We start from the raw sequence: 71,480 nt of genomic DNA, 5'->3' as shown, positions 1-71,480 counted from the left end.
GCTTCTGTGCAGAGCTTGAGTGACACCGTTCCTCCCTGCTTGTTGATATAATAACAGGCTGTTGTGTTGTCCGAAAGGACTTGAACCCTTTTGTTGCGGAGCGCATCTGCAAAAGAAGCAAGGGAGTAACGGATCACTCTAAGCTCTAGCACATTAATATGCAAATTAGCCTCAGCTGGGGACCAAGTGTCTTGGGCCATCAAAGAGCCACAATGTCCTCCCCAGCCCAGAGTTGAGGCGTCAGTCGAGACAGTGACGTCAGCCAGGAAGGTGCCAAAAGGACAACCCACAGACAAATTGTCTGTGACCGTCCACCAGGTCAAGGACCGCAGTACCACCCTTGGTATGGAGAACCGTTGGTGTTGACTCATGGTCAAGGGGTCGAATTTGTGAACAAACCAATTTTGCAGGGGTCTCATGTATAACCGTGCAAAAAAGACCACACCAACAGAGGAGGCCATAAGGTCCAGCAAGGTCTGGATCAGAAGAGCCGTCTGAAAACAGTTAGAAATGAAGTGTTGGGCTAGAGAAGCCAGCCTGCGGAGCCTATCAGGGGGCAAAAACGCTCTCCCCAGGGGAGAGTCAAAATGGACACCAATGAAGCGTATGGTTTTGACAGGAGACAGAATAGATTTTGCATAATTCACCATAAGTCCCAACCTGGAAAGTAATGACAAGGTGAGGGAGAGTCTGCAGAGGGCCCCATCAGAAGCCAATCGTCCAAGTAGGGGTAGATGACACAACCCATGGACCTCAGATACGCCACCACAGCGGCCATACACTTCATGAACACACGGGAGGCCGAAGCCAGCCCAAAAGGTAGAACCGTGTACTCGTAGGCAGCACCCCCACAGACAAAGTGGAGGTACTTCCTATGCCCCTCGTAAATGGGTATGTGGAAGTAGGCATCCTTTAAGTCTATAACGGCTAGCCAGACATCCACATCCAAGAGCTCTATGACCTTAGCCAAGGTCAGCATCCGAAATCTTTGGACCCTGAGATAGGCGTTAAGACCCCAAAGGTCCAGTACGGGTTGGGACCCCCCATCCTTCTTGTCCACCAGGAAGTACCTGGAGTAAAAACCCCGAGGGGACTCAGAGAGATTAACCACACAGATAGCACCCTTATTCAGTAACTCCAAAACATTATTTTTCAGAACATCATCAGAACAGGGGGAGGAACGGGGAGGGTGTGAAAGAGAAGGGGTGTCAGTGAACAATAACTTGTAACCACGGGCCACGATTGTAAGGACCCAACGATCAGTAGTAACTAGCTGCCAAACGGGCAGAAAAGGCCGAAGCCTGTCCAGGACGGGGGTACAGCGAACAGTGCTCGATGGCGACAACTGGGAAGCGTCCAGGCCTAGTCAGAAGATGGATTTCTGCCCAGAAGTCAAGGCCTTGGGTGACGAAGGCTGCTGCTTCCCCCTGGAATGGCCGGAGCGCCTAGACGCATGCCTCTGCGGGGCCGAGTAGGAGCACTGACCATAGGGCTGACCATAAGAGAATCGCCCCTGATGCTGGTGGTATGGCTGGTACGGGGCCTGGTAAGGTTGAAACCGCCCGGAACGGTACCTTGGAGCATTCGGAGGATGAGACGCGACGACCCCCAGAGACTTTGCCGTCTGATGGTTTTTTCCAACTTGGCCCGCTTTTCCAGGGGCAAGGCCGTCGATCTCAGCCAGGCGTGACAGCGCAGCACCACTGAAGATGCCATAGACCAAGCCGAGGAGTCAGCTGCATCCTTTCCTGCGGTCATCAGTTGCTTGGCAAGCCTGATCGCCTCTGCTTGCAGAGCCTTGACCAAGGGGCACCGCTCCTCCGGAAGGTCCGCACGATGGGAAGACAGACGCTTCCAGAGGAACAGGTTGTAGGAGCCCATGATTGCCTGGAAATTGGCAATGCGGAACCCCAGAGAAGCCGAGGAGTAGAGCTTACGCCCGATGTTGTCAAGCTTCCTACCCTCACGGTCAGCAGGTGCGGAGGACGAGCCGTGTCGGAACCGGGCATGGACCTCCTCGGCAACCAGGGAAGATGGCTTTGGATGGGTAAACAGGAAGGGACAATCTTCCTGCTTCAGCCGATAGTACCGGTCCACCTTCTGTGCGGTCGCAGGAACCGACGCAGGAGTCTGCCAAAGCGTCTGGGCATTATCCACGAAGTCTTCCACCGGGGGGAAGGCCACCAAAGCAGGGGAATCGGAGCACAAGACCTCCAAGAGCTTGCTCTTTGGCTTGTTGGTCGTCGCCGAGACATCCAGCTCAAGGGCCACCGCCATGCGAGACGTCTGCTCCGCGAACATCCGGTAGTCATTGTTCGGGGAAGAGGAACGGACATCCCCTACCGTTTCGTCTGGAGATGGATCGGACGCCAGGTCGGTGGAGTATTCAGAAGGCAATGCGAGGCCTTCTTCGTCTTCCGAACCGGAAAACTCCGGGGGAGCAGGCGCCGGAACAGTGGTGGCTGGCCTGGTCGGAACTGATGGACGGGTTCCATACGCGGCAGAAGGCTGTGGCACTCCCTGGGAGGTAGATGGAAAGGGAGGCGGGTAGGCAGGCATGGCAGGCTGGGTTGGAACCAGTGCACTCGGAACCGACTGCTGGAAAAGGGGCGCCGACGCCTGTAGCCAGGAAACAAAATCCTGCCAAGAGGTCACGTTACCTACGCCCGGAACCGACTGCCAGGGTGGTAGAGCAGGTGGAACCGGCACCGGCCACTGTCCCGGAACGGAGCGGTGAGGGTCCGAGGGCGGAACCGAGGACCTGGGCAAAGGCGGATCTGACGGGTCGGACGGAACTGGAGCAGGCAAGGAGCGCTGGAAATGCACGTATGGATCCGGCAGGTCCAGCATGGGGACATAGTCGTCTTGCACCACAGGCGGAGGCGTGCGAGGAGTGGATGGAGTGCGAAGGAACTCCTCAATACTTCCCTCAGCCCCAACAGACACGGGGGATTTCGGAAGATCCTGGGCAACGGCGGTCGCAGACGGCGCCCGCTTTTTGCCCTTCGATTTCGACTTGGCCTTCTTTGGCGGGGGCTCCCAAGTAGCCCTAGCAGCCGAAGATCGGGAGGCAGATCGCTTCCTCCCCCGGAACCGAGGACTCGCCGGTAGTGGGCTTGGGGGGTCGATGGCTTCGGAACGGGCCGTTCCATCAGATCCGAGGATGGGGTCGGATCCGAGGACTTCCACGAAGGGGACGGAGAAGGAGCCGAGGAACTGGCTTCCCAATGACTTGGGGGGGAGAAGGTTGGCCTCCCACAGAAAAGCCCTCAACCTGGCCTTCCTGTCGCTCCTCGCCTTCAGAGTGAAGGACATGCAGACAGTGCAACGCTCCACGACATGCCCCTCGCCCAGACAGATGAGACACAAGTCATGGCTGTCCAATTGGGTCATCTTCGTCCCGCATCGCTGGCACTTTTTAAACAGCGATGTTTGAGGCATCCTAATGCCAGATATCTCCCAAAAGATGGTAAAAGGAAAGATATCTCACCCAAAAAAGCAGAGAGAACTCGCTGAGGAGAACGCTGATCGAACAGATAATGCTAGGAAGAACCTTTCTCGACGGCGGCGAAAAAGGAACTGAGGGAATGCCAGGGACGCTCGAGCTGGTGGCCGCGTTTTGGCGGGAACACCACCGCGTATGTGCGGCCCCACCGAGTGTCCCCTTTGACATCTCTAAAAGCTAGGCAAATCTTTCCGTGGCTGGCCTGCGCCTGCGCAGTCCCAATGTGGGGCTGCACAGAAGTACGACGACGATCTAAAATTCTCCATCCCTCCTCCTACTCTCCCACCTGTCAAACTAGTTGAGCTTTTAATTAGTACTGTAAGCAGGGAACAGGGAGGACAGATTAGCCATGGCAGGTTCACTCCAACAGTAGCTGTTTTGGATACAAATTTGGAGGTTGCAAATGCAATCAGGGACTCCACCCCCAGGCTCTTTCTGCCGAGCAATGCTCTCCTTTGTTGAAACAATACACTCACAGGGGTCTCCTTCCCTACTATCACTGGAACATGTGACCCAGCCAGACATCCAGCTTCATCCAGCATGTGTCAAGGGTATCATCTAGGAACATGTGATCAAACTGTCATTGCTTGACTGTACCAAGTATGATTCCTCCTGAAAGCTGTGGACTTTTCAATTATGGTTATTATCATCTGAGGATGATTCTCAGAGTTGTGTATAGGAGTTTTGTTCATTTCTTTTTTGTTATTACTCCCAAAAGAAACTGTCTCATTTTGGGGTTGTTTAATATGGTTTGTTTTGTTATTGTTTCTTTCGCTATTGTTGCTTCATAATTGTATTTTATTATTTCTCATTGATTTTAGTGGCAGACTCTTCCTCTTTTCTCAGGTCTGTACCTTCATGGTTTTCCATTCGAACTGGACAAAACTCAGAAGGATGGTAGTATTTCCTGAGGACATCCACATGGCTGCATTTCAGACAAATAGTATCCTCCCTTTCTTTTTTTTATATCAGGTTTTATTGGGTTATTAGTAAACAGGGAAGGGTTACAACAAGACACAAACATTTAGCAGATTCATATACAAGACATATATCCATCAATCCAAATACAAAAAGCCACTAAATAAGTAATTAATGCCCCATATACCTTCAAGTTTCCCTTTTATTTTCTATAGTCATTTAATTTCTATGCTTTTTAATCCACTTACTCTATTCCTTATGTCATTTCTAATAATCTTTTCTTTTGTGTATATTATAGATAGATCACCTTTCCCATCTTTTGCAATTTAGCCAGAGATATTAATCCCTTAGTCATTCAAGGAGTAGGAGATGGAAATAGTAGAACAAAATATATCAGCATAACAATGGTATGCATCAATATATAAAGGGAGCATTTTTGTGCTAATTTTCCCTCTTTCTTACATCTGTTCTGGCCAAGCCTTCCAAACTTGTGTACTTGGGCTTTCATAGTAATAAGGGTGGGGACGCCAAATCAATATTTGGCTTAAAGACAATTTTATATTCTATAGGAAATATCTCTTTCCTCTATTTTGTTCCAGCCAAATTTATTTACTTGTGTTTTCATATTGATGAGGCTGGAATGGCCACATAACTATATGGGTAAAACACAGTTTTACATTTTAGGAAGAGTAGCTCCTTCATCTGTTTTGTCTTAACCATCTGCACTTATTTACTTGGGTTCTCATAATCGTGAGGTTGAGAAGAGGAGATAGTCGTTTAGCTTAACCACTCATTTATATTCTGGAGAGAAGGGCTCTAATTTAAGAATAGTTAAAAAGCTCCAAAGGTCCAGTTATCACATTATCACTATCCCTTTGACAGTAGATATTCAAAATCTATTATAATATAGAGCCTCTAAAACTTTCATTAAATCTGTATTGCGTATCATTAAACATATAGAGGAAATCTAGGTCATAATCCATGTTTCTCCTTCCTAATTTGAGTCTTATCCTTGTTTTTTCTTCTTTCTTCCTGTAAAATGGTACATCCAGTCCTTATGCCATCTGCACCGCCGAAGGTGGATTTCCTTATCTTCCAGCCAATTCTGACGAGGGTTGATACAAATGTTGTAACTTCTCTGTTTATTTTTCTGCTTTAAAATCTGCTGCACTCTTTCCCCCCCTTTCAGTAGTAGAATGCTAGGTTCTCTCTTTGCAGGTCTGCTTCGTGATTCCGCCCCTTTCTTGCTACTGCCTTATATCTTCAAGAAGACGTACTAGTACAGTCGTCCATTTTGTAGATTATATTTTTTCTCATTTCGCTCTATTTTTCTTTCAGTTAGATCTGTCTCTTTAGAGATTTCTTCTGTATTGTTATTTTTTGTCTTACTTTTATCCATTTCTACTCCAAATGTCCTGTCTGCTTTAATTAATAGTTCAGTCATTGATTTAGAAATTTCTTGCAATTTAGAAAATACTTCTTCTTCCCAGGAAGCCATTTCAAATTATGTTATAGGTGTTAAGTCCAAACTCATCAAAGTGGTAAAAAGCTTTGTTTTGTTAATTATGTTCAAAGATTTATTGCTTTAAAGCCGTCTGCTGGGAGAATCTCTTTACAATCTCTCTCCATCTCTCCCTCCTTCCAGCTTTGCCTCAGCAGCCGCCTCGCAATCAGGCTAGTTAGCCCTCATAAAACCATAAAACAATCTCCTTGCTTGATGGAAAGCATTGTGGAATCTCTTGAGCTGTCTTCGAGTTGTTTTTATCTGTCTTGTTAGGAATCTGCTTTATTCGCTGTAGTTCATTTTGGCTTGTCGGGACTTTTGGTTTTGGCAGCTTCGTAGCCATATTGGCTCCTTCATTGGTCCTTGCTTTCAGAACTGGTGTCGGGGCTTCTCAGGGATTGCCAGACCCCTTGAGCTCTTTCACCTTGTTCCAGCCTGCCTCCCCTCTCCGGGGGAGGACTTAGGGGCCCAAATTCTCAAGTCCCAAGGAACCAGGAAGGTCACGGCAGAGAGCTCGTAAAACTCAGCTGCTGTAAATTCACTGCTTCATCTCGGAAGTCTATCCTCCCTTCCTTTTGAGGCAATGAATGGTGCTCATGTTTAATATTAAAGTCTATGGGAGAATTGACAGGAAAGATTCCAAACAGTAACACAGACAGCACTGCAGGCGCTGCGCTTGAAGAACAGCAGCATGAGAAAGAAGCAGACAAACAATGCTAGGGCATTTGGTGTTACAAGGAAGAAAAGGCATCTGCGCACTCAGGCAGCAACATGGAGACATTGAGGTAGATTAGCCTGAACAAGGGATAAAGTTTGGAGAGCAGCAAGTAAGCACAGAACTGCAGGCTGCAAAGGAGAATTTAGCAGAGCAGGGCAGGCATTGGGAGGAGAGAGGAAGGCATAGTCCCACCCATATCCTTCAGGACTGGAATACCTCACACTAGAGATGAGCACGAACCAAAATACGAACCAAAGTTTGTGACAAACCGGGCCTGTTTGTGGTTCGCAAACCAGTGGTTTGTCAGAACCCATTTTTGACAAACCGCCACAAACTTTAGGCTGGTTCATTTGGTTTGCTTTTTGCTTCGTCACTGCAGACAGCCTGGCGCCAATCAATCAGTTTCCTAGGCAACAGGGGATGGACTTCCTGCAGGCCTTCTGCTGACCCAGAAGTGGCCTTCTGCTGGCCTGGAAATGACCTTCTGCTGACCTGGAAGTGATAATTTGCTGACCTGGATGTGACGTTTTCACGAACCAAATGAACCGGTTCACGAACCGGGGTAGGGTCGTGAAAGTTCATGGTTCATGAAATGCAACGAACCACAAACCGCATGGTTCATTTTTTTACTGGTTCGTGCCTATCTCTACTCCACACGTGTATGTAATCCTGGGGGCTACAGCTTGCAGTCAATCAAGAAAGATCTGAGCTTCCCTCTCATCTCTGCCTCTAAGGACACTGCTTTTTCTAAGAAAATGCTGCCTATCTTGTAAAAGTAATACCGATAGAGGCAGAGACTGCAATAACAAAATAAGCCAGAACAAAACAAAATGCAAGGTTTTTTTCTTTATATGCTGTTTAGATGGGGAATTCTTTGTCTTCATATTAGTTATGACAATTACAAAATTCCATTTTTGTAATAGTTGTAACCAATAATTAAAAAAATGTACAAGGCTAGTGATTCTCTATGTCATATCCAATTAGAATTGCATACATGTTTTGAGCCTGACCAGTTCTGAGGAATGAGATAATGCTTGGAGAGCATTAATGTCACATGACTAGAATCAGAAGCAATTTGTATGCATCTGAACACAGGAGACCATCTCTCTTAGTGATTAGAAAAGAAAACAATTCCACCACCTTTAAATCAGTTGCTGTACTCAAGCAAATACAGCTCATCCCTGTCAGTTGCCCAAAGACAATTCCAGCAGCCAGTCCAGGATTTGTAGAGTAGAAAGATTGTTAACTATTGCAGCTGGGGTGATATTTAAGCAATAAGAAAATCAGAACATAAAAGAGTCATATATCCTTGGGGAAGCTACTCTGCTCCTTTGATAATTTTGGTTGGTCTAGGATAGGGTAATCAGAACTGGGCATGCATTCCAAATGCAGCCACACTATAGATTTAAAAGCAACAGTCCATCTAACACAGATTTTACCCCTCTACATAGAGAATTGACAGTTTGATTGAGCTGCACTATGACTTCAAGATCTTCCTCCTAGCTAGTCATAACCAGTTCTGATTCCAGTAGTGTTTATGTGAATTACTGGTCACCCTGAATTACTGGTCGCCGACATTACTGGTCGCCCTGATGGACAATCTCTGTAGACAGCTGGATCAAGGCGGGTTGGCGCTGCTGATATTATTAGATCTATCAGCAGCATTTGACACGGTCCATCATGACCTGCTGATTCACCGCCTTGCCGATGTGGGGATTCGAGGGACAGCCTTGCAGTGGTTCATCTCTTTTCTCCACGGTCGGGGACAGAGGGTGGCACTAGGGGAGAAGTTGTCATCCCACCACCCATAGGTGTGTGGTGTCCCTCAAGGGGCAATACTCTCCCCCTTGCTATTTAACATATATATGCACCCCCTCGCCCAGCTGGTACGGAGTTTTGGACTTGGGTGCCATCAATATGCAGATGACACCCAATTGTATCTGATGATGGATGGATGGCCTGACTTTGTCCCACATGTCCTGGAGCTGTGACTGGATGGTTGAAGCAGAGTTGGCTGAGACTGAATCCCTTGAAGATGGAGGTTCTGCATGTGGGTCTAGGGTCCATGGGTACGGGACTCCAGCTCCCCGCTCTCAATGGAGCGCCACTTACACTGGTGTCGAGAGTGAGGAGCCTGGGGACTTCCGGTTTGGGATCCATGGAGGTCTAACGCAGCTCTAAGTGCTGAGCTGACCGGGCTGCCGTTTCAACGGCCGGCGAGGCAAAAAGATCCCCGCGGCCAACTGTTCTCAGGCGGAGAACAGGCATAGAACGCTCAAGTACCTCTGGGCACGTTGATCTCGGGCAAGGGGGGGTCCTGCGCAACGGACTCTCTCCTGACCCTTGAGGTCCCACCCGAAGACAGGGCGGCTAAAATCTCTGCGGCAGTTCTGGAGCCAATGCGGTTGGCATAAGACCTACATGCCCAAGCTTCAACAGGGATAAGAAGAATTGATGGGAATCTGAGATTGAAACAGCGATTACAACCCAGGAAAAGTGTTTGAGAAGGTAAAGATCACTATCTCTGGAAACGGGACAGATTACTTAGAGTAACGAAGCATTAAAGTAGACTTTTAAACTGCAACAGATTGATCAAAAGGAGGGGAGGATCTGGCAAGAACTATTTTAGAAAAAGGACTAAGTTAAACAGAGTAATTAAAGAAATTGGACTATTGTTTTACATACCTGTGGTTTCAAAGAGATATCAGGCTGTGAGAAAGTTTTACCATCGCGAGAACTGCTGTGGGAAGTCAGGAAACAGGAAGTACGTAACAGTGATAGAGTTGCTGGAGAGGAGCGGCCCTTGCCGGATGATAGGAAGAAGGGAATCGCCATTTTTGAAAGGGGAAGAGCTGCGGCTTCAGCGGGAGAGGAAGTAAGCCATATTGGATTACAAAAACCATAGAGGAACCATAGAGAAAATACGCCCGACATTTTGGACCCTTTAAACAATTTTTTTGCAAAAAGACCGGGACATTTAAATTAAAAGGACACTAAGCCAAGCGCCACGGAGTTAAGGAAGCGAGCGGACTCGTGGGAGCGAGGCAAAGCAAGCCCCACAATGTTGAAAAAAGAGTGGCAAACGGCGATAGAGAACTTGGACAAAAAACTGTCAGAAGCGATTAAGGAGCTCAAGGATATGAAGCCTGAGCTAGTGAAAGAGGTTAAAGAGACAGTAAAGAATGAACTGGCAGAAGTGAAGAAGGGTATGGAAACAATACAAAATGACTTGCAGGTGACACAGCAAAGAGTCAATGTAGTGGAAAACGCGGTGGAGAACCTAGCTGACACGCAACGAACAGAGATGAGGGTGATGAGGGGAAGAATGGCAGTTGTGGAGAGCAAGCATATGGAGAAGCAGCTGAGGTTTCGTGGTTTGCCGGAAGTGGAAGGAAAGACGACCCAAGAACAGATTACTGAGGTGTTAGCTGAATACCTGGGGAAGGAGGAGGAGGAAATTGTGGCTATCCTAGATGTGGTGTACCGTATAAATTCAAGATTTGCGACCCAGAGGAAATTACCAAGAGATGTGATTGTACAATTTACGACTAGAAATATAAGAGAAATGATTGTGAGTAAACAGTTTCAAGATCCATTGGAGATTGATGGCAAGAGGGTTATTATTATGAAGGAACTACCCAGATCGGTGTTGTTAGATCGGAAAAAATATAAAGCTTTAGTCCAGATTCTGAAGGACTTGAAAATAAGGTATAGATGGGAATTACCGGAAGGAGAGTCATTTGAATTTGGAGGAGTGAAAAAGCGCATCAGATCTGAACTAGAAATGGAAAAATGTATAAGGGACAATGAAAAGGACTTACCAACAACAAGACTATGAATATGGAGTGTAAAGTTTTATCTTGGAATGTAAATGGACTCAATTCACCGAATAAGAGAAAAAGTATTTTCCACTGGCTATTAAAACAAAAATGTGATATTGTGTGTTTGCAAGAGACTCATATTAGAAAGCAGGATGTAAAATATCTTAAAATGAACAAACTGGGCAATGACTTTGTAGCGGCCTCAAAAAAGAAAAAAAGGGGAGTGGTATTGTATATAAAAGAGGAGCTACAGCCAAAACTAGTGGTGAGGGATGTGGAAGCCAGATTTTTAGCAGTGGAATGTACATGGAACTTAAAGAGAGTGTTGGTGATTGGAATTTATGCACCTAATGGAGCAAAAGAAAGCTTCTTTGAGGATTTGAGGAAGCAATTAGATGGACTTTCTTATGACCAGATAATTCTTGCAGGAGACTTCAATGGAGTTACAAACTTGGAACAGGACAAAAAATCAGTAACTGTACAAAAGAAAAGAGGACTATTACCAAAGACTTTCTTTGCATTAACACAACAGGAAACCTTAGAAGACGTATGGAGAAGACAGAATCCCAAAGGCAGACAATATACGTTTTTCTCCGCGAGACATTCTACGTTATCAAGAATTGATATGATCTGGGCCTCAAAAGACTTAGCGCTTTGGACTAAGGATGTGGAAATAATGCCTATGGTAGGCTCAGATCATAATCCAATTATGTGGAAGTTTGGGAAAAGAACTAAAAGGAAAGGATGGAGAATAAATGAGGATTTGTTGCAAGAGGGAGAAAATATGGAGACGTTGAGAAGGGAAACTAAGTTCTTCATACAACACAACATGAATAGAGAAGTACCAACCAATAAGGTATGGGATACTTATAAGGCAGTAATTAGAGGCATATTAATGGACTTAAATGGAAGAGCCAGGAAGAAAAGAGAGGAGAAGAGACAGGAGATTATGGAGAAAATAAAAGCCAAAGAAATACAGCTAAAGAAAAGACCAGGGAAAAAGAAAATATATCAGGACATTAAAATCCTTCAAGAGCAGTTGACAGCAATGAATAATAAAGAATTGGAATGGAATCTTAAGAGGATGAACCAAAAGTCGTTTGAAGGTGCAAATAAACCTGGGAAATATCTGGCGTGGCAATTGAAGAAGAGAAAGGAGAAGAAGATAATAAATAAAATATGTGAGGACAATAAAGTATACCTGGAACAGACGGCTATTAGCAGAGCCTTTTACAAATTTTATGCTAAGCTGTACAATAAAAAAGAAGTGAACAAAGACTCAATAGCGACATATTTGGGGAAAATGAAGCTCCCAGTAATTTCGGAGGGATGGAGAGATAAATTGAATAGTGAAGTAACGGAGGAAGAGATAAGGACGGCAATACAGTCAACAAATTTGGGAAAGGCGCCAGGACCTGACGGACTTACAGCCAAATTTTATAAGGTAATGGTTAATGAACTGGTGCCATTCCTAAAAGAAGTGATCAATGGTGTTTTGAAGGATCAAAGGATTCCAGATACCTGGAGTGAAGCCAATATATCATTGATCCCCAAAGAAGGACAGGATTTGACTAATGTTAAAAACTATAGACCTATTTCGTTACTTAATAATGACTATAAAATTTTTGCGAAGATATTGGCGGAAAGAGTAAAGGGATGGCTTTCTGAAGTTATTGAGGAGGAACAAGCTGGTTTTTTACCAAATAGACAAATTAAAGATAACTTAAGGACAGTTATAAATGCTATTGAGTATTATGACAAGCGTTGCGACAAGGAGGTTGGTTTCTTCTTTGTGGATGCTGAAAAGGCATTTGACAATTTGAACTGGGACTTTATGTTTGCCACCATGGAACAGCTACAAATGGGGGAAAGATTCATAAGAGCAGTGAAAGAAATTTACAGAGACCAGAGTGCAGCAATTGTGGTGAATGACGAGGTGACTAAGAAACTGACTATAGGTAAAGGTACAAGACAAGGTTGCCCGTTGTCTCCACTATTGTTTATTTTGGTTTTGGAAATATTGATGATACAGATTCGAGAAGATAATGCAATCCGTGGAATAAAAATAAAAGACTTTTCCTATAAGGTCAGAGCATTTGCGGATGATATAATGTTAATTGTGGAAGATCCAATTGAGAACATGCCAAAGGTAATAGAGAAAATTAAGGAATTTGGAGATTTGGCAGGATTTTATATAAACAAAAAGAAGTCAAAGATTTTATGTAAGAATATGACTAAACAAAAACAACAGTTATTAATGGAAATAACAGACTGTGAAGTAACAAGCAAGGTGAAATATTTGGGAATTGAACTGACTGCAAAGAATATAGATCTATTCAAGAACAATTATGAAAAATTGTGGACTCAGATAGAGCAAGACCTGATTAAATGGAATAGACTGAATTTGTCATGGTTGGGAAGAATTGCAGTAGTTAAGATGAATGTGTTGCCAAGAGTGATGTTTCTGTTACAGACAATACCAATTATTCGGGACTCTAAGCAGTTTGAAAAATGGCAGAGGAAAATATCGGACTTTGTTTGGGCAGGCAAGAAGCCTCGAGTGAAAATGAATATTACAGGATGCAAAAGAGAGAGGTGGAATGCAACTGCCCAATCTAAGACTTTATTACGATGCAATCTGTTTGGTGTGGCTGAAAGACTGGATGACGCTGAAAAACCGCAAATTACTGGCCTTAGAGGGATATAAAAAAATATTTGGATGGCATGCATATCTGTGGTATGACAAAGTAAAAGCAGATTCTATGTTTTTACACCATTATATTCGGAGAAGCCTGTTCACAATTTGGAAGAAGTACAGAGATTACCTACAGGAAGGAATTCCCTCCTGGGTGGTTCCATATGAAGTAATAGATCTGAGAACTGTCGATAATGAACAACAGTGCTTAACGTACAAGGAGATAACACGAATAGAATTTTCTAAATTAAGAATAAAGACGCAAGACGAGCTGTCTCCAAGTTACGATTGGTTTCAATATAGACAGATTAGAGATCTTTACAACTCGGATTGTGCGAAGGGAGGGGTAAGAATGGAGAATTCGGAATTAGAGGAGGTAATTCTACAAGAGGATAAAAAGGAAATCTCTAAGACTTACAAAGTGTTGTTAAAATGGTACACAGAAGATGAGATAGTCAAAGTGCAAATGGTGAAGTGGGCCATAAATTTTAATAAAGAAATAACAATGGAGGCGTGGGAATATTTGTGGAAAAAAACGTTGAAGATTACGACATGCACTAATATTAAAGAGAACGTTTATAAAATGATTTATCGTTGGTACCTGACACCGAAGAAAATTGCGCTAGGGAATTTGAACATGTCTAATAAATGCTGGAAATGTAAAAAGCATGAAGGATCTTTGTATCACATGTGCTGGACTTGCGAGGTAGCTAGGCAGTACTGGGGGGAAATAACTAGAATGATAAGTGAGATTTTACAATTCAAGTTAATAAGAACCCAGAACTGCTGCTACTGAACTTGGGAATGGAAGACATACCAGCACAATACAGGACATTGTTATTTTACATGACAGCAGCGGCTAGACTTTTGTATGCGCAAAAGTGGAAAGTACAAGAAGTGCCAACTATCGAGGATTGGATTTATAAATTGCTGTACATGGCGGAAATGGACAGAATGACAAGGAAACTGAGAGACCTTGATCCAGGACAATTTAATATGGATTGGGAGAAGTTGAAACAATATTTGGTGAAAAAATGGGAGGTGGGAGGAGAACTGTGGCAGTTTGAAAATTACTGAAACATAACAAAAGAAGAGGGAAGTGACTTTACCGGGGGGAGGAAAGTTAAAGGAGAAATTCTAAGCAACTATTTTATTTGACTATTACATATAGTATTAAGTAATAGAGGTGTTATTATAAGGATTATAAGGATAGAGATTAACTAGTTTTATTTCTGGCAGATAATTGGGAAAGAAATGTATAGTAACATATAGAATATAAGTTAAATTGTTTGACTTATGCCGAATGTATATTGTGTTTATAGAAGTACTTAGAAACATGCAGAGTATGGGTCAAATTGATTGATTATTACAGGCAGACAACTGTATAATGGAGAAACTATATAATCAAAATAGAATGAATATAAGACATGTAGAAGGAAGTAAAGAGTAACATATAGCGTATGAGTGAAATTGATTGACTTATATTGAATATATATAATGATTATAGAAGTACTTAAAGTTATGTAGAATGAGAGACAAATTGTTTGTCCCATATTGATGAGATTAGAATGCGTAAGATAGAGTATAGAGTACAAAAACTAGATAAATGATTATTATCATTAAAGGATATATGCCAGGAATGTAATACTTAGTTGATAAGTTAAGTGGGACAGGGAACAGAGATAGCACTGTGTTATAATAGATAAGCTTAGAAGAGAGTGAAAGTATATGTTTAATAGAATAATATAAGTTTGAAATTAGTAGGGGGGGAAATGGATAAGGGGTTGGAAAACTGTTGGAAGTCAACAAAAGGGGGGGAAAGGGAGGGGGTTAGAACTGGAATATCTAAAGGAAATTGATTGTAATGAGTATAATATAGATTGATTTCTAATCCAATAAAAAAAATTTTTTTTAAAAAAAAGAGAGTGAGGAGCCTGGGGGTGGTCCTGGATGCTTCCCTGTCTATGGAGGCATAGGTCACAGTGGTTGTTTGAGCCTCATTTTTCTATCTAAGACAGGCTCGACAACTTGTCCCTTACTTATCGACCCATGACCTTACAACAGTGATCCAGGCAACGGTCACCTCCAGATTAAACTACTGTAACTCGTTCTACACAGGGCTTCCCTTGGGCTTGATCTGGAAACTGCAGCTGGTTCAGAATCACCTGGCCTATTGACCAATAACAGTTTACAAAGACATCTCCGTTTCCTGGGCTTCCAGGCTATTGGCTCTGTGCCAGGTTCTCTTCTAGGTCAATATAAACAATAGCACAGTGAGTAAACGCATTAACTCCATAATGACTGAATGTCAGACCTTGCAACATATATTCCAACACTATGGTCCCAGCCCCAAACAAATTGATTCCTGGGGTCATGGGATGTACATGGAGTAATAGAGATATGCGTCAGTGGACTGCAGGGAAGAGGGAGAAGGGGATGAAATAGCTCCTCCTGCCATCCACACAGTTCTGCTAACAGAGGAGGTAATAATGGATAAAGCAGGCAGTACAATTTTGTCCTTTCCTGCTGTCACCCACTGAACTTTGTAACTGTTACTTCATGCATGTCCTGCAACCTAGGAATATATTTACTCAGGGATGTAAGGAACTGCTGGGAGGAGGGGAAAGCAGGGAAGGTCTGAGATTAGTCAGGGCCTTCCACTGATGGATCATTGGATCCAACCTTCATGTGTTTACCTGTAGCAAAACTGATATGCGGACTCCCATCACATTGTGGTAACATGATAACTTGCATACATACTTTCCCATATGAAAGTGATTGTCTAGGTAGGAAATCTACTAGGCATGGTTGGTTTTCTCCTGTGATAGAACATATTATGCCACCCAGTGAAATATGTACAGGGATGTGCCACAAGATTGGAGAAGAGCGAATGTTATCCCAACTTTCAAGAAAGGGAAGAAGGATGACCCGGGAAACTACAGGCCAGTCAATCTGACTTCGGTTGCTGGGAAGATATTAGAGCAGATTTTAAAGGGATCGATCTGTAAGCATCTGAAGGACCACTTAGTGATCCGTGGAAGTCAACATGGTTTTGTCCCCAACAGATCTTGTCAGACCAACTTGGTTTCCTTCTTTGATTGAGTGACAAGCTTACTGGATCGTGGGAACTCTGTTGATGTGATTTACCTGGATTTCAGTAAAGCTTTTGATAAGGTTCCCCATGACATTCTAATGGGTAAACTGGAAAACTGTGTACTGGACTATAGGACAGTTCGGTGGATAGGGAACTGGTTAGAGGAGCGCACCCAAAGACTGGTGGTCAATGGTGTTTCATCAAATTGGAGGGAGGTGTCCAATGGGGTGCCGCAGGGCTCGGTTTTAGGCCCGGTACTTTTCAATATTTTTATCAATGATCTAGATGAAGGGGTAAACGGGCTACTCATTAAATTTGCTGATGATACCAAATTGGAAGGAGTGGCAAACACCCAAGAAGATAGAGTTAAAATTCAACAAGACCTGAATACTCTGGAGAAGTGGGCAGTTGTGAACAGGATGCAATTCAACATGGATAAGTGCACAGTATTACATGTGGGCCACAAAAATGTGAAGCACAAATACAGGATGGGGGATACACTTCTGGGTAGTAGTGTATGCAAAAGAGATCTTGGAGTAAGAGTGGACTGTAAACTAAATATGAGCAGTCAGTGTGATGCGGTGGCAAAAAAAGGCAAACTCAGTCTTGAGTTGTATCTAAAGGGCCATTGCATCGAAATTGCAGGAGGTCATAGTCCCTCTCTATACTGCCTTGGACAGGCCACACCTGGAGTACTGTGTGCAGTTCTGGAGGCCTCAATACAAAAAGGATGTGGACAAAATTGAGAGGGTGCAGAAGAGAGCGACAAGAATGATCAGGGGTCTGGAGATTGAGCCCTACGAGGAAAGGCTGAGGGCCTTGGGAATGTTTAGTTTGGAGAAGAGGAGATTGAGGGGGGGGAGACATGATTGCTCTCTTTAAATATTTGAAAGGCTGTCATTTGGAGGAGGGCAAGGAATTGTTCCAGTTGGCAGCAGAGGATAGGACTCGAAGCAACGGACTTAAATTACATGCAGAAAGGTGCTTGCTGGCTGGATATTAGGAAAAACTTTTTCATGGTCAGAGTAGTTCAAAGGTGGAATCAGCTGCCTACGGAGGTGGTGAGCTCCCCTTCACTGGCAGTTTTCAAGAAGAGGCTGGATGAATATTTGTCAGGGATGCTTTAGGCTCATCCTGCATTGGGCAGGGGGTTGGACTAGAAGGTTTGTATGGCCCCTTCCAACTCTGTGATTCTGTGATTCTGTATAAAATATAATTGCATGTGTCACAGATACATTTTTCACTTAAGAGGGAGGGAGGGAGAAAGGGGGGATATGCTTGAAAGACAGGAAGTAACAAGATAGAATATTGGTACTGGTATACGCTCCCTACTCCATGAGTGCTGAGAGGTACCAGTAGCAATGCTGCTGAATTTAGTTTCTTTTGAATGGAAGAGAAGTGCAGACTAGCATCTAGTATTTCCAATGTTGGGTTTATTTTTTTAAAGTATACATGTTCAGAATAAGTGGAGACAAACAGACCTTGCTGTAAGGCAAGAGATTTGCTACCCCACATCAGAAACCCCGAGAAATATATTCTTTTATGTTTGAAAACTGAAATCTATTTCTCAAAAATTAAAATCCACAGTCTTACTAAATGTTCATCTCAGACCCCGTTTCAGTGCTAAATTGCCCATTCAGAAACATCTACAGACTTTAAAGAAACATGAAGGTTTTGCTGGCTCCCATCTGGAATCACTTTAGGCAAAACTAACCAACGTGCCCTCATGTGCCAACAATGTCCATCTGCTCTGTACATTGGACAAACCAACCAACCTCTGCGCAAAAGAATAAATGGACACAAATCTGACATTAAAAATGGCAACATCCAGAAACCAGTGGGAGAACACTTCAATCTACCAGGACATTCCATCAAGGACTTAAAGGTCACCATAGTTCAACAGAAACCTTTCAAAAACATAATCCATTGGGAAGCTGCTGAATTGGAATTCATATGTAAATTTGACTCAGTCAGACTTGGATTGAATAGAGACTATGAATGGTTATCTCTTTATCAGAAGTAACTGATTTCATTATCAGAAGCAAACTGATCTCCATATCAGAAGCTACTGTTTGCATCTACTCCGCCCTCCCCTCTCCACCTATATATCTGACCAGTTTCTTCTTGCCCTCCATGCATCTGATAAAGAGAACTGTGATTATCGAAAGCTTATGCTACAATAAAGTTGGTTAGTCTTTAAGGTGCTACTGGACTCTTTGATTTTTCTACTACAGACTAACACGGCTAACTCCTCTGCAACAATAATCCTACTATATAAAAGGCTAAGCGTATTCAAGACAACTCACTTCCTACCTGGGTGTACCTCTAGAGGGTGCTGCTGTGGAGGAAAGCCTAGATGAGGCAGCCAGACCTCCAGGGAGCGTACCACAGTGGGAAGCCCAGGCCGGGATTAGTTGTGGAGCAGGCGACAATGCCTACCCCCTGCATTCACCCAGCTGGGATCAGGAGCGGAGCAGGTGGCAATGCCCAACCCCCATCTTAACCCTGCTGGGATCAAGAGCAAAGCAGATGGCAATGCCCATCCCCCGTCTTCATCCAGCTGGGATCAGGATCAGAGAAGGTGGCAATGCCTGCCCCCACCTTCACCCAGTCGAGATGAGGAGCAAAGCAGGTGGGAATGCCCGCCCACTACCTTCACATAGATGGGATCAGGAGTGGAGCAGGTGGCAATGCCCATTCCCTCTTCACTCAGCTCAGATCAGGAGCAAAGCCGGTAGCAATGCCTGCTTCCCCCTTCATCTAGCTGACATCAGTAGCGGAGCAGGTGGCAATGCCCGCACCCCGCCTTCACCCAGCTGGGATCAGGAGCAGAGCAGGTAGAAATGTCCACACACCCACTTCATCTAGCTGGGATCAGGAGCGGAGCAGATAGAAATGTCCGCCCCCCTTCAGCCAGCTGGGATCAAATGTGGAGCAGGTGGCAATGCCCGTCTCCCCTCCTTCACCTGGCCAAAATCAGGAGTGCAGCAGGTGGCAATGCCTGCCTCCCCTTTACCCTCTGGTATCAGGAGCGGAGCACGTGGCAATGCCCTCCCCCTGCCTTCACCCAGCTGGTATCAGGACCACAGCAGGTGGCAATGCCTGTCCCTGCCTTCACCCAGCTGGTATCAGGAGTGCAACAGGTGGCAATGCCTGCCCCTTCCTTCACTTGGCCAGAATCAGGCGCAGAGGAGGTGGCCATGCCTCCCTCCCACCACTGCTGCCGCCTTCATCCTGCTAGGATCAGTGACAGAGGATGAGGGAATGCCCGTCTGCCCACCCTCCCCCTTCTAGAGCCCGTTGTATTTGTTAGATAGTGTGTATTCAGCGTGACTGCACCGGTCTAAGGAGGATCCACAAAGAGTCCACACCTTGTTAGTTTAGCAAAGGTGTATAATACAATTTATTTATAGGTGGATAAAGAGCAATATATACAAGTTTACAGTCCAGAGAGACAAAGTGCTTCGCCTACACCTGGACTTGCAAGAAGCCCCAACCATACTGTACATGGTAGCTATATATACATGTAGACACCCAATCAGATACATGCATGAGTTTAGCTGAGTCATTCACTTCATGGTCTCCTGACTCTTAAGTTAACCATCTGACTCTCTGTCACCTGATGTGTCTACCTGTCATACTGATCGTTCTGATCTAAAGCCTCTGCACACTGGCTTTTGACACTTAGATATCAACACTCCTCCAAGCCAGTATGAGAGCAGTTTAAGGCATCACGTAATCGTTCAAATGGTACAGCATACAGACTTTTAGTGAACATGTCTGCAATATTGTCACCAGATGTACATCTAAACAATCTTATGAATCCTTGCTCTACAGCACATCTTACGTTCAAATACCTGATTAAGATGTGTTTACTGCGTGTTTTGATTCCACCATCTTGGGCTAACTGTTGTGCTGCTGTATTGTCCCCATAAACAGCAATAGGTACTGCACAATGCATTTTCATGTCAGACATGAGCTGTTGTATTACTTCCAGCTCTAAGATACCTTGACTCATGGCAGCGAACTCTGCTTCACAAGATGAATGTGCTAACAAAGACTGTTTTAATGTCTTATGTGCAATGAGAGCACCTCCTACAAATATGGCTAGTCCTGTAGTGGATTTACCGTCAGGGCGATCTGCCCAACTAGCATCACAAAACATAGTGATCTGCATAGGTTCAGTGGCTTTTAGAACCAAAGAGAAAGTGAGAGTAGCCTTTAGATATTTTAAGACGCGTTTTGCTGCTATCCAATCCCTATGGAAAGGCTTAGCACACCTTTGGCATAGCATGTTTACTGCTTGTGTTATATCTGGACGGCCCCAACATGAGAGATACAAAAGACTGCCCACCAATGACTGATATCTTTGTACATCTTCCCAGGGAAAATCATCTGGCTCCCTGATATACCCTGTAGTCATAGGAGTGGACACACCATGTGCTTCAGTTAATCCATACTCTGAGAGCAACTTTGTAATTTTATCTCTCTGATGCAGTTGGAAAAAACCGTCCTTGGTTTTTGACACTTCCACTCCCAAATAGTTTGAGATAGGACCCAAATGTTTTACTTTGCAAATATCCTTGGCTATTTGTTTAAACCAACTTAATTGTTCTTCTGTTTCATATAGACACAATATATCATCTACAAAAATAAGGAGTTGGACTTCTGAACCTCCTACCATTTTTGTAAATATACAGGCATCACCTTTGCCCTGCTCAAAGCCTGCTGCTTTTAGTGATTGTGACAGGTATTGAAACCAAGCTCGTGCTGATTGACGCAACCCATACAAGGCTCGGTTTAGTTTGAGCACCATATGTTTATTTGACACCTCATACCCTGGTATCTGCTCCATGTATAAACATTCCTGTATAGGAGCATGGAGATAGGCTGTACAGACATCAAAATGATCTATGTTTTTGTGTTGAGCCCCTGCCTTACATAAGGCTAATTTTACTGTTTCAGGCCTAACAGTAGGAGAAAATACCTGGTCATAGTCTTGGAATTGTACCTGAGAGAAACCACGGGCTACCAAGCGAGCTTTCCTCTGCACATTACCTGAGGGAAGTCGTTTCACCTTATACAGCCACCTACAACCAATAATGTTTGTGTCTTTTGGCTTAGGTACAACTGTAAACACTTCATGGTCAGTTAGAGACTGATATTCGGCCTTCATGGCCTCGAGCCAAGCCTTTTTCTCTTCCCCCTCATAAGTGAGAAGCTCAGAATAATTAGCTGGCTCTTTAGCCAGCACACAGTTTGCTGCAGCTTCAAAACCATACCTTTGAGGTGGGACACCTTTATTAGGACGACTGGACACACGTATAGGAGGACTAGACCTCTGTGTGTCCTGTGTTACCTGCCTGGCTGGAGAACTAATCTCCTCTTTCACACTCACGTCCCCCTCTGGACTTGTTTCAGGCATTTCATTGGTAACTGGCAACACAATCTGGCTTTCACTCTCATACCCGTGAAGCCTTTTCCAACTCCCATGTTCACATACACTTGCGGAGCGGCTATAAGATACCTTTTTGTTTTCATTGGTAAACCTGTAGGCCTTCATGCCACTCTGGTATCCAATGAATATCATCTTAGAGGCTTTTGGGCCCCCTTTTCTCCGCTGTTTTAAAGGGATATGCACCCAAGAAGTCATGCCAAACACCCTTAGTAACTTTAGATTAGGGTCCCTGTTGAAAAGTAACCTAAAAGGTATTTCATTCACAGCACGGGACCACAGACGATTTACCACATAACAGGCACAAATAATTGCCTCAGCCCAGTAAGTTTTTGGCAAACCAGCATCAGCTAACATAGCAGCCATTTTTTCTTGTATAATGGCACCATGCCTTTCTGCCAGACCATTTTCTTGTGGCACACTTGTATTTGCTACCCTGTGCAAAACACCATATTTATCACACCAGTGAGAGAATTGTGCAGACATGAATTCCCCCCCTTGGTCAGACTGGATGGCCTTTATGTCCAGCCCCAACTGTTTTTGTACCCTTTTTGCCCAAACCTTAAACAAATCAAAAGTTTGAGACTTGTGTTTCATAACATACATACATACAGTACCGGCTAAAATCATCCGTTAGGACCAGGGCATAACAATTTTGAGAATGGCTTTTGGGGAATGGACCAATCAGATCCATGTGAATTAATTCAAGTGGCTTTGTAGACACCCGGCCACTTTTCTTAGCTACAGGGAATGCCTTTGTTTTGACTGCTTTGCAAACAGTGCAGTCTAGGAACTCTGAGCAGCTTGACACCTTTTCTCCCTTCAGGAGTGTTAGAGTTTTGTTTATAACCCCAAAGCTAGCGTGCCCTAAACGCCTGTGCAATAAATGCACACAATTGTCATGGCTACACTTGTTTGTAACCGTGTCAGCCTTTGCCTGCCTATTCTCTACAATATAAACATTGTTTCTCAGTTCCCCGTTCACCAGAACCTTGCCAGCTTTGCTTATTTGGCATTTGTCCCCCACAAACCGGACCTCAAACCCCTTTTGGGTCAACCTACTTACTGATAATAGATTATGGTCCAAAGAGGGAACACAATATACAGGCGCAAAGTCCTCCTCCAGAGCTGTAAACCGTACGGTTCCCATAGCACTCACTGGAGATCCTCTCCCATCTGCCAACAACACGGACTGCAGGTTGCTTTGTTGTAAATCATACAGCACCTCCTCTGAGTGTGAAAAGGACTCAGTAGCGCCACTATCCAATAGTCATTGGGAACACTTATTTGCAGTAGATGCAGTGACCAGCCTCGCATGTTCATCTGGAATTCAAGGCTCCTGTACACGTCCTTGCCTCTGCTTCTGTTGTTTTCTTCTCCTGTCCGGGCAAAAACGACGAAGGTGAGAAGTGGAGCCGCAGCTGTAACATCTTCTCACGGCTGCTGCTGACAGCTGGGTGACCTCCCGCTGCTTGTTAGCAACTCCTCCGCCGTCAGTGGCTGAAACCCCTCGATGGGCCCCTCCGTCTGCTCGTTGCTCCGTCCTTGAATGCCAGCCTCCGTATGTTGAAACACGAGCCTCTTCCTCAAGAAGACGAGACGTAACATAGGAATAAGTGAGTTTATCTGGCTCCAGGCTCTCAAGGCTTGCAATAAGAGGAAAATATACATCAGGCACACTTGATAATAGAATGTATGCCTTATCAGAGTCCTCCGTGGGCTTTCCACGAGCAGCCAGTTGCTGGAAACATTCCGTCAAACTGTTTATATGCTTCTGCATGCTCTCCCCCGGCTTGAGAGCAAGTCTGTAGAGGCGACGTGTCAGCATAATTAATGACCCTGCTGATGTTCTGGCATGGATCAGCTTCAAATCTTGCCAGGCCTTTGAACTGGTAGCCGAATCCCTGATGTGAAGCAATTGGTCATCTCCCACAGCCAGCACGATATGAGCTAAAGCACGCTCATCTGCAATCTTTTCCGCATCATTGGGGGCTGCTGGGGGGGTTGCTGACACTTTTCCACAGCCCCTCTCTCTTTAGAAAATGCTCCATACGCAACGACCAAATGGAGTAGTTCACGGAGGTCAGCTTCTCCACCAACACGACCGTACTCTGTGCCATACTTGCTTCTGCACCGGTCTGAGGGAGCTCGTTTGCCTCCTCCTCCTCCTGGTCACTGACACTTTCCACCGCCAATAATTCCTCCTCCGAGGGATCGTGGCCGTCAGGTGCCAACATCCACCACCGACTCTGTTGCGTCGCTACTTCAGTAGAGCCTCCTCAGCAGCCTCCTTGGCGCAGTCTATCTGGGCCCATAACCCTGTTGGATAGTGTGTATTCAGCGTGACTGCACCGGTCTAAGGAGGATCCACAAAGAGTCCACACCTTGTTAGTTTAGCAAAGGTGTATAATACAATTTATTTATAGGTGGATAAAGAGCAATATATACAAGTTTACAGTCCAGAGAGACAAAGTGCTTCGCCTACACCTGGACTTGCAAGAAGCCCCAACCATACTGTACATGGTAGCTATATATACATGTAGACACCCAATCAGATACATGCATGAGTTTAGCTGAGTCATTCACTTCATGGTCTCCTGACTCTTAAGTTAACCATCTGACTCTCTGTCACCTGATGTGTCTACCTGTCATACTGATCGTTCTGATCTAAAGCCTCTGCACACTGGCTTTTGACACTTAGATATCAACAGTATTTTCCCCCACAACAGGCTTTGTTCACAATAATCAGACCCTCCAATGCCACATATCCAGCATCCAACGGCTGGTGCTAGTGATACTGACCTTTATTTCTCATATCAAATCATATGGAACATCCAAGATATAATAAATATAGTACAGGACTATATTTGGAATCCATAAAAAATTATCTATGAAACCCACCCCCTCCAGATTTTGGGAGTCCCCCCCCCAATTACATTTTTAATTAGACTGCATTAGGGACCTGGTTCCATTTGAAATGGTTCCTGGGGTCCTTGATGCTGCTGTAACTTTGTTTCCTTTGTTCCCAGTGTTCCTGGATGCATCATGCATGCTTAGCAGCAGTATCCAGGGTTTAAGGTCCAGCTGTAGTCTTCATGCCACAAATGCAAGAAATTAATCAATTTACTCTAGAGTATTTCTAGATCCGATCTTTGCAAGTGTTTACCTATCCCACCCCCTAATCCTTCTAAATTTGGGACAAGAACTTTGCACAATTAACCTCAAAATTGTAAGTCAATAAACTGTTGAGTTTAATAAACTCCACTGTACATTCTCTATGATTTTCTATCAAATGTCCTCTCTTCAGCCTTGTTTGTACAATAAGCATGCTTCTGTGTTGTTTTTCAGATCATACATCTGCCTCACTCTGTCTGGACTCCTTGCTTGACTGCACTGCTCTCAAGGTCTGCTTTGCTACCATTGTGTTCAAATTGTCCCTTTGGCTACAGACCTTGCTTGATCTTGGGACTCTGAGAACACCCTAATTCATTCTCCTATAATTGAGTTTTGGCCAAATCCAGGTTATAGGCCTTTTGCTGCCAGCATTCCCATCCTGCAGGACTCTTAGCTGTACCAAAGCTATCCTAGCAAGAAGACTGAACCATCTTGTTCCATCTTCTTGTCCTCCCCAAGTCCAGATGCCATTCTACTGGTTGATCCTGTTCCCAGTGTGGTGTGGTGGATAATACCATTTGGTGGTGGGAGTTCCAATAGAAGTCAGATGTTGCTTTGGAAACGGGCCTTAGGCAAGATCTCTCCCTCTAAGTCATGCTTCTGATGCACCTCCTCTGTGGGGCTAGCCCCATGTGAACACTTCAGGTGCTGAAGGATTGTGCGACAGCAGGACAGTTTCCAGTGGGCAGGTTCCATGTTGAAGTAGTAGACCAATGGATCAAGAGCACTATTGATACTAGCAAGAGCCATGGTAGCTCGTTGGGCTGAACAAGTGAACTGCAGAAGCCCTGGAGAAGACAGGACTCCAATCCGGCCAAGCGTGTGTAGTGTATAGATGACATGGAATGGCAGAAAGCAGAGTGTGAGCAGGGTGGTCACCATCAGTAGAGTGCAGAGAGAGTGCCTCCGCAGTGAAGAAGCCTGAGCTGAGCCATGGCTTAGATGAACAATGCGCTGGGCAATCACTACAGAACAGATGACAATGGTGAGGAAAGGCACAAAGAAACCCAGTGCAGAGGAGGCTAGAACCATGCCTGCCAGACATCCACTCCATACATGAGCTGGGAAGTTCTCCATGCAGGCTGTATTCCCATTTGGGAACTGACTGGTCACAGAGCTCCTGGAGAAGATTGTCAGTAGTCCAATCCCTATCACAGTCCAGATAGCCAAGGACAGAAGCACTCGACAGAGGGGCCACCTCAAGCGCAGGTAGCGGACAGGGTGAATGACTGCCAGATAACGCTCCAGGCAGATGCAGGCCAGGAAAAGGGTGCAGCTGAACATATTGGCCAGGAAAAGTGCATTGGTGGCTTTACACAGATTCTCGCCAAAAGGCCAGTCATTGTTTCTCACATGATACACAGCCTGTAATGGTAGGGACAACGCAAACAGCAGGTCAATGGCAATGAGGTTATAGATGAAGATCATGACAGGTGGGGCCCGGGCCCGACTGGCCCAGCAGCTCCACAAGGCCACACCATTAGAGGCTAAGCTCAGCACACAAACCGTACTGTATGTGATTGGAAGGAGCAGGTGCTGGAACTCTGCTTCAGCCACACATTGTAAAGGTGCCGAACTGTTAGAGGAGGGTCTTGAGGTCTTGACTGAAGGGGAGATCTCCCATGAAGGATGTGTGCCATTTTGCCACATCTGCCAAGCAAAACCAAGAACTTAGAGGGAACTGTTCTTTAACCTTTGAGGAAACACCAAGTGTGAAAACACTCTAAAAGGAATTTGCATATGATTGAGTATGTGTTTGTTTGTTTAAAAATAAGTATCCCATCTTATCTCCTTGGTCTCAAGGTGGCTAACAAAGCAAGAACAAAAAGCAAATGCATAAAATACAACAGAACAATTGGTAAGCAAAATAAACTCTAGGCTTAAAGGGCTTACAAGGTAATAACCAGCACTTTGAATTGGGCCCGGAAGCAAATAGGTAACCGGCACAACTAACACAGCATTGAAGTTTTATATCTAAGTGGCTGATCCCAGACAGAAATCTTGTTGCAACATTTTGTATCTTCAAAGGTAGCCCACACTGAGAGTTATAGTAGTATGATCTGGAAGTTATGGTAGCACGACTCAATGTGGCTAGGTCAAGGGGCCAGTTTGTGAGTGACGGGCACATAATTTCTCGTGTGGGCCACTGACTTCTTTCTTACTAACAAGATTCTTAGAAAACTTCCCATTCCAGGGATCCAAAATGATACAGAGATGTTTTATTGAGGGAGTCCTGCTGATAGAGCAAGACAGAATATTTTGGAATAACACAAAGCACATTTTCAGGTAAAGCAATCCTGGCCCCTTAAAAAGGATCATCTGATCCATTTGGGCTCCTATCCATCATTTTAAGGTTATCTTCCTTCCCCTCAAGCTAGTAAGAGGCTGGCAGTGCAATCTGCAGCAGAATTACACCATTCTAAGCCCATAATGCTACTAAGGTGTGCCCTGTGAACAAACTCAGGAGAACCCCCTCTTTGAGTAGGGCTGGGAGTGTTCAACTTCCTTTGCCTCTGTGGATTGTGTACCTTTGCTTCCCATGCTGCCCAGCAGCCTCAGTGTTTGTCTGCAGGACAACTATCAGAAACCCAAAGTGTGGCTGACCCCCCAAATCAGTTGTGCCATACCTTGTGTGTCCCGTCCATCCAAAGAAGTGCTTGCTCCTTAGCTGGTTCTCTGGGAGTGGGAAGGGACACAGTGGTGGGCAGGAGTTACTCAACAGGAGCAGGGTAAGATTCCCCTATCAGACTGGCCCTGCTTCCTGTTTTGTCCCAGACTTCTGTTGTTTTAGAATAGAATTGTGGTTTTGATGATTGACACGAGCCCTCTCTTGAGGAATGAACTGTGACGTTAGAGGAGCTACCAGTTCTCCTTTTGTTCACATAAACCTGGAATTCTTTCATGAATTTATGACTGGTTTCTCTTGGCCACGGTTGTTTGTTTATATCTATTTATTTAGATGTATATTCCCTGGTCTTCTCCTTAATGGGAACCCAAAGCTGTTTATAGTAGCACTCTCTCCTCCTCCATTTGTCATCAAAACAACAACCCTGTGAGTTAGACTAGTCTGAGAGAGAGGGGAAGGAAATGTTCAGGAAATATTGACAAATCTGTCACATCTAGTTGATTCATAAAATTCTCCTCCATTTTCTCCAGGGGAACTGGGACTAACTGGAACTCCAGGGGAATTGGGACTATCTGCCCAGGGCCGGCACGTGCATTGAGGCGGTGCTGGCAGCCACCTCGAGTGCTGACCAGGGGCGGGGGCACGCGCCGTGGGGCTGGTGGCGGCAGCACTGACAGCTGAACGGGAGGGCTGAGAAGCCACTCCCATGTGCCACCCTGGCCGCCTGCCGCACCTGGCCCGCAGGTGCCTGGCCAGGAGCATGTGCTGGCAGTGGCAGTGCGGGGCAACTGAGCAGGCAGCCACCCATATAGTTGCCCCATGCTGCCGCCACTGCCAGCACACAGCTGCGGGCCAGCCAGGCACAGCAGGTGGCCAGGGCGGTGCGGGACAACTGAGTGGGAAAGCTGGGAGGCCACCCACGCAGTGCACCATCCCAGCTGCCTGCCTCACCAATGGGGCGGCCAGCTCGCAGCAGCATCCCCTGCGTGATGTTACGTGCAGTGATGTCATCACGCAGTCTGGGTGCGCACACGTGGGGGCAGCAACACCCTTGAAGCTGCCCCTGGGTGCAGGTATCTGGCCTCAGGCACAAGAAAACCTGGCACCATCCCTGCCCAGGGCCCCCCAGAACCTGGAACCAGCCCTGCAGGCATTCTATACAGAATGCAGACAAGGGTCCTGAAGAACAGGACATGAAACATTTTTTCTCCTCTGCGTCTCTTTTAAACATCCAGTCTGATGAAGAATTCCAGAGAATGCAAACGCTTACACACTGTTCTGCGCTGTTTTGATTTGTCTTAATAAAAACTATTACATGCCCCTCTGGAATTTCTAGTCAGAGCCTGGCAATTAACCCTGTTAACTGCAAAAGCTAGAGATGGAAGCAAGATAGTGCAGTGCTATATCTCATGCAGCCACCACGTGTCATATGCTTTTGTTGAACTTAGCCCAGCCCTTGCATGTTTCCATTTCCCTATTGGAATTACAGTTATATGACCCAGCTTGGCCATATATTCTATTATTATTACAACCACCACCAACAGTTATCATTTTCTTCCCTCTTGCCAGCACCTCCAGGAAACAGTAATCTCTCTAAAGAGGAACCCTTGTCTAAAACGGGAACACTTCCTGCTCCTTCCTTTCTGAAAAGGGCTTGACAGAATGACAAATAATGCTGAACTCATAGTAGACAGCTAACAGCTGTAATACATGGGAACTTGCATTGGATGGACAACAGAGGTTGGAGAGTCAAGAAAAGCAGTTTGCTAGTTGAAACTCTTTTTTCTTGCTCTCCTGCAGTGCCCCCTGCTGTTCAGCTGTGCTAGAACATAAAACTGTAATTATTTTGATTTCGTTGCAGTTCTTGGCAAGTTTCATTCTGAAATTCTTGACACTACTTCAAATCAGCTTGTTCCGTTTGAGTAAAAAAAATACTGAAAGGAGGCTACTTTCTTGAATTTTAACATGAAAAGTGGTATATAAATAAAATCATGATGATGTCACTCTGGTGTGCAATAACTAAAATTCTACCCTAAACTACCCATAGTTCACAGCAGGATTTCATTTACCATGCAGAAAGGCTTTGGGGCGGCTGCTTTATGTGCTAAGAGAAGTTCACAAGTCAGCACTGGATACAGCAAGCAAACGGCTACTTGCACATCATGAACAGTGGATACCAACAGTGGAACTGGTTGCCTAGGGATGTGGTGGGTTCCCCCTTGTGGCGGAACGGGCACTGGCTCTCAGTCCGGGCAACTGAGCCGCCGTCAATGGCTTGCTAGCCCTGCTATCCGCCTCCCACCGTCCCTGGTGGGCGTGGCTCACCTTCTTTGTTGCTGCCACCACTCACTGAATTGTACACTGCCTGACTGAGGGGCAATGAGACCCCTCTGGCTGAGGTTCCTTACTGGGAAGTGAATTCCCCAATCTTTGGGTGGGCCCTGGAGAATTGGCAACCCACCAAGGTCTGGCCTGATCAGGTTCTCCCGGGCTCCCTCCCTTCTTGTAGCGTGCCAAGTGGGGGAGGTTACGTAGTCAGAGCACCACCAGGTTCTTTATATTCAAAAAAGTATAATTTATTAACTATATACAGAGCACTATATACAAAGCAGGTAAAGGCACAACACATAGGGGTAGACCCCCCTGTTCAGAACTCATAGAGCAGAAAAACAAACTGAAGAGAATCGCTGTCTGCTTTCCCTACACTGTTCCCTACTCTACCTTAAGGGGGGGGGGGTTGGTCTGAGGGAAGGTTCACTTTTTATTTCCTTTGTGCTGCCTCCCAAGCCCTCCACATTTAGGGCCTAGGCACCCGGGTTTCACCCAGCAGCAGGAGCCTCTCCTTCTTCAACCAAGAAGGAGACTCTCTTTATTTCCTTTCTTCTGCCTCCCAGGCCCTCCACATTTAGGGCCTAGGCACCCGGGTTTCACCCAGCAGCAGGAGCCTCTCCTTCTTCAACCAAGAAGGAGACTCTCTTTATTTCCTTTCTTCTGCCTCCCAGGCCCTCCACATTTAGGGCCTAGGCACCCGGGTTTCACCCAGCAGCAGCAGCCTCTCCTTCTTCAACCAAGAAGGAGACTCTCTTTATTTCCTTTCTTCTGCCTCCCAGGCCCTCCACATTTAGGGCCTAGGCAACCGGGTTTCACCCAGCAGCAGCAGCCTCTCCTTCTTCAACCAAGAAGGAGACTCTCTTTATTTCCTTTCTTCTGCCTCCCAGGCCCTCCACATTTAGGGCCTAGGCAACCGGGTTTCACCCAGCAGCAGCAGCCTCTCCTTCTTCAACCGAGAAAGAGACTGACTTTTTCCCCTCAGGATTGGCTGAGTCTCTCCGTTCCGGCTCCACCCCTTATTTTTCCCACCCTTTCTTGGCCCAGGGCAGCTGGGAGTTGTAGTCCAGGAAGAAGGGCGTCCCACACCAAGACTCCTGCAGGCCTCTCCCTGGCCCCACAGCCCATCAAACCTCAGGGGGAACATCTCCTCCCCTTTCTTTAAAGACAGATTAACAGCAACTGGCACTCATTTTACCCCTGGTAACCATTTTGTTACACCCCTCATTGGCAGTCTTCAAGAAGTGGCTCGACAAATACTTGTTCTCAGGGATGCTTTAGACTGTTCCTGCATTGGGCTAGATGGTCTGAAAGATCCCTTCCAACTCTATGATTCTATGGAGTGGCGCAGTCTTCTGAAGCAGAGTTGTGGTTGCTGCCATAAACCTCTGGGCACTAAGCATGAGAGCAAAACAGTTGTGAGCCTATATATAGTAGCGGTTGAAGATGCAAACGTGTAGTCACTCAATACAAAACTCCCTCACCAAAACCGTTTCTCATGTATGGCCTGCTAACAACAGCCATGCCCTTTATCGTGTTATATAAAAGGCAAGCCATATTGGAAATGACTCACTTTTTATCCTCGCGCAGATGCATTGCTGACAACTCTGGATTCGAGGCCGCTGCAAAGCACCGGCTTGCTGCCAGGAGGGGGCCCGCTGAATTGACGGCCTAAGCACCTCCCCCATGTCCCCTCAGTGCCCTCCCACTCTGGCCTCCAGGCTGCTGTGAAGCACCTGCTTGTTTCCAGTAGGAGGGCTGCCAAATCGGTTTTTCTAGAGTCTGTTGTATTTTTTCACACAATGGGCATTGTTGCTAGTTTATTATATCAAAAGTATCCTGCTGCTAACAAGTCTCTCTTGCTACTAGGATGCAGAAGTGAAGCTCAGTGCTTCATTTCATTAGTAACAGCATTGCTCTTAGTTTGTAGTAAAAGAAAGCCCTGCTGCTTGCTCAGATCGGAGGAAAGAATGCATCCAACAGTAGAGCCCCAAATGAAAAGAGACACCACACACCATGAGACCCTAATTCCAGTTGCTTAATTCGGTTTGCTTAGCAGATTACTGTACTCACTTTCACATCATTTTACAGTGAATGCATGTACATATTGCTTTATATGTGTACATCTGTGCATTCACTTTATGAATGAATCCTGGGATCACTACCTGTATAAATGTGGGGTCAGTATCACATGTTCAGCTGTACATGGGTTCACTGTAACATGAGAATCACTCAATGCACACACAAAGAACCATCAAGTATACATTGTAAAAAAAACACCATCAAGTATACATTGTACATGGATTGTACATGAGTTCACTGTAACATAATAATAACACCACCACCAACATTCAATTTATATTCAGGACAACTTAACGCCCACTCAGCGCAGTTTACAAAGTGTGTTGTTATTATCCTCACAACAATCACCCTGTCAGGTGGGTGGGGCTGAGAGAGCTCTGAAAAAGCTGTGACTGACCCAAGGTCACCCACCTGGCTTCAAGCAGAGGAGTGGGGAATCAAACCCAGCTCTCCAGATTAGAGTCCTGCTGCTCTTAACCATGACACCTAACTTGTAAACAGGGCCTGTGAATGTTGGTGGGGAGCTCTATTCTGGAGCTCACAGTGGTGAACTCTTACCCTCCTGAAGCCTCCTCAAGGGGGAGAGTGGTAAAGATAAAAAAGGCAGTGAGTCCATTTACGCAGGTTGCCTCAAGTTTCATCCATGGCTGCTATACTAATCAAGTTGGCACTACAAGACACTAGGAGTGCCATTGCCCCGGCCAGGGCAGGGGATCCCCAGCTCCCACACTCCCCCCCCCCCACACCCACTTACTTGCCTGGTGGGAATTCGCACATCCACTTACAGTTTATGGGTTTTTCTGGACCTAGCATTGCTCCTGAATACACTAGTGCAACCCCATCTCCTTGCTTGTGTAACTTCTCTATGATATCAGTATAGTTTTTTTGTTGTGTATGAATATGCTAATATAATGTTGGATGAAACAGAGAGAGTCTGGCATAGTGGATAGAATGTTGGACTAGGATCCTGGGAGATTTGGGTTCAAATCCACACATGGAAGCTGGCTGGGTAATCTTGGGCCTGTCATACTCTCAGTCTGACCTACCTCATAGGATTGTTGTCAGAAAATGGAGGGAGAAGTGATGTTCTAAGCCATTTTGATTCCCAACTGTGCAGAAAAGTGGGCTATAAACAAACAAATGCAAAAATAAATGTGAAAACGCAAACAGCCCATACATAAGCTCAGGATCATTGCATCCCAGAAATTCTTATGCTCTTATGCTACTGGAACAGCAAGAGTCGAGTCCAGTAGTACCTTGAACACCAACAAGATTTTATGGCATATAAGCTTTCAAGACTCAAAATTCCCTTCATCAGATACAAGTAGGAATGGAGATCCCTGAGCCTATATATCCCACCCAGAAGGTAGGAGAGGTGTTGTAAGAAAGAGCATCAGGATGCAAAGGAACAATAAAGGTTCAGGCATCTCCACTGAATCTCCCAGTCATGAATTGTATTGACTTACACTGCATAATCCACCTTGAGTCTCATTGAAAAAGAGGGACTATACATAACAAAAATAAAATACAAATAAAATTTTAAAATTCCTACTTGTATCTGACAAAGAATCTTGACTCTTGAAAGCTTATATCCTGAAAATCATGTTGGTCTTTAAGGTACTATTGGACTTAAATCTTGCTGCCCTCCTAAAATCATGCTACTGGACAGGGTTTTTTCTGGGAAAAGAGGTGATGGAACTCAGGACCGCACAATGACGTCACTTTGGGTTAGCTGGAACAAGAGGGGAGTTTTTTAAAGTTTAAATTGCCCTCGGTGAAAATGGTCACATGGCCAGTGGCCCCGCCCCTTGATCTCCAGACAAAGGAGAGTTTAGATTGCCCTCTGTGCCGCTCAAGAGCTGCTGGAACACCGTTCCACCGTGTTCCTGCTGAAAAAAAGCCCTGCTACTGGATCCTGTTTGATTGTCCTTCCTTCTAGCATAGGCTACAATTTCCAAGCTGATTGCATCAAGAGATTTTCTAAGCATAAATACTCATCCAACTCCTGAATTACACTTTCCCAGTTTGTAACATTTGTCAAGCATGAAATGTTCATGTGAGTGTCATGTGCTGTCAAGTCACCTCCAACCTATCGCGACCTTATGAAGAAAAGGCCTCCAAAATATCCTATCATTAACAGACTTGTTCAGATCCTGCAAAATGGAAGACGGGGCTTCTTTTATTGAGTCAGGCCATCTTGTTTTAGGTCTTCCTCTTTTCCTACTGCCTTCCACTTTTCCTAGTGTTATTGACCCTTCCCGAAAATCTTGTCTTCTCATGATGTGACCAAAATAAGATAGCCTCAGTTTTGTCACTTTAGCTTCTAGGGAGAATTCAGGTTTGATTTGATCTAGTACCCATTTATTTGTCTTTTTGGCCACCCATGGTATCCGCAAAACTCTCTTGAAGCACCACATTTCAAATGAATAAATTTTCTTCCTGTCAGCTTTTTTCACCGTTTGTAAGTAAACGTATGTCCAGCACAAGATGTTCATCTTATACTATTAATATGCCTGTATTTAGTAGCACACAGTAAAGGAGCGCATTTATTTTCTCATACAATATTGTATTCCCTACTCTCCCATTACATCCCATACCAAACTATAAATTATTCCATGCACAAACTTCAGACTATGTAGAGTATGTCCTCCCATATACCCGTCGCCAAATTTTTAGCAGGCACTTTCAGTGATGTTGTACCATCACCTGCAGTCAGGAGTGGTACTTACTTATATATAACTAGCAACAAAGTCCGTTGTGGGAAAAAATACAATGGGGTCTAGAAAGGGGAGGGTGGGCAGGCGGACTTTCCCTCATTCTCTGTCATTGATCCCAGCAGGATGAAGGCGGTGGGGGAGGGAGGCATGGCCACCACCTCTGCACCTGATCCTGGCCAAGTGAAGGGGGGGTGGGCATTGCCACTTGCTCCTCACCTGATACCAGCTGGGTGAACGTGGGCGGGCATTGCCTCCTGCTCTGCACCTGATCCCAGCTTGGTGAAGCAGGGGGCGGGCAGTCACTTGGGCCGAATCCACACTTTTTTGTTTCCGTGCCTTTTTTGCAACCGCGGCCCTGTTCAAGCAAATTCTCACATGCTTTCCCATTCCGCGTGTTCCCCGCCATCACCGCACCACAATTGCGCCTCCTTTCCGTACCATGTGATAATGGCGGAAAACTGTTTTTGCCCAGCACTTTTTTTTTTAAAAAATGGGCTTTCATAGCGCATTTGCACAATAAAGAAAGGTTGGTATACCGCACAACCTACTTTAGTGAGCTGCGGTTTGCACGGGAAAAGAAACAGATGATGGTCCCTTATCTTACCATCAGTTACTTTCCGCTCTCGGCTTTGAATGGAACCTGGTTCCCCCCTATAAATACTCTGGCTTTTCCCTGGCTCTGCCTACATAAGAGTCGGAATATTGGTATAGCGCAAAATTAACTTTTTGGGGGGGGAAAAAGGGAAGTGACGTGTGCTGTCAACGCTGATGACGGAGGAGGGAACTGCCCACTATAATACTTTACTCAGTGGCGTGTGGAGAACTGATTGCGCCATGAAGACGCACTGGGAGGGTGAATGTGATGATGCACAGCATGTTAGTGGAATGAACCCAACTGCCATGACTGCGCAAGATAAGCAGATGGTGAGTGCGTGTGGATTTGGCCCTGGTCCACTCCTGATTTTGGCTGGGTGAAGGCGGGGGCGGGCATTGCCTCCTGCTCTGTGCCTGATTATGGGCAGGTTGAACAGGAGGGCATTGCCCACTGCTTCTCTCCTGATCCCAGATTGATGAAGGGGGGGGGGCATTGACTCCTGCTCCATGCCTGATTCAGGCCCAGGGGAATAAGGGGGGCATTACTGCCTGCTTAGCGCCTGATCCCAACTAAATGAAGGGGGCGGGCATTGCCACTTGCTCGGCTCCTGATCCCAGCTGGTTGAAGGGGGGGTGGGCATTGCCACCTGTTCCACTCTTGATCCCAGCTGAGTAAAGGGGGGGGATATTTCCACCTGCTCCGTGCCTGATCCCAGCTGAGTGAAGGTGGGGGCGGGCATTGCTACCTGCCCCTCTCCTGATACCAGCTGGGTGAAGGCAGAGGGAGGGCATTGCCACCTGCTCTGCTCCTGATACCAGCTGGGTGAAGGTGAGGCAGGCATTGCCACCTGCTTTGCTCCTGATCCTGGCCAAGTGAAGGTGGGGGGTGGGCATTGCCACCTGCTCCACATTTGACCTGAGCTGTGTGAAGGGGGGAATGAACATTTCCAGCAGATGACCTGCATTGCCACCTTCTCTGCTCCTCATCCCAGCTGGGTGAAGACAGGGGATGGGCATTGCCACCTGCTTTGCTCCTGATCCCAGCTCGGTTAAGATGAGGGTCGGGCATTGCCACCTGCTCTGCTTCTGTTCCCAGCTGGGCGAAGGCAGGGGGCAGGAATTACCGGCTGCTCCACGACTGATGCCGGCCTGGGCTTCCCTCCGTGGTGCACTTCCTGGAGGTCTGGCTGACTCATCTGGGCTTTCCTCCACAGCAGCGCCCTCTAGAGGCACACCCAGGTAGGAAGTGAGTTGTCTTTAATATGCTTAGGGGAGGGTAGGCAGGCGGCCATTCCCTCATCCTCTATCACTGATCACAGCAGGATGAAGGCGGCCAGGGGGGAGGCATGTCCACCTCCTCTACATCTGATCCTGGCCAAGTGAAGGCAGGGGCAGGCATTGCCAACTCCTCTGCTCCTGATACCAGCTGGCTGAAGGCAGGGGGGGCATTGCCACCTGCTCCGCTCCTGATACCAGCTGGGTGAAGGGGAGGCAGGCATTGCCACCCACACTGCTCCTGATCTTGGCCAGGTGAAGGTGGTGGGGGGGCAGCATTGCAACATGCTACACAACTGATGTCAGCCGGATGAAGGGGGAAAGCAGGCATTACCACCTGCTTTGCTCCTGATCAGAGCTGGGTGAAGAGGGAATGGGCATTACCGCCTGCTCCACGACTGATGCCGGTCTGGGCTTCCCTCCGTGGTGCACTTCCTGGAGGTCTGGCTGCCTCATCTGGGCTTTCCTCCACAGCAGCGCCCTCTAGAGGCACACCCGGGTAGGAAGTGAGTTGTCTTGAATACGCTTAGGGGAGGGTGGGCAGGCAGGCATTCCCTCATCCTCTGTCACTGATCACAGCAGGATGAAGGCAACCAGGGGGGAGGCATGGCCACTTCCTCTGCATCTGATCCTGGCCAAGTGAAGGCAGGGGGAGAGCATTGCCACCTGCTCCGCTCCTGATACCAGCCGGGTGAAGGGGAGGCAGGCATTGCCACCCACACTGCTCCTGATCTTGGCCAGGTGAAGGTGGGGGGGGCAGCATTGCCACGTGCTACGCAACTGATGCCAGCCAGACGAAGGGGGAAAGCAGGCATTACCACCTGCTTTGCTCCTGATCGAAGTTGGGTGACGAGGGAATGGACATTGCCACCTGCTCCACGCCTGACTTCAGCTGGTTGAAGTGGGGCTGGGCACTGCCACCTTCTCCACTTCTGATCCCAGTTCTGTGAAGATGGGGGCAGGCATTGCCACCTTCTCCGATCCTGATCCCAGCTGGATGAAGATGGGGGATGGGCATTGCCATCTGCTTTGCTCTTGGTCCCAGCTGGGTTAAGATGGGGGTTGGGCATTGCCACCTGCTCCGCTCCTGATCCCAGCTGGGTGAAGGCAGGGCACAGGCATTGCCGCCTGCTCCACGACTGATCCCAGCCTGGGCTTCCCACCATGATACACTCCCTGGAGGTCTGGCTGCCTCATCCGGGCTTTCCTCCACAGCAGCACCCTCTGGCGGTGCACCCGGGTAGGAAGTGACGTGTCTTGAATATACTTAACCTTTTATATAGTAGGATTTTCTTTCCCACTCCTTCACAAGAAGTGACTTACAGTATAGAACTACAAAACAGATAACATTACAGCATCACATACAACTTATATAAAAATTGTTTCCACGTAACCATCTAAAAGAGGAAGATTTTTGCCTCGGGAAGCTAGACAGGTGCGCCACTCTCAACCCGAATAACCATCAAAAAAGCACAAAAATCTGAAAAGAAATCCTCTGATGGTCAAGGCCCACTGAAAATACAGCCCAGATACACTGCAGTAATAAGCCAGACTGGAAGAGGGAAGGGATGAATGAGCCATTATAGAAAAGGCACGGTTATCTGATGCAGGGAAGCTAAACAGTATGCTGTGAAACGGGATGCAGCATCAAAAGACGCACACCGTCCCAAGAGCTGCAAGACGATCTACCCTCTGAAGGTGGTAATACCGAGCAGCTCTAACTCAGGCTAGCTGAGAGCGGAAGGAAAAGTTTTGGGACGCTCCCTAAAAGTTTGCTGAATTCCTGACTTCTCCTACTGAATTCAACGAGATATTTACATTCGAGGAAACATGCATGAGATCGGGCAGCCCTCAAGAGCGCCCCCTGCACCCTCAGCCCAGCGCCAGTCATCCACCACCGACCCTGCCCTCTGAAACTGCCAATCACTTCTCCGATCGTCTCCGACTCTTGTCCAATGACGTTCTAGCGTTGAGGTGGGGCACAGAGAGTGGGGGTGGTGCAGCTCAAACCGATCCTGTACCTGACCGCCAGAGGCCCGATTATCAGCGGAGTGCCTTCCTCCTCAACTAGAAGCGCGCCGCGACCAATCAGCACGTAGAAAAGATACGTCGCATCCTCTTCCCGCCCTTCCCCACCCCCTTTATCTAGAAATGGCCAATGGGAGAAGGAGGGCCGAGAGGAGGCGGGGGAGCTTTGTTGGCCAATGAGCGGCCGAGAGGGAGGTGCACGCGCAGAATGGATTGGCGGAGGAGCGCAGGCGGAGGAGGGGACTGAGGTGCCGGAGTTCGGTAGGCGGAGGCGTGTTGAAGCGAGTGCGGCTGAGGCAGCCGGAGGCGACGGGGGCAGCACTCGGAACGGCGCGGCGCCCCGGGCGGGCCCATGGAGCTCGAGAATATTGTGGCCAACACAGTGCTGTTGAAGGCGCGCGAGGGTGAGGGCATGCTCCGTGCAGCGGCAGAAGAGCCAGGCCTGGCGCGGGAAAGAAGGGAAGGCGGCTGGCCAAACCCGCGCCGTTCAGCAGCCTTCGGCGGAGGTCCCGTTCGGCCCAGCCCAGCAGTGCATCCCCTTTGCAGTACATTGCAGGGCGCTGTGGGGAAGTGGAAGAGGAGCCACGGCGGTGCCTGGCGTGGGGTGGGCTGCGGTGGCCAGGCAAAAGCCAGGCTGCGGTGTCTTCTCTGGAGCCCGGTGGGGGCGCCTGGCTGTGTGGTTTGGCGACTAAGAGGCAAAGGTCTCGCCCTCCTGGGGCTCAGTTGCGAAGTCACGCGAGGAAGAGGGGACGGGGTGATCTGGCCCACAGGCTGACTTGACTGGTTTCGTGGGGTGTCGAAGGAGTAAACGGTAAAGGGCCTGAGTCTCAGGCAAGCAAGCCTATGGCTGGCATGTGTGGAAAGCTTGGTAAAGGAGCTGTCCATAAGGAGGTGGATGCTAGTTTGTGAATAATCTGACAGGCACAAGCAAACGAACAGTGACTTGTGGCTGCATGGTGCAGGTGGGAGCGCCATGACTATTTCCTGAAAATGGCTTTCTGTCTAGTCTGGATTTAGGAGTCTAAGGAGAGTGACACTTGCAAAAAAACAAAAACTTGAAACCAGGCATGGGGTTGATCCTCTCCAGATTAAGAGGAGCTGAAAAACCTACTTCAAAGGATTTTTCTCATGCTAATAGATCCAGAGGAGTTAGCCGTGTTAGTCTGTAATAGCAAAATCAAAAAGAGTCCAGTAGCACCTTTAAGACTAACCAATTTTATTGTAGCATGAGCTTTCGAGAATCACGTTCGAGAATGTGATTCTCGAAAGCTTATGCTACAATAAAATTGGTTAGTCTTAAAGGTGCTACTGGACTCTTCTCATGCTAAGGGCATGAGAGAGGTTAGGGCACGATTGGTTCCTAACATCTTCATTTAAAGGAACAAGTAGCAGGTTCTGAAAGAAGCCTTCATCTAGAGGCTAGTCAGAGTAGGCTACTAAGCCAGATAGAACAGTAATCTGATAAGATACCTTCATATGAGATCATACAGTGTACATCAGGCCATGCAGTTGTAGTTGGAGCATCAGATGTGAATTACTCTGTGTAGCTCTGATATGGATTTTCCCATAAGAACAATATTTGCTTGCTCTTCTATGGCCTTGGCTTGTTACCAAAACCAATCTCAAGGGTTTATGGAATTGGCTTTTGACTTACAAGGCCTCTGTGCATGATTGGTTCCTACATTAAAGCTATATACTGAAAGGTTTTGCAGCCCCTTTTCCATTCTTCTTCATCTGGCAAGGCTTTGAATTGGGTGGTGTGTGAAAAGGGGTAGTAAGGCTTTGAGGCAGATTATCATTTTTGCAGGTGCATGAGTTCTTATATTTGAATGAGATCACTGGTGAAGTGAAATGAGAGAGCCTCTTATGACCTTTTTTGATCTGCGTAGAGAAGAAAATGAATGAGGTGAAAGATAAAACAATGCCTCTCATTGCTGAATGGTACTGTTTTTCAGAGGTGCTATCCTGGAGCAGAGGTGTAAATTAACTGTGTTGTTTCCTGCCACTTACTGTTTCATTTTGTCTTACTTTATTTAAGGAAAACTGCAGATCTGAGAAAGTAGACAGCCTTTTGTCAGACACTGTCACAAAAATCCTTTACATCTGTTCTTGCAAACTTGCCTATCTCTTTAAAAGCACTATATGACATTTGAAATATATTGGAAGAAATGCAGTCCTTTGCACTGGGCTTTAGGGCTGCATACACCTGTTCTTTAAAAAAATTCACATTTTTGCTTATTTTTCTTTTCATCATGAAAAAGGAAAGGGATTACAGAATGCTGAACCCCCAACACATGCACACCTCCTGATTCATACAAGTTCTTATCACTCTGGTTTAATTGGGATATTTCACCGGGGGTTTACACATGTCAGTGAAAGTTGGAATTCTCAGGATGTTGAATTCTAGAACCAGGTGGTATGCAGCAAAAAAAGCCGAGGGCACCTCAGTCCTGGCTTTGAATTTACTTCTGCTAGGACAATGACTTTGCATTAAAGGATATGTGCAAAGTATTATTTCCTTTTTGATGGGTTGGTAGGAAGATGCCCTTTGGGATCTGTTTGCATGGCTGTGGGTTTGTAGCATAGTGAAGGCTGTGTGGCTGGAGGCTTGTATTCTGGATTTCTTGCCTTGGGTGTCCAGACATGACCAGTATGAGAGTATATGTAGCTTGCAATCCTTGGTTATGGAGCCGTGCAGCCCAGCCTTCTAAAAGCTTTCACCACCATTTCCCAATCCATATGTATGATTTATGTGAAAGGAAAACAGCTACCCAAACTTGCGTGTTTTTAATTTAGAAACTGTATGTAGAGGAAATGGCCTAAGAATGGAAGTGATAATTTGGTGCTAACCAAAGGTTTTTTAAGGGCATTGTACATTCTGATTCTTTGGTATGATACTTGCATTTCTTTCATCCAAAGGAACGGGTATGTCTTGATCATCAGTAGTTTCCTGGGTAGGCAGAAGTTGTATTACTGAAGATAGGATTTCCTCTAATTTTTCTAGTAAAACACCTGTAATAGAATTGCCACAACTACATATTCAAAAACGTAATTCACAAAGCTGTATTCTCATTAAAAAAACAAAACAAAGAATAATCTTGATCAAATCAGCAACTCTGCATAAGATTGCGCTGTGAGTGAATTAACTGTGATGAAAGGGAGGGGAAGTGAACTGATGATTTATGATGGATCTCATAGTGTTTGATAAAGGGGTGGGTAGTGTGGACAGTTTAAAAATATTTCAGGCAATTATATTGGGATTAAAGGACTCTTAACCATGGGGCAAAAGGTTTCTTGATGAGAAATAGAATTCAGCATTGATAAACAAGGCTGTTACAAAGAGGTAAGGGCTTCTATTAAAGTATATGAAATGGTGGCCTAGGAGTTCCCTTCTATAAATTATTGCTCTTTTTAAAGAAGAGTAGGCAACCAGTGCTGTAGGCCAGAGAGGTTTTCTGGCAGTAATTCAGATTCCTTTTATTCAGAACTGTCCAGATGGAATTGGGTTGCAACTTGAATGCTATCTATTAAATACTCAGCAGTAGTATTGTCAGAGTTTTTATTGCTTTTGAAAATGTGATGGCCATGAGCCTTCAAGGCTCAAACAATAATTGTATATAGATCTTACAATTTCAGATATTATTTTTTCCAAACCCACCTCATAACTTACGATCCTAACTTGAATTTGAAAATGTAGTCAGATACATTATAACCTCTAGTCCCCCTACCAGGAATTATTTTCTAGGGATAAAAATTCTGGGATAGCAGCAATGAAAACTCAAATTAGTAAGAGAATGCACTGTCACTTGAGTTAAAGTAAGCTTGTAACATTAATGTACCAAATACAGATCATTGTGCTGTATTGTGTAAGGATACATAAATAATACTTTGACTACCTTGAAATTACTAAAATAGCATTATATTGGAATGGCTAGAATCGCAATGGAAATCTTGGTCAGGACTCCAAAAACTTATATTTCATTTATTGGATCACAGTGGTTAGTGCCTGTCTTGCTAAAAGTGAAAAATTTGGGGGTCCAAATCTGTCATGCCCTGATCTTGTGAAAACTTCAGTGACGTTGGCTGCCAGTTTATTTCCAAGTTCAAATCAAGGTGCTTATTATGACCTTCTAAAGCTCTCCATTGCTTGGGACTTGTATATCTAAAGTACTGTCTCTTCCTGTATGTCTTCATGTACCAGCTACATTCTTCAGCTTGCCACCTTCTTGGTGTTTCCTCCCTAAAGGTAGCCTACCGATTATCACCTAGAACCTGTGCTTTCTTTGTGGTTGCACCCACTTCATGGAGCAAGTTTCTTGAGAAGTGAGGTGGAGGTGCCATCTTTGGAAACTTTCAGGAGGCTCTGTAAGGCTGTTGTATTTACCAGAGCTTTTAATGGAGTGTAAGTTGCAGCCATTTTATTAGGTTCAGGGTAAACTGGGGCTTTATTGTTACTTGGATTTTTTTAAATTATGTATTGTGAGCCATGTTGAACCATGAGGAAAGGCACGGTATAAATAATAGAGTACTTTATGCTCACTTACCACTGAAACCTACTACTTCCATGCATCTTTTATGCAGTGTATTGCAGTTGGGTTAAAGTATCTCCACAGACTGGATGGATCCCTTGAGCTCATCATATGCTTCCAAGATGGCCTCTCAAAGCCATTTCAAATGTGGCAGATTTCCCATACAGAAAGCATGTTGGAGTAGGAACAGACAGACATACTGGCACATGAAATGTGTGCATGTATAATGTGCATATACCAGAAAAATGTATTTTGTGGTGAAATAGGTGTTTGTTCTTGTTGCATAGATTTTACTTGTATTTACTGTGCTGTTTCTTACATCACCTTGTTATCTAGGTATGAAATCTGCTACACTTAAAGCTGCTCTAAATGCTGAACAAGTTGCCCAGCCCTTTTCTACACAGGGTTGCCTGTTTGTATGATTCTAGATAAAAGAAACAGTGCTGCATGCCACAGGCTCTTGTCTCTCTAGGTACTTTTAGCCCTGGCCCATCCTGCGGAAGTGTACCTGTTACTTACTAAAGTAACTATACTCTGTTAATGAGCCAAGGAACACTGGGCCAGTATGGGGCCAGACTGTCTCCCCTGCACAAATTCTTTCACATGTTGGAATACGGCAGCAGAACTACAAGAGGATTGAGGATATGGCTCATTGTGAAGGTCACAGTAACATGGGGTTCTGAATGCAGGGCTGTTTGTGCTGGCCACTTAAAATTCTGTACCATAGCAACTAAAATCTGTGCCAACAGTTTCTGTAATTTCTGTCAATTAAGCAATTTATATATGTTTGTTACTTTATATAACTACTTCTGCTAGTCAAGGATGATGTAGGGCCCTGAGAAACCCACCTGTTTGGCTATTTTGCTATGCTTCTCTTCAGGCTTAAAATACCTGGTGAAATCTCATATGCCAGTATTCACAACCAAGGGTTAATGAAACTTTAACCTTCACCAATAGAAAAAAAGTTAACGCTCTCAGGATGTTTCTGTGCATAATGTATATTCTACTTTCAAACAGTTGTGAACATGTGGCCAGCTTTGACTTTGTGCAGGGGAAGGTACAGGAGCACATCTTATCTCCTTTCCTCCGTAAGTGCTTCTGCTTTAGTGGCTGTGTTCAGCAGAGATAAGGTTGTATGGCATGATGGTTGAGATACTTTTCTTTCACTTCTGCTGGATTTCTTTAGGATAAGGAGAAATTAAATCATTGGCTCTGACCTTAATGGATGTTCAGTTTGTGAGGCTATATCACGGAAACCTCTCTAAATTGTGGACCTGTCTTTCTCCAATTGCTTTCTCTCTTTGTAATGCTGCAGTTTTAGGGTAATGAGCAAGTATTGTGCAGCTGGTTGCCCAGTGCCTTAATTCACTTCCTTCCTAGGTTTGTACAGTCAATCACATGGCACACGTATTGGCCTGTTTAGGCAATGCTGCTTCGGGTGGGGGGGGGGAAGCAAGAATTTATATATGCTTATGTATTCACCCATCCATGCTGATAGTGCCAATGCAGGATCAGCAACACTTGTCACAATGCTCTTTGCCTTCAGCCTTAAGTCGTTTGCCTATCCTCAGTTCTCTTAGTGTAATGATTTTGGCCAAATAGTAGCTTCTCTGAAACTTCAGTCTCTTATTTTCTTGGGGTTCTGTTTCTCTCCCATTGTAAAGATTAGGAAATTCCTATTGATTATTATGGAACTGCTTTGTAACTCAGGTGTACAGAAGATTTTCTGTGCCATATCCTTTAAACGGTTGGGCTAATTACCACACTATTCTTGTTGGCCCACCAAAGGCCAACTGGAGGTTCCTCATACTTTGCAATACCTGGTAGGTCCTTGTGTATACTGTGCAGCTGATTGTTTCCTCCAGTCCCCCTCCTTGTTTGCATGTAAGAGGCTTCCGGTGGTCGCAGGAAAGCAGCCTAGCAGGATATATTTTAACCACATTGGTTGTTTGCTAAGGATCACTTTTTTTTTCAAAGGTATGCTAGCATCTGTTTCTTAATAGACAATTTTTTCTCTGGTCAAGAATGAGTTTGTTACTTGAAAGCCTGACTGTTAACTTTGGATCTGGTAAACCCAAGTTCAAATCCCTTCTCAGTCATGAAACTCCAGCGGTGGTCTTAGGTGTGTCTCTATCGCTCAGTCAAATCTCTTTGCTAAGAGGACCATATTAGATAACGCTATAACTGCCCTAATCCCTGTGGGAAAGAAATTTAAAGTTTAAAAAAGGGTATGATTAGTCAGCTGCAGTTTGGTAGGCTTTGGTTGGGGCAATAAAATGCCCCATATATATGATTTGCCTGTCTGGGTGGGAAGGTAGTGGCTGCTGTGGAGATTCATTTTCATGGCTGCTGATGTCATTTGAGGAGTAGGTGGTGCATGTAGAACTGGCAGTATTTTTAATCTTTTCTTTCCTTGAATAATAGTGCCTGAGGGCAGGCCAGAATGACTGGGCAATTAACCCTAATATCTCTTATTAGCATTGTGGACTCTGTAGCGCTACTTAGCTCCTACTTTCAGGATGCTAATTAACCCTAATTCCATTCCTTGGAGAGGAATTTCTGTTTAGTGCTTCAAATTCAAGTGACTAACTTATGGCTGCCTTATGAGTCAGTTTCAGCATGAAGTACATGCTTAGGGACTGCTGTCTCCCAATGCCACATTTATTCTTCTAGAGGAGGTTCCCTTTCTTAGCATACAAAGACTTGGCATTGAACCACTAGACAGCAGTGCGTGCTGTAATGGTGATATGCGAGGGAATCTTGGAGAGTGTGTTTCAGTGCATTGTGTATTCAGCCTAGTGAAGGTTAGTTACAGGGACGCACTCCATGACCTGAAACAAGCTCTTTGCCAATCTGATCTTCAGTTTCCTCATCTGTGATTGGAGATGGTTCTTCTGAGATGTCTGTGTGAGTAGCGCTAGGGAAGAACTTGATACAGATAAAAACTTGTTAAGTTATGCACTCTGGTTAGCTCCTGTTCTTGGTTTGTTAACTATATATATATTTGTTACATGTCTTACTCAGGTGGAGGAGGGAACCGAAAGGGCAAAAGCAAGAAATGGCGCCAAATGTTGCAGTTTCCACACATCAGCCAATGTGAAGATCTTCGGCATACATTGGGTGAGGATCACATCTGTGATAATGAATGCTGCCTTCTGCCCCACCCTGAACACGTGAAGCTCCTTTGTTTAGCATTAGGCCATCAAGGTCAGTATTGTCTAGTCTGACTGTCAGCAGCTCTCCAGGATCTCAGGTAGCGGCTGATGTGCCATCTTGGGAACTGAGATCTGACATCTGTTTGAGGATCTATCCCAAGATTAAAGAGTTTAAGATTTCCTTTTAAGGACTGATACCTTCGGTAGTACAAGAAATTTGGGGGGCGATTAGTATATGCAGGGAGCCTTAGATACAGCAAAGGGTCAGGGCAACTCAGTTACTGAATATTTAGTTCAGGGTTTCTTGTCACTTGTAATACATGATCAGCCAGGCCATTGGAAAGGAAATTGTACACTGTGTTAGTGTGTGGCAAAGTATGAGCTTCCTCATAGATGGCAACAGTGATTCTTCTAGCCTGGATCATGGGCATTTATGCTGCTGATGTGAATTTTTAAAAGGAGGTCTTGAATTTCATTCTCCCTAGAGTGAACCAGGGCTACCTATTCTTTTTAAGGCTCAGATTTATTCAGATAAGGCTTTTCTTCAGGAATATAATTTTCCAGTCCTACAGCTGTATTAAGGAAAGGAGCGCTGTGAGCTGACTTCTGATGGAGACAAAATAATCTTTTTTGACTCTGCAAGAGGGAAGCTGTGTGACATCTTTTAAAAGTTCTGAATAGCATTGAAATTGTCCGTTCTAAATAGTTCAGTTAACTAGGCTGTAGTATAAAAAGGTTGCTGAGCTGAGTGAGAGAAGTTCATCCCATAAAATCTTGATGATTTTCTGCACTGCCTAATTATTCATGCTGACTGCTGCATTATTATTTGGAAGACTGACATTCTGAATACTGATTTTTAGATCGCAGTCCAGCCTCCTTATGTGACCTTTCAGAAAACAGCTCAATGTTCTGTTCAGCTTCTCCTGGTTTTTTTCCCTTGCTGATCCTAACTATGGACTAAGCCAAGGTTTCATTGTGCTGCCCACAGTGACGCCCAGGCTTTTTCCTTGAGTGGTTTCACTTAATTATTCCTTCCGATGTGCATTATCTTGTGTTTGATGGAAGATGAAATTCACTGCTGGTGTTCTGCCAGTGTACCATTGCTGCATATTGAAACTTTCTACATGGCTCACACATCTGACTTCTGGTTAGACCTGTCGTAGTTTGCATGTCACTTTCTTCTACCATCACTGCTGCTGGAGCAGTCCTCATGATTTTTCTCTCCTGTAAAGTCGCTCTTTTCAGTAGAGGGAAAGAGGACATCCTGCTGTTTGGGCTCTCCCTCCCATAATCCCTAGAGGCAGGAAGTAGATTGAGCTTTTTCCCACTGAGGGCCAAGCTACAAGTGACAACAGCCACGGGTCCATTCTGTGGCTGCTGATACCATATTAGAAGAGCATGTGGCATGGCGACCCCACAAGCTCTTGTTTCTCCCCCCTGCACCTTTTCAGTTGTCAAAAGAGCAATGGGGGGGGGGCTGTTGTGGCACCTGAAAATGTGCCGGGGGGGGGGGGCACCTGGGCTTCTGTGCTGCATGTTCACTCCAGGTTTGGATTTCACAGCAATTTTTAAAAAGACTACAAATGCTTCTAAAATGGTGTTGCCAGGCACAGAACGGATCTGTAGCTGCTGTCGCTCTGAGAGTGATGGAACCCTCCTTCCTTTAGTTGTCTTCCTTTTCCCCCTGCAAGAGCGCAGATTAGGCACAACTGGACTGGACACAACTGGAGCTCTTAGGCAGTGGCATTCTCCTTGTATGTCTTATTTCCCTGCCTCTGTTCGTCCACATCTTCCTCAGTTCAACCCTTCTCTCTTTTTTTAAAAAAATGGATCCTTCCTGTGTCTCCTCCCATCTCTGCTACTGCTCACCCACCACAATAATGTTGATAGCCAGTTCAGTGGCATCTCTAGAGGGGGAATTGAGCACAGTAATCCTTGTATAGTGTAGCAGGAAGCTGCTGCTTAGTCATGTACTGAAAAGGCCTTAGGTGGAAGACCTCTTGGGAAAAGCTTCAAGCCACACTTGTTCAGGCTGTGATGGAGAGGTCAAATGGGTGCTGTCTTCCGCAATACACCACTGCTACAGGCTTCCCCAGTTAGTGCTAATTTAGTCTTAGTGTGTACGCCCTGACCTGGATAGCCCAGGTGAGCCTGATCTCCTCAGATACCAGAAGCTAAGCAGAGTTAGCCTTGGTTAGTAACTGGATGGGAGATCTCCAGCAAAGACCAGGGCTGCAGAGGCAGGCAATGGCAAACCACCTCTGATAGTCTCTTGCCATGTAAAACCCCGCCAGTGGTCACCATAAGTCAGCTATGACTTGAAGGCACGACACACACACTCTTAGTGTGTACAGCTGGTGCATATATGATCACATGGTGCAGCCAACTGGCTAAAGCTAAACCTTCCTGGATCTGGACAGGGTCTGGCTTGGAGACCTCCTGGGAACCACCACCTATATGCTGCCTTGAGTTTCATGAGAAAAGAAAGGTGGAATACAAAGGTAATAAATAAATGGGTAGTTGATGAAACTGTGAACCAGACTGACAATCTGAAAGACATATGCATGTGATAAGGAACCCCTGCTGTGTGTATTTGTCTTCCAGAATGTGTGAACTCATTCTACAAGCTCTCTGTCTTGTGAGAGAAGCAGTCTGCATGACAAGCAAAAAGCAATTTTTCTTTCCTCTATTTTGGGGGAGGAGTTGTTTACCTGCTGCAGGGCCTTGTCTTGAAAGAGGCCAAGTTTCCCAGCGACAGTACCCTTGATCCAGTGGAATCCTCTAGGCTGCCAGGCTCTGACCCCTTCACCTTCCTTCATTCAATACACTCATTTCCTGGCAGAGAAGGAAACAGTACCACTTGTATGTGGCCCCTTTCCCCTCCCCTGTCCTCCACCCTTTCTAGGCTGGCGTTGTTTTCTCTGAGCATATTCACAAATCAGGAAACCACAACTTCCTTAGAGAAACTGCCTTGCAGAGAAGAGTACTTGCAACATGCTCCATGAGAGAGTTGAGCAGAAGAGTAGCTTCTTGGGAAATGATGACTAACGATTACTGCAAGGCGGGTGGGACTCCATGAGTTCAGTGGAGATACCTGTTTCAGCAAATACACAAATCCTTAACTTAGCAAACTTAAAATAATAGAAGTGCTCTTACCCTATTGTTTTATTGCAAAAACCTGAAACATTACGTTTAAACTGGGTACACAGCCACCCACCTGTTCATGTGGTTGTTTTTACTAGAATAGAATTGCTTCTTCCTCTCCCTGTGAAGCTGTTGTTTACCACCTTATAACATTATCTAAAAATGGAGTGTGTTACACTGCTGATGCAGATGTATCCCATGAATTAATGGTCTCAAGTTTTTAATCCTAATTCTTTCCATTAAATTGAAAGGTGTACTTCAGTGAAATGATAGTTGAATTGAAGGGGTTGTCTTTCCAGAGTCTTTTGGTGGATAAGTCTTTCTTTGGTAGTAAAATTGGCTGACAGAACTACTGTTGACTGCTGTTTATAGTGGGTACAGCAGTAGTGCAAAATGTTCTGTATTGTAAAATGAAAGTCAAAATAAAATTTTGGCCATATTAAAGAGCAAGGTCTCACAGAACCCTAATTTTGTGCTGTGTGTAAGGCCTGGGAAGAAGGATGGAGTGTATCAAAAGTGGTATATAGCGGTAGAAGGGCAGCCTGGAAGAAAGGCATGCCACTTGCTTTCTGCTTTTGTTATATGTGTCAATTACAAGGCATTGTGTATTTTGTATTAACTTGATCTGGGTGTGCCTTCTAACGGGAAGGAAGATTTGGGGGGTTTGGGTAGAGATGGTGGCTGTTGTAGAGGCTCTTTATTCCCAGATAACTGGAAACCTTGTGATCATTGTGTTTTTCTGTATCAGTGATCCCTAAATTCTGTTCTGGGGCGGACGATACTTGTAAGTTGTGAAAAATGCTAGCATGTCAGAATGAATGAATGAATGAGACTTCTGTGAGCCTGAAGTACCTACCCACCTATGGGGCTGCCTGCTATTTCCCCATGTGATGTCATTGCTCTGCCTTTACTTTCTCTTCATTAAACTCCAGTGGATGTGAGTAATGTAGCCTTATCTCTATACCTGATATGATTGGATCTTTCGGAGGCCTCCTCGTTGTGATCCTGCAAAAGTAATTTGTCTAGCTTGCCTCCTTTCAGCCTGTAAGCATACCAATATCAGTGACCATTGCAGCGGGGAGGGGGGGAGCCTTGTGTCATGAGCATAAACATAAGAGCATGAGATCTGCTGCCTCAGACTAAAGGTCCATCTAGTTGAACATGCTGTTTCATGCAGTGGCCATCAGATGCCCTGAGAAACCCAAAATCAGGGCAGGAGCCAAGCAATTGGTATTCAACGGCATGCTGCCTTTAGCCATCATGGTTAACATAATACCTTTCTTTAAAGCCATCTAAGCTTAAACGTCATTGCCCCATCTTCTGGCAGCGTGTGTTGTGTAAAGAAATTACTTCTTTTTATCTTTCCTGAAGTTACTGCCCATCACTTTCATTGGGTAACTCTTGAGTTCTTGTACTGAGGGAGACGGAGAAAATGTTCATCATCTACTTTCTCTAATCCCAGCATAATCTTGTAAAATCCTGTTATGTCTACCCCACCACCACTGTCCAGTCACTTTTCAAGATCAGGAAGTCCCAAATGCGTTAATCTTTTTTTGTAGGTGTGCCAACCAAGGATTTTACAAATTACAGGGTACATGAACTGGATTTCACAATGAAGGAAAAATAAGATACAGTATGACTGAGATGCAATTAGTTTTATTTTCAATCCCCTTCTTTACCACCTTTTGCATGGAATATGCCTCTTTCACCCACTCCTGAGTTGATGTTTTCATTGAGCCATCCACCAAAACTCTGTGTCACCTCCAGTTCAGATTTCTATCAGTGTACATATGATGCTAGGATTCTTTACTCCAATGTACATTATTTTCATTTATCTACTGAAGACAAACACGACAAGAGAGCAGAAGCAGGAAGGAGCTTGTGTGTGTCTCCCCCTCCCCTGCCCCAGCTTAATATGAAAACAAGTAAGATTTTGGAGTGTATACGTTATCAGTGGAGGTCGGAAAAACAACCTGACAAATTATTAGAATGAAAGGACCTACCATAAATTATTTATAGCTGTGTTAAGCAGCTTTTCAGGCCAGGTGGCCAGGTGATTCTGTGCCCTGTTGCAGAAGCAAAAGAGAAGAAGAAATGCCCCAAAGTGAACATTATGAAAAGGGGTGCATGCACGCGCGCAACATATTGCTTATCCGTGTCTCATTAAAGCTTACAAACCATCCAGTGTCAAGATTTGTATCCCAACTCTGAATAGCTGTAAATGCCTTAGATATAAGACTTAAAATAGAGATCTGTCTTTTGGATAGCTTGTCAATTAGTGGAAATACTTTACAGGGGTTCTCCTTGTATTAATTCTTCCCATCAAGGCACACAGACTTCTTTTAGAGTTCAATATTCATTCTTTATTGAAGTAAACATTTAATAAAGCAAGCTATCAAAATACAAAGAATTATTAAAATAAAATCTCTGATAATGGAACAATGAATGGAACAATGTATTAACTCTCCTCTGTGCGTGTGTATGTGCGCGCACACATGTTACGTGCCATCAGGTCACCCCTGACCTATGGTGACCCTATGAATGAAAGACCTCCAAAACGTCCTATCTTTAACAGACTTGCTCAGATCCTGCAAACTGGAAGACGTGGCTTCTTTTATGGAGTCAAGCCATCTTGTTTTAGGTCTTCCTCTTTTCCTGCTGCCTTCCACTTTTCCTAGCGTTATTGACCCTTCCAGAAAATCTTGCCTTCTCATGATGTGACCAAAATAAGAGAGCCTCAGTTTCGTCATTTTAGCTTCTAGAGAGAATTCCTAACATCTCTCAATTAAATCTAAGATTGATTTAGAATCAGATTTACTACAAAATGCATTGAATTTTCAGTAAGCACACATACAAATATATGTTTCTCACCTAGATATTCATGAGATTTCATTCAGCAAAATGTCAATGCCTTATCTGAGTGGCATCTTTTATACTAATTGATATATGCTGTCACTGAGAAATCTAAGATCTTTCACATGTGACATAAATATAAAAATATGATTGGCTTTAAATTTAGCCACTTGTTCAGATTTTCAATCATGTGACATTCTACCTAGCCAAAAAGTGATGCTACATCCAGATGCAAGATAAGCTATATAAATCATTAGAAAGTGACAGAAAAAGTAAAGTGAGGAGATCATCATTGGTCCATTCTAACAACGAATGAGCCATTTATCTACTACTGTTCACTACTTTTAATTGGTTGTCAAAGATGAAAGGAACATCTGTGTGATTGTGCAACCTATTAAAAAAACTACATTAAAATTAATACACAATTCACTAGAATACACTTGTACTACTGTGATATAATATACTTTAATCCATACTCCTGTTATGTGCGTATGTACATATGTGTATGTGTGTTTTACTGGAGAAGTGTAAAGTCCAGTGGATTTCATGTACATTATAGAGAAAGCATCCTCGGGAACAGTGAGTGTGCCCATCACTTGCAAAGAAAGCTTCTTGAGAAAGGATTGGTATCTCCATGCTGCTATAATGAGATTCTTAGGAATAAATAGGATCAATCATTTTCCTTACTTGGATGCTATATTCTGTAGTGCAGTTTGTACCTATGTTCATTTCTAAACTTTCCAATGAGCAGTGGGAGTATTGTGCAATTTGACCTCTCCTCTGTTCTGTTACCAGGAGAAAAGATCTGATACTCTTAAAACCTTGCAAGTAAAAGTGGTATACAGCTTGAGAATGAGATCCGTTTCGAAATGGAAATGGAGGTGTGGGGGAGACCAGGCTGTTTGTCAAAGACTTTGCCTACTCTTATGGCTAGGATGGATCGTATTCCTTGATTTTTGATTTCCAGAAATGGTACTTATCTCATCTGTAAGCTGATGGACACTGTAGAAATAACATTGTGTTCTTGAGAAGATGGTTTAAGTCTCCTCTCTTGAGCCTTCCTTGACTGTCATATGGATGTTGGCCAGTATCTAATTCTGCTTCTCTTTCCAGAGCGGGACTACCACAGTTTGTGTGAGAAGCAGCCCATTGGGCGTCTGCTCTTCCGGCAGTTCTGTGAAACCCGGGTGGAGCTGATGCGCTGTGTCAAGTTCCTGGATGCCTTGGTAAGCACATTTATGTGGACCTGTTCCCTCTGGTGGTTGTGCATGGGTGTCTGCATGCAAGTCTGGATGAATAAAGGTGGCTGGTGTAGTAGTTAAATTTTTAGACTAGGATCTGAGAGACCCAGGTTTGAATCCCCACTCTGCCATGAAAGTTTGCTGGGCCAATCACGCTTCTCAGCCTAACCTACCTCAAAGTTATGGTGAGAATCAAATGGAGGACAGGAAATTATGTAAGCTGTTTTGAGTCCCCATTGGGGAGAAAGACTGGGTATAATTGAAGTAAATAAATACAATCTTGGTTGTTGTGGGTTTTCCGGGCTGTACAATCTTGTTGCTTCTGCAAATACAATCTTGTTGCTTCTGTAGCAGTCCTGTTCAGAGTTGATTTGTGTGTTATGTGGTTGAATGCTTGAAGTGGATCGGGAAAATGAATTCCTCACAAGGAATATTTAGGCAGGTAGTGGATGTTCTGTAGTTTTCCTCATCTGTCTCAAAGCATTTGATCATCTATCCAGACCTTTTTTATTTTGCCTTTCCTTCGAGGAACTCATGGCAGTGTACATGGTCCTCCACAACAGCCCTGTACAGTAGGTTAGGCTGTGAGAACATGGCTGGACCAACGAGTTGCGTGGCTAAATGAGGGTTTGAACTGGGTCTCCCAGTTTCTAGTATCCTAGGCTTTCCATGATTGATCTGGATCCCTTCGGTGGCAAATAGGTGATGCTTTCTGTCCTTTCTCTGTAGGCAGAGTACGAAGTAACTCCTGATGAAAAACGGAAGGAGTGTGGGCAGTCCCTCATTGAGACGTACCTGACCCCTAAGGTAAGAACCTTCTCAAATTGTAGCAGTGAAGAAAAGGAGCTGAGTGGATAGCTTATGGCCATTGCACTGATGAACTGTATAGTAAGTTGCTGTAGTGAGAGCTGAAATTACCCTGATGAAAGTTGAGTCAAGCACACAGCCTCATGAGCCTGAATGTAACCATCTGGTGCAAGTGTTTATGCTAGCTGCTTGTTCATACACAAGTGTAATTTTCCATGTTTGACCCTGATCTTTTGTTCTCAGAGTGCAGACCATGTGCCTGAAGTTCCCTCACAGTTAGTAAATCTATGCTCAGAGCGACTGGAACAGGAACCATGTAAAGAGCTCTTTAAGGAATCTACCAAGTGAGTCAGAAAATTGGGAGGAATTTGGTTTAGAATAGCCATATTTTTCCTAGGACAGTAGGCACTGGGATGGACTGCAGAAGACTGCTGCTAATGGAAAGGGGGTAATATTTTGCTAGTTCCCTTCTCCTGTTGCACACCTCCACACCAGCATGCTGTTCTGGCATGGGGTATGTGTGTGCCCTGAAACCCAGGAGCAGCATTTGGGGGGCATTTTGGGTTACTGAGTGGGTTTGAGAAAGTCCTGCTGTACAGTTGGAAATATTCCATGTGACCCAAGCTGCTGGCTGCCTTTCCAGTTCACCCATCATGGGACTATTTTCCTCTAGCAAATGCTGGAATTACTTCCACAGGCAGTTATTTTTTTCCTATGTGAGAGTCAATTGGTGTTATATTTTGAGTTGCTTGATAGCAAACCCAACTCTGATGGTGAGTGGGAAAACAGCTGACAAACTATTGTGATGTTCGAGTGCAAGGAATCTTTTGACATGTACCTTGCTTTCTTTGGTACCTTTTCTCTATCTTCAAAACTTTTCACACTGTCTCAGTTGTTGCTTCATAGCCTTATCAGTAAATATCAGTCCTTCCCTGTCTAGAGAGAGAGAATTGTCCTTATGCCTGTGGCTGTACTTGAATGCTGAGGCTGTATTAAAAGGAAGCTTCTTTAAAACAACCATTGCTTTGGAAGGCTTGCCCTGTGTTCTTCCGCTTGCTGGCAATGCCCATCATAATCCAGGACTCTTGTCCCAGGCCTTGCAACTGTGCAGAAAGCTCTGGCACTGTGTCATAAGCAGTGGTGTTCTAGGAACAAAGAGCCTCTGGTCTGGACCCTGCTTTTGCTGCCAGCCTCTGCAAAGGGAAGTGCCAATCTCGTTCCTTCCTATTGCTCTCCAGATTGGATATCCTGGGCCTGTCCTCATCATGATGTCTGAGGTCATTGGTCCAGTCCTGGCCTCATAAGCCAAGAGCTCTTCAAAGCCTTTGAAAATTATCAAGCTTTTGAAGCCTGATGAGCACACAGCACTATCTGTCCTCTACATGTTCCTGCATAGCAAAACCTCACTATTTCTGATAGGTTCTGTTTCCTTCCCCAGACTCATCCACGACTATCTGAGTGTAGCACCTTTTGCTGACTACCTTGACAGCATCTATTTCAATCGTTTTCTGCAATGGAAATATCTGGAAAGGTAAACCCCACACGGCTGTGGTTTCAGTGGTATGTGTTAGATATGCTTTATTTGGCCTGGTCCTAATAAGGAGTGTGTTTCATGTCCCTTAATCTGTTCACTGTCTGTCAAGCAAGAAGATGCTGCTGGTTGGTGTCAAAATCAGTCATGACTTTTGCTGTCATGATTTTTGCTGTGGCCAGCCTTGTAACCTGCAGACTACAAGCTCCTAGTCCCTTTCATGTGCCGCAGCCGGATTAATTGTAATAGTGTAGTTTTGCATAAATTGCAGCACAAGGATGCACGGAACCTTTGCACCCTTTCAGTTGATTCCTTCTAGTTCACTCCGTTTTTCTTTGTTCTGTTCTCAGGCGGCATGTGACCAAGAACACTTTCCGCCAATATCGTGTACTAGGAAAGGGAGGCTTTGGAGAGGTATGTACTCTCATTACAAAAGGTGCTTCCCTGCTTGCTTTCAAGAAGCAATAGCATAGCATATATTTTTTTTTTGGTATTCCATAATACCGAAAAAAATATAATAAAAACATTAAATGTTAAATATTCTTAAATAAAATCCAGCATGAAAAACCAATCATAGTGTTACAACCCTCTTTATTTTTCAGTTAGATTTTGCCTTTAACCCTCTTCTTACACCCTTTGGGTAGATTGCTGCCATCAGGAATTATATTCCAAGATAGTTAATTTAAATTTCCCTTTTAATAACGCGCCCAAGTGTCAGGCTTCTTTGTGGGACTATGTGGCTATGTGGTTATCCAGATGGTAGGTCGGTGGTGGTCATCTGCGTACAGATCTTATGTGCACCCCTTGATGGCTTTGTGAACTGCAATATTATTATTCCATAATAATATATGCAGTTAGCTTCAGATGGGTAGCCATGTTAGTCTGTAGCAACAGGACAAAATTTGAGTCCAGTAGCACCTTAAAGACCAACATTTTCCAGGGTATATGCTTTCATGAGTCAAAGTTTATACCTGGAAAATTTTGTTGGGCTTTAAGATGCTACTGGACTCAAATGTTAACCTTGTATGTAGGTGCTTCTGGTTAGCTGGGTACTGATGCACAGAATTACCCATTTGAACTTTGGTATTTTACTGAGTGCCATGCCATCTTGGAGAGCAATCCTAAATGAGTCTACTCAGAATCCTATTCAGGTCTATTAAATGAGGTTTACTTATTAGGATGGCATTGTTGGGCTCTTTCTTCTGCTTCTGTTATTGATACAAATACCACTTTCCAGGCAGACGGATTCTAGGGCTGCATAATCATAAGAACACCGTCTTAAACAGTGTATTTTTGGCATAACTGCTTCTGAGCCCAGAAGGGTGGATTTGCACTTTTTTAACAGCAACAAGAGGCATGAACCAATTTTTCCAGTATAAGCTGTAGTTTTCACAGTATATCACAATAAACCATTTAATCTCTATTATAGCATTTTACTTGAAGCTAAGTGGGAGTGATTATTTCAGAATTTAAAAACCTCTTTGATGGAACTGAAAAAACCCTAAGAATTATCAATTATATTTTCCTAAGGATTTCTCTTCTCTCAAGGTATGTGCTTGCCAAGTACGAGCTACTGGAAAGATGTATGCCTGCAAAAAGCTTGAGAAGAAGCGAATAAAAAAGAGAAAAGGGGAAGCCATGGCTTTGAATGAGAAGCGGATACTGGAGAAAGTGAACAGTAGGTTTGTAGTAAGTACATTGAAACTGCTTTACTTTTGTGCTTGGGATGAGACAGGGCTTGGTTGTGCCCTTGACTCTCATCCTCCCCTGTGGAACAGTGGAGTTTCATACTGTGTAAGGCTACAGTACTAGGAATTTCCTCAGCTGGACAGCTGTTTGGCTGTCACCCCTGTCAACCATGGACCACAATGCTGAACTCATGGGATAGTATCCAGCTGCCTGGGCCTCCTTAGATAACAAAGGGACTTGGATGGGTGTCTTCAGTTACCATATGTTGCTTAAAACCAGTAACCTATGTGGCTCTGAGGAGAATGTTGCATCTTGATGATTGTGTCCTGCAGAGCCACTTTCCAATACTCTGCTACCACCTCCACAAGTTCTAAGGCCCAGTTAAACATTTTTAGAGGTGCTTAAGTTACTCTTCCAGTGTTTTTATCTTTCACAGCCACTGTAATACTTGAGAACCAGATTTTTCATTACAGTGGCCCTTCCCACTCAGTTGCCATCTCTTTCCCAACTGAGCAGCAATGAAAAGGATTTCTTCAGTTGGTCATGTCTTCATGGTGTTGGGCTTTCAGTCTGAGCTGGTGAGGGATGAAACCATAGAAACAGAGCTATGAAGGTTTTCTTCCTGAATGACCGGCCCAGTGTGGGGTGGTGATGAGAGACTAGGATTTGGAAGATTCAAGTTTGAAATCTCACTGTGCTCTGGAAGTTTGCAGGGTAATCTTGAGTCAGTCACTCTCTTAGCCTAATCTATATCACAGGGCTGTTGTGAAGGTAAAGTGGAGAGGGAGAGCTATGTTGTAAGCTGCTTTAGGCTCTGTTGGGGAGAGAAATATGGTATAAATATCTAAATAAAAGATTCCACCTCTTGAATGATGGCTGAATTTGCCTTTCCACTGATGGGGAACTGAGAAAAGCATTTGCTAGTGGCTTAAAAGCTTGGTATCATTTCCAGTTTTGTTAGTTTTAAGCCATGTTTTTTCACTTTTAATTGAGGGCTAGGAAGATCTCTCTAAACCAAACTCTGTTTAAAACGTAAAGAATAATCCTTAAGTTTTTCAGTTAGGTTGGTGGGTAAGGGACTAGCCATGTGCCTGCAAAGTAGATCGGCTGTTCGTATTTAATGGATGTAGAGACTTCACTGATATGGTTGGCTTTGCATTATTTAGAATTGTCATTGTAAAGGAGTTCCTTGATAAGTATGTCTGGCTTTCAGTCCAACTAATAAGACATTAGTGTGTTTGTTTTTTAACTGAATTGATTGCTCATATGTCAAAGCAGATCTTTTATAACTGGGAAATTTCTTCCCATGGATGGTGACTTTCTGATTTGCCCCTGCAGCCTTTCATGGGGTATTGGGGGCTGCAGCAGGTGATGGAAGAAAGACAGTCACACTCTGTAGGCAGAAGTCCTTCCATCTGTGGAAATGCTCCCTTGTATCCAGCCCATTACCCGAGTGGCAACTTGCTTTGAGGCCTCTTTATATTTTATGTATACTTTATTTTCAGTTTGTGGCTGCTATGCAGTGTGAGGTAATTTTGTTTGTTTTTTAGGAGCTGACCAGCTTGCTTTGTATTGTAGGTGAGTTTGGCCTATGCATATGAAACTAAAGATGCTCTCTGCTTGGTCTTGACCCTCATGAATGGAGGGGACCTCAAGTTCCATATCTACCACATGGGAGAAGCAGGCTTTGAGGAGCCACGAGCTGTTTTCTATGCAGCTGAAATCTGCTGTGGTTTGGAAGACCTTCATCATGAGAGGATAGTATACAGGTGAGATATTTTTCCCAGGTATGGCTAGGGTTCAGGGAATTTCAGTGCAGACAAGGATTTGTGCAATCCTTAGCTGTGTTCTGAACTGCCTGAGACCAAAATTGAAAGCTCAATGAAAACGTTGACCCAGTGTTCAGCAACAGTAAAAAACAACAACAACATAAAACAGCCAATGTTGTAGTGCCCTTTTATAGAGCCATGCTGAGGCCTCATTTGGAATACTGTGTAGAGTTCTGGTCACCATATCTCAAAAAGGATACTACAGATCTGGAAAAAGTACAGAGGAGGGCAGCCAAGCTGATTAGGGGCTTGAGGTACCTTTCTTGTGAAGAAAGGCTGAAGTGCCTGGAACTTTTTAGTTTTTTTTTTTTTAAGGGTGGGGTTGGGGATAACAGAGGTTTATAAAATCATTCATGGGGTAGAGAAATTGGATAGCTTTGTTTTCTTCTTCATAATACTAGAATTTGGAGGCATCCAATGAAGTTGGGGTACAGGACAGATAAAAAGAAACACTTCTTCTTTACTCAAAGAGTAATTCAACTATGGAATTCACTGCGAGTAGAGGTAGTGATGGCCATAGGTATCGATGGCTTTAAAAGGGGGTTAGAAAAATTCATGGAGTTTAGAGCCCATCAATGGCTACTAGCCTTGGTTAGTAAAAGGAATTTCTATATTCAGAGGCACTAAACCTCTGAAAGACAGTAATAGGAGGCAACCTCAGGGGAAGGCCTTGGCCACTCTTCCCTGTTTGTTGGCCCTCCAAGGTGACTGGTTGTCAGCTGTGTGAAATAAGACGGTGGACTAGATGGGCGGCTGGTCTGATCTGATCCAGCAAGGCTGTTCTTACATAATACCTTGAGTGTGGCTACTGCATTATAAAGGACTTTAAGAAGCTGCAGAAAGACTGCAGAGAATGGGAACAGCTGTGCTGATAAGAGCTAGTAACAATCCTCTCTGACACAGACCACGTATTTGTGAGGTACGGAGATAGGTCATATCTCCCAGTGAAGCTGAGACCTTTGAGGCAATTTTCTGAGTTACCCTGCTTCTAGTTGTAAAGTCTTTTAGTGTTTCTCAAATGCTGGTTGAGAAAGAGGAGAATCCACAGAGGTATTGTCGAAGGCTTTCACGGCCGGAGAACGATGGTTGTTGTGGGTTTTCTGGGCTGTATTGCCGTGGTCTTGGCATTGTAGTTCCTGACGTTTCGCCAGCAGCTGTGGCTGGCATCTTCAGAGGTGTAGCACCTTCAGAGGTGTAGCATCTTCAGAGGTGCTACACCTCTGAAGATGCCAGCCACAGCTGCTGGCGAAACGTCAGGAACTACAATGCCAAGACCACGGCAATACAGCCCGGAAAACCCACAACAACAATCCACAGAGGCTTATGAAATTTATTCTTCTTTCTAGGGACCTGAAGCCTGAGAACATCTTGCTGGATGACCATGGTGAGTAAATGTCTGTGATAAGCACACTGGCCTCATACATGGGCAAGTAGACACCTCTCCAGTTTTTATAACAGGCCTTGTTCTGAGTTGAGTGGAATCTGCAAATGACACTTTCATGACTCATTTTCCTTTGATAAGGTCACATCCGCATTTCTGATCTTGGGCTGGCTGTTGAAGTTCCGGAAGGACAGACGATCAAAGGTCGGGTGGGAACAGTTGGCTACATGGGTGAGTATCCAAGGAGTGCTCTGGTGAGTTGACTGGGATCAATGCGGAGGCCATGAAGCACATCTTGCAAGGAGAGGGTAAAAGCAATCTCTTTCCATAGTAAGTAGTTCAGAACAGTGATGAACAGCAAGTCTAGTGAAATGTTTAAGCCATTAAGGTTTAGCACACTTGTAATATAGTCTCTTAAAAAGTGCTAGATTAAACTTGCATTTCAGTTTAAATTAGAGCCAAACTAGGACCACGGATACTGAGCCTTGTCCCTCACAATATTTTTAAATTGCCTCATTTGCTTTAAAGTGGCCTTTAGAAAGACAGGTCAAGCTTAAATCATTATGCAGCCCACCTTACTTGCCCCTACTATGACAGTACCTAACTTTCCCCTAATGTTTCTCCTGCCCCCTTTATTATTTGCTTCGTTGGATGACTGAGGTGAAAAAAATTGCTCTTGACTGCCTTACCTGTATGGAAATAACAAATCTCTGCAAATTTGTAGTGGTGTGGTATAATCCCGAGTATGTTTTCCTGTAAATTTTTAGTATTGTAGTGCCCATGCTAGCCCAATCTCGGAAGCTAAGCAGGATCAGCCTTGGTTAGTACTTGGATGGGAGACTACCAAGTTCAGGTTTGCTACGCAGAGGCGAGTAATGGCAAGCCACCTTGAAAACCCTATGTAGTCGCCATAAGTCAGCTGCAACGTAACAGCACTTTACTCACCAATATATATATATATATATAGTGCAGTCCTAAGCATATTTTCTTGTAAATAAGGCTGGGGGGAATGTTTAATGGATTTTACTCCTCAGTAAGCAAGTTTAATATTGTAGTCTTAGTGTGCTTCCTACTAGGAGAGTTTGGGATTAGCATTTTTCTGTTGCCTAGAGAGTAAGCAGAGTAAGTTGCATTTTGAATTTCAGAGGAACCATTTGTCTCCTGACCCATGATTGTGTAGGAATGTGGCACCCTATTCCTTGAAGGTCAGTGGATCAAAAACAAAATGCATCAAAGTAATTAATCCAGATGTGTTAAGGAACTGGTGTATAAGACAGTGAACAAGAACTGTAGCAACACCATCCAAGTTCTGCCATCAGCAAACATGGCTGTGATTTTAATTAAGATTATGCTAATTAGCCTACGTTCATATAATGTATGTATTGTAGTAAATATTTTGCAAATATGGACACTTGAACAGTTCCAGTGGGAAGTAAGGATGGGATTTTCTGGGTATTACTGGCAATAGGTGTCAGGGCATAATGTCTGAGGTCCATGAATAGATGATGAAACTGGCTTTCCTTTTGAAATCTGTTTTAGAAGCCCAGCCGTGAGGCAGAACTCCTGGGAGAGGGGTTAAATGTATACGTGAAGACACAGCCTGTTGCTGCTGTAATGAAATTCAAGTTGGGGAATTGTGTGTGTTGCTAAATGTGTAGTTCTGGCATCAAGATGCTGAGTTTCCCATATATCAATTCTGTGCTTTGAAGAATCAGCATAGCGTTGTTATATTTTTCAGCTCCTGAGGTAGTAAAGAATGAGCGGTATACATTCAGCCCTGATTGGTGGGCACTAGGATGCCTGCTTTATGAGATGATAGAGGGGCAGTCTCCCTTCCAGCAACGCAAGAAGAAGATCAAGCGCGAAGAGGTGGAACGCCTAGTGAAGGATGTGCAGGAGGAGTACTCGGAAAAGTTCTCACCTGCTTCCCGCTCCCTTTGTTCCATGGTATGCATGTTGTTTCCTTGGCCTCAGGCAATCTTTACCCTTCTCTGATCCCATTGCAAAAGGATGCTTGTGCTTTTCAGGGTGTGTGCCTTCATAAAGGTGCATCTTGCTTCTTGGGAAAGGTACCAAGAGGTGCTGGTAAAGCTGATTTTTATGTGTAAAGTGCAGTCAGAAAATTGAACCACCCTACAATTCTGCACCGGCTCAAATTCCATTGTAAAAACAGTCCATGTTCAATGTGATTTGAACCTTAAAACTTCAGCTCATCTCACCTGACATCATCTATTTTCCCACCCACTCCAATTCAGCCTGGCTTCTGGAAGATCCACCTAGGATCTAGTAGTGACCCCAGTATTTGAGCCCTTCTTTGTGTCATGCTGTTACATTGACTCATGCCATCTCAACTTACCAGAGTTACGGCAGTTGAATAAAAACCCATGAATAGCTAAATACAGATGGTCTAATTCAAGGCATCTCAGTCTCTGGTTAATTAACCAATACTCTCATGACAATAGTGAAAGAACCTCTCATTTGCATTTTAAACAAAGAGAGTAGGGATGTGTGTAAATATGTTTCAGCCTCATTCTTGGGACTTGCTGCATGCACAGACGTCATAAAACTTGAAGTATGAGGCCTTGTTCTTTCTTTCCTGCCCTCAGTGTCAGTTGGATCCATCTACACTTTGTTTCTCTTTGCTTGTTCCCTCGGACTTCATGGAGTATGGATAAATGAGAGTCAGGTGTCAGCAGTTTCCTCCTGTCTCAGAAACCTAGTTGATGTATCTACACTTAATGCAGGATACTCCAAGCTGTCATTCTGATCATTAGCCAATTTCCTGGAGCTACTTAAAGTGATCTGTTTTTTGTCCCTGAATTTAATGGGACTTTATCTATTATGCCTACGGTGGGTGGCTGTCTTAAAGCAGCTGGGTTCTTCACTGTTGTTTACAGCCCTTAAAGAAAAGCCCAGGAATCTGCAGCTTGTATAGAAATCCTTCCCAATGATTATTTTAATAGATTTGGGAAACTATTTTCTTTAGGTTTGTAGGGATTTAAAACAGGTGTAGGGATTTAAAACAGCACAGTACAGCCTGGGATCCCAGCAGCTTTTTATTGGCATAATTCTATACAGAGTTATTTCAGTCCGAAATCATTGGGCTTAGACTAGAGTAGCTCTGCAAAGGATTGCAGTTAGTCATAGTTTGGGCTCAGCAAAAAAAAAAAGTGATGGTTCAGGTTCAGTTCTAATTAAAAGCAGAATTTAATGGTCTGAGGAGGGTTACTGTTGGATTCCCTGGAAACTGGGCTGCTGCGTTTTGGGTACTTAGCAATGCAATGGCCTTCCTTTTGACCATACTGTGCTGTGTTCTAGCTCCTCTGCAAAGACCCATTGGAACGGCTGGGCTGTCGTGGTGCTGGTGCCCAAGAGGTTAAAGAGCACCCTCTCTTTAAACATTTGAATTTTAAACGGTTGGAAGCAGGGATGCTAGACCCACCATTCAAGCCTGATGTGAGTTCAGAATGTTTGCATGGTTTCCTGTTGCATCTTGTTCTCATGTTACTTGCTCACTGTTCAAGCAGCTCTTGAATATGATCTTTTCCCCATTCTTCCTAGCCCCAAGCAATTTATTGCAAGGATGTGTTGGACATTGAGCAGTTCTCCACTGTCAAGGGTGTTGAGCTGGAGCCTGCAGACCATGAGTTCTACCATAAGTTTGCAACAGGGAGTGTCTCCATCCCCTGGCAGAATGAGGTAGGCAGCTTCCCCCTCCTCAGCAGTAACTGATGCTTCTACAAGGTCAACCGTTCTTGCAGAGGGGGCTGGTACAGAGATGTTGTATGGCTGGCTAGCTGCAGCATTCTAACTGTTAATTGAGAGCTGGTGTCATGGAGTTTATATCATATCAATAGGTCCCTGGGTGGTAGCACATTTGTATTTTTTCCCATTTCTCTAGATGATAGAGACCGAGTGTTTCAAGGAGCTGAATATCTTTGGTCCAGATGGAGCTGTTCCTCCTGACCTGGACTGGAAGGGGCAACAACTTCCCCAACCCAAAAAGGGCCTGCTGCAACGTCTCTTTAGCCGACAGGTAATTTCTTGAGAGGGATGGGAAACAGTTATGTCTTTTGATGTGGAGCAGAACTTCCAAAATACACGTTTGTATGGGGATACTTTCCTTCATCTTCCTTGCTTCTCTGTAGCCAAACACCTCAGTCCATGCCCTCTTTCACATTGATATAAGCTATATATAGATACTTGTTTCTAGATGTGAGAATTTAAGGTAACTTTCTTCCTGGCAAATTCAATGCTTGTCTTTGGTTTAGTACCGCAAGGCCCCATGCTTGTGTGTTAAACATTCAAAATTGGATACATGTAGTTGCCTATACTGAACCAGACCATGGCTCTCTCAAGGTCAGTACTGTCTACTTTGTCTAGCCTTCTCTCTCCAGGATCTCGGGTTGAGGTTTTTCATGACACTTACTACCTGATCCTTCAGCTGAAGATGCTGAGGATTGAACCTGGGACCTTTTGCCTGAAAAGCAGGAGTTCAACCACTGTTCTGTGTGCAGCTGGCAGCCTAGCAGAAGCAATCATTGGGTTCCAGTTCATGGGTAGTTTTGCTCCCTTTGGTCCAACCAGCCCTTGGAAAAGCCCTGTAGCTCTTTAGTTATTTTTATATTTTGCAAATATTTTAGCTTAATTGTATTTTCCTTGGGTTTAATGGTTTTAAGATGTGTTTTTATTATGTACATTTTCATTTGTTAGCTACCTTGGAGGCCCTTATAAGGGCAGAAAGACGGCATAAATTTGGTTAAATTAAAAATAAAGCTCGACGCCAGTAGCGGAGCATATACTAGGATAACTTTGGGAAGCTTCTTTCCATATCCCTTTCCTTCTTGTGTCCTGATGATTTAGAAACATAGCCCTGTTTGCAGCATATGTGCTTGTAGGGGCGGTTTTGGAGAAACAGGTGTTCTGCACCCTGTGCTAGAGCCCTGGCCTTCCACCCACCAACATGCTGTGAGTGAAAGTCCATTTGTGCAGGCAGCTCACTGTCTGTAGCTCATCACTTTTCCCGTGTCCCTCACCCTGCTCGTTCCTGCTGTGGTGTCTGTACTTGACAAGAGGTGTTTGTGAAAGCTGGGAAAGGGCTCAGGAGAGAGCATGGCTGTCTCTGGCTGGGCCTCAAAGCATGTTTTCTCTTTCCAGAGGTGAGCATCCCCTTCTCTCACGGCTGCTCTGCTCAGGAAAATGACTACCTGGTGCCCTAAACTCCCCTGCGGACATGACGAGACATGGGGATGTGGATTCTACCTCTTCGGTGCCTCCCTTTCTCTCCCCCTCCCTCCCCCATCCAGAGTATTTGTGCATTAATAGTCCCTCAAGCCACTAACCTTGCTTCCTTTAGAGCACCATGTAGGGACTCCCTTGTCTTTTTGCATTGAGGCAGTAGGCGTGTCCCATCTTCTTCTCCAGCATCTGAACCTGCCATGCCTTATTTGTGGCCCTGCTCTTAGGGAATGTTTGAGTTTTATATCTTTGCCTTGTACCCAGTGCTTACATGCTTTACAATGGCTTGCTGATGTGCTTCCTGCTCCTTCCCACTAGGCCATGCTCTTTCTGTTACTGCAGTTGTGCGTTGTAATGAATGAAAAAATCTTGCTGCTTCTTCCAGCTGCTGCGTACCTAACTTAAGTAAGGTCTCACCTTTTTTTATACTGATGATCCATGATTAAACCCATTCTGACTGTGACTAGTAAAGACAAGTTAATAAAGGGTCCCAGCAAGATCCTTTCACAGATCATGTGGGTTGGTTACCAGACGACACCGTCTTGGGAACCATTCCACCACCAAATTCTTTTGATTTATAGGGCTGCAAATATCCTTTCTAAGCAATAGTTGTCTGCCTTTGGGGGGACAGGAATAAAATCCTGTGTCTGCCTGCCTGTTGGAAAAATAACTTCTCACTTTGTGCTTGCTGTGTGCTTTTCCTTTTTCCCCTTGCTTCCCTTGCCCCTCCCTCCTCTACCTCCCTTCTTCCTCCAGGACTGTTGTGGAAACTGCAGTGAAAGTGAAGAGGAACCCACTCGCCTATAGGTGTAGCCAATGCATCCTTTCTAGGAGCCTGGCCAGGCAGCAAGCTGACTCTGTACAGGAGATGGGCACTGGTCTGGTTGGCTGGATAAGTACGAGTTCATCGTTTCAGGGTGGCTCTACAGAGGAAGCGCTCCAGGACTGGGGAGAACTGGCCCCCTCTGCAGAGGTCTTTGGTGTACTGCCAAAGGATTATCCAGCCACAGCACCTCTTCCACAGCAGAGAGACAATGGCAGGAGCCAGTGAAACATTCCAGGGCTGGCCCTGGCCTCAGGCCTCCCGCCTGTTAGTCTATTGGAGTTTGTTTTATATATTTATATTGATATATCTTATGAATGTATGTATATAAACATATACATTTTTAATTGTCAAGGAGGGGTCCTTCTGCACTTCTCTCCTGTCCCACCCCTGTGGACATTGTGCACCAGTAGTGTCTGGGAAACAAAGGAATTTAGCTCTGGCTCCCATACAAGTTATCGGTCCCGTTTACTGGTAAAGATCAATAGTGGGAGACGCCAGGGTAGGGCAGCTGCATTGAAAGAGCAATCACTACTAGCATATCTGGTTTGCAGGGAACAATTTGGGCCACCCTGTGCATGCATGCCCCACCCAACTTGCTGTGCTACCATAATCCACTGTGAGACTCCCTTTAGGTATGTAGACTTGTTTAGGCAACAGACATTTCTGAGGGTGTTTTCCCGCCTAGATAGCAGGGTATGGGTCCTGCCTCTAGACTATGGTTTAATGGGAATCCTAAAGTGCAAGAATAGCATGCTGGTTCCTGCCTTTAGTGGGATGTGCAGTAATGAATAGGCAGGAAGAACTCAAGTGGCCCCATCTCTTTTTGCCTTCTGTCAGGTGCCTCCATAGGAATTTCTCTCCTCCCCCACCAAGAAATGAAGCAATTCTGCTATATGCTCTACTGACGTTTTTCAAAAGGATGACACTAAAGGGATCCCCTGTCACCTGTGCCAGTGTGGGAGCATCCACATGACCAAGCCTGGAGTATTGAGCTCTTTGGGCTCTTTGCCAAAGTCCTGCTTCTGTTTCCCTATGGCAATCTGTCATTCTTTTTCATGGCTGAAAGCCAGGACCTATGCAGAGCTGTACTTGTGCATTCACAAAGCTCAGTAGAGTGGTTCTGCTCTGGTGCTGCTCACTCCCCCTACTAAATGTTCCAGCCTTACCATTTTCCACTGATACCGGGTGTGTGCTACTTCAGGCTTCCAGTCAGTTCTCATCTTCAGGGTGCGTGTGCCTGTGTGTGTACATGTGCATGTGCTCATCTTACCTCAAGGCAGTCAGCCTCATCTCCCACTTAATCTGTGGTGTATCATGCACTGATGTTTGGATTATTGAAACTCTTTTGAATTTAACTGTAAATTTGCTGTGGTACAAAAATGAATGCAGTCAGTTGCACCACCAGGTGCTGAGCAGTTTCCTCCTGGTGCTTTCCTCAGTGTGGGGTATCCACCCGCCTTGCCCCTAAATTAGAGATAACAGGTTCTCTTCAGTGCTTTCTGTGTCTGTGAGATCCTCTGTTACTTGGATACTACTGTCTGACTACTCTTGACAACCTGTTGTTCAGCTTCTACATCATACTTCATTGTTCCTTCTTTTTCACTGGAACTTCTAGCCAAACAAATGCTATTTAGACTTCCTCAGTATGTGCATCCTCCCTGTTTTTTCAGTATTTCTTCTATTCTTCTTTAAAAAGTTACTGGCCATTTTAAAATTTGAAGGTTTTGCTTAGAACATCATATGTGGATTATATTTCTATCAAAGAGCTGATTCATGCTCTTACATTAATTTTAGTTTTTTAAAAAAATTAAATTTTGAAAATGGCAAAACATAAAAATAAGACAATCAACAGTGAGAAGCATGGGCTGATTTTAAGTGTAATAGAGAGGCAGAAACGTGCACTATTTACAATTGATGACGACATATTCTGTCATTTAAACTGGAGCCCTTTTAATATTATTTTTAGTTATCCCTAAGACTTGTTTAAATTTACATATTTCAAAATGAAACAAAGTTTATCTTAAGTATAAGGCTGTTTGAATTAATAAAATCCACAGTGTGTTGCTAGGACATGTTCTCTTTAATATGTTCTTTTTCATCAACTTTGGAAGTATAAAATATTCTCTACTGTAGTGAAGCAAGCTTTTCTCTTTTTTTAGAAGCTATTTTTAAAATGTTCAGACTCCACTAGCGCTCATGGAAGTTTCAAACATAAAAGATTGATTCTCTGTAGTAGGAAGAAAGGCACAGCAGTCTTGTTGCCAATGGCAAATTTTGTATTTTGACTTGGAATACAAATTGAAAACAGAACTAATCTTTTTGACAAAATCAAATCTAGAGCAAGAAGCCATTGGATCTCTCTGCCCTGTGTTGCTTCTTGGCAGTCCCATCAGTAAAGCAGAACCAAACGTTGCCCCATTATTGCACGTTTATCTGGCTTAAAGCTGCAGTCCTGTAATGGAGAGCTGAGAGTGGCTTTCCTGTACATGCTATTTGCAAAATCTGGATGGGAACAACGTACCCTTGAGGTTAGGAGCAGCTGGGGCTAGTTCACCAAAGGTGGACTGGGAAGTTTTGGCCTAGGTGCAAGTCAAGCTGAGTGCCCCTAACTCAGTACTGTAGGAGCATGCTCAGTTCTGGCCAGCAGTATTAGTAAGGGGCATCACCTCACCCATTGATGCCTCCTCTGCCACAACTGAGAGTGTGTCAGGAGAAGACAGTGGGCAAGTTGATGCCAATTATTGTTACTGCTGAAAGGTATGAGCTGTGTGAAACCCCCCACCCCCCCGGCCACACTGGCAGAGCTGCTGGGACTTTGCTCCACCTTCTCCTGGCTGCCAGTGTGGCCTGCCTTTTAAGGCAGAAGACCACTTGGAACTTATCCTGATAAGATAAATGCTTACTCATTCGTAGAAGGATCTGTAGTGCAAGAACTCCAGTGTGACTTGTCAACTTCAATCTATTCTTGCTTCTTCATGGTCTAATTCTGCATTCCAGTCTTTTTTTTTTCCTTAGGCTGTACAGTATGTTTTCCCCACTCATTTAAAGAAATATCTATCTTTCTGTCTTCATCGGCTTGAGCTGATCTGTATTATCATGTCTGTGGACCGCTATATTCTATGTCTAGCTTCCATTTCTCTTTTGCCTCTGCAGCTGGCTTTGCTTTGCAGCAGTGAATTGATACATGTAGAATGATGATACCATGTGATGTACCATACCAGATGTACCTAGGAAACAATTTGGAAATTGGGCAGGCTACTGCCTACCTACACTGCTCAGGCAAGACTGTTTCTAGAACTTTTTCTCCCTCCCTCTTCTCTACCAACTCTTTTCTTTCAAGTGGGACTGTGGGAATAAAAGGACCTCCTTAAAAATTAATGTTCTTGTGTGCCTGGTTTATAAGTTCAACTCCAGAGCTTCAAGGTTGTTGCATGAGTACCTCTGGGACTGGCACACTTGTCTTGTATTGCATGGAAGTGTGGTTAGTATCAGACTAGGATCTAGAAAATGCAGGTTTGAATCCCCAGTCTGCTGTGGAAGCCAGTCATATATCATCTTAGCCTGACCTACCTTACATTTTTGTTACTGGATAAAATAGAGAACGATCTAAGCTAGTTTGGGTTCCCATTGGGTATCATAAATGAAGTAAATAAAAATAAACTTAATTGGTGGAGAGAAGAATCAAACTCCAAAATTCTTCCCTGTATATGACTTCTCAGCATGATGCTAGTGTATCCTGTTCATGCTACTATGTCTTCACTTTAAAACAAATCTTCCTTCTATGCAGGAAATCCATAGGAGCTAAATTGCCGTGTTTCCTGTAAGCTAGCTTTGAAGAGTACCTCATCCTGCTAGAGCCTGTAAAGCACATTAAACCTGGCCTGTAAACTGTAGTGCCACCATGCCCTCACTGTATTACAAATTACATGGAAGGTTGCAGCCGCCGTCTGACCTTGGCCACCATAGACTGGTATGACCAGTCTGACACACAGTCTGACACACAGTACCCCTAGTTCTGTCATGCTCTTGTGTACTGATGGCTAAGCCTTTAATAGCAAAGGAAAAAATCAGGTAAGGGTGCATGTCCTTGTGTCCAAGATGGCTCTGTCAGAGATCTATAACAAGATAGCAGCAGACTGAAAATGACAAATAGTCAACCGGACCTGAAAACTGCTGCTTTGGCAGAATGAGTCTGAGCTGGGCAGCTAGCAGTATATGTCTTTGTCACTGTTTTGCTACAAAAGTGAACTGCTATATTGTGATTCTAAGTGCTGTACTGGAAAGTACTCTGAACCTAGATTCAGGTAATTTTATACATGTGGACTAGCATCAGGCATTAGTGAGGCCTAAATTTTTGCAGCGCTGCTTTCTTTCAACTAGTTAACATAGGCAATACCTTCAGTTTCAAAGACTGCAGCTGATGGGGTTTGCAAGCTGTTCAACTCCAAACCTGTTGTTTTCTGATGACACCCACAAGGGATAGGCACTGGGTCCCATTTTAAATCCTGCCCAAGATAGTTTATTCACCCACTCACTCCAGCTGCAGCAACATAATTTCTAATATTCTCGAATGAAGCTTGATTAGCCTGTTGCTCTTGATGAGCATAATTCTCAGCCTTTTGCAATCTGCGCATAGTTTGACTAGATCACATTGTGTTCAAAGGCTGTGCTTGCATTGTTATATCTTGATTTTATTCAGCATTAGGGGTACCTAAAACCACTT

At 44.6% G+C, this 71,480-nt stretch overlaps 2 protein-coding genes across 2 annotated transcripts; one reads left to right on the top strand and one right to left on the bottom strand.

The window, feature by feature from the left end:
- Window positions 1-25,427: 25,427 nt before the first annotated feature.
- On the bottom strand, window positions 25,428-36,962 carry LOC129327615 (uracil nucleotide/cysteinyl leukotriene receptor-like). The gene is made up of 3 exons (XM_054976371.1): window positions 36,891-36,962; window positions 36,356-36,454; window positions 25,428-26,534 (listed from the first exon to the last, which is right to left on the bottom strand). The coding sequence occupies exons 1-3, from the start codon at window positions 36,960-36,962 to the stop codon at window positions 25,428-25,430; spliced, it is 1,278 nt and encodes a 425-aa protein (XP_054832346.1).
- A 1,879-nt stretch (window positions 36,963-38,841) lies between these two features.
- Window positions 38,842-70,119, top strand: GRK6 (G protein-coupled receptor kinase 6). The gene is made up of 16 exons (XM_054977057.1): window positions 38,842-38,938; window positions 46,088-46,183; window positions 53,329-53,441; window positions 54,186-54,263; window positions 54,507-54,607; window positions 55,702-55,794; window positions 56,145-56,208; window positions 57,343-57,483; window positions 59,062-59,252; window positions 60,659-60,696; window positions 60,835-60,924; window positions 62,432-62,640; window positions 64,012-64,149; window positions 64,255-64,392; window positions 64,595-64,729; window positions 66,688-70,119. Exons 1-16 carry the CDS (start codon window positions 38,887-38,889, stop codon window positions 66,736-66,738), a joined length of 1,728 nt encoding a protein of 575 aa, XP_054833032.1. The 5' UTR covers window positions 38,842-38,886; the 3' UTR covers window positions 66,739-70,119.
- Window positions 70,120-71,480: the final 1,361 nt, after the last annotated feature.

Source organism: Eublepharis macularius, chromosome 4, assembly GCF_028583425.1.
Source record: "Eublepharis macularius isolate TG4126 chromosome 4, MPM_Emac_v1.0, whole genome shotgun sequence".
Taxonomy (NCBI): Eukaryota; Metazoa; Chordata; class Lepidosauria; order Squamata; family Eublepharidae; genus Eublepharis; species Eublepharis macularius.
Note: the sequence above shows the minus strand (reverse complement) of the source record. Positions and strands in the feature narration are given on the sequence as shown.

Excerpts from the sequence above, each read along its gene's own strand:
- LOC129327615 (XM_054976371.1), bottom strand. The coding sequence starts at position 36,962 with ATGAGGCAGCCAGACCTCCAGGAAGTGCACCACGGAGGGAAGCCCAGA. Across the intron at positions 36,455-36,890 it reads CATCAGTCGTGGAGCAGGCG|AGGGCGCTGCTGTGGAGGAA; the intron begins GTAATGCCCATT and ends GTGTGCCTCTAG. Across the intron at positions 26,535-36,355 it reads CATCAGTCGTGGAGCAGCCG|ATGTGGCAAAATGGCACACA; the intron begins GTAATTCCTGCC and ends TTTGCTTGGCAG.
- GRK6 (XM_054977057.1), top strand. The coding sequence starts at position 38,887 with ATGGAGCTCGAGAATATTGTGGCCAACACAGTGCTGTTGAAGGCGCGC. Across the intron at positions 60,925-62,431 it reads GGGAACAGTTGGCTACATGG|CTCCTGAGGTAGTAAAGAAT; the intron begins GTGAGTATCCAA and ends TATATTTTTCAG. Across the intron at positions 64,393-64,594 it reads CCATCCCCTGGCAGAATGAG|ATGATAGAGACCGAGTGTTT; the intron begins GTAGGCAGCTTC and ends CCATTTCTCTAG.